The sequence below is a fragment of the Phyllobates terribilis genome, unplaced genomic scaffold (genome assembly GCF_046119375.1).
Source record: "Phyllobates terribilis strain yellow unplaced genomic scaffold, ASM4611937v1 Scaffold_11__3_contigs__length_659146591, whole genome shotgun sequence".
Classification (NCBI taxonomy): domain Eukaryota; kingdom Metazoa; phylum Chordata; class Amphibia; order Anura; family Dendrobatidae; genus Phyllobates; species Phyllobates terribilis.
Genome location: NW_027362771.1, coordinates 380487129 through 380559217, shown reverse-complemented (window position 1 = coordinate 380559217; position 72089 = coordinate 380487129). Strand labels below are relative to the sequence as shown.

Below are 72089 nucleotides of genomic sequence, written 5' to 3'. Positions count from 1 at the left end.
AACAGGGGGCCAGTTCACTGTCCCTCAGACCATTGGACGGACGGAATATAATTAAAAAAAAAAAAACTATGAACAAATTCCTATGCACACTGCACATATCTTATTTTGAAGTAAAAAAACAATACAGGAACAAATACAATATTTAAAATGAAGAACAAGTAAAGTTAAATCAACCGGTATTTCAATAGGCAGCATAGGTCCCCAATAGGCAGGTAAATGTCCCCAATAGGCAAGTAAATGTCCCCAATAGGCAGCATAGGTCCTCAATGGGGAGGTAAATGTCCCCAATAGGCAGCATAGGTCCTCAATAGGCAGGCTGTTTCCCCCTTATAATGCCCTATGCAGGCTGTTCCCCCCCTTATAATGCCCCATGCAGGATGTCACCCCCCATATAATGCCCCATGCAGGATGTCACCCCCCATATAATGCCCCATGCAGGATATCACTCCCCTGTCTTTATAATGCCTATAATGCCCCATTCAGGATGTCACCCCCCTCATACTGGATGTCACCCCCCGTATAATGCCCCATGCAGGATGTCACCCCCCATATAATGCCCCATGCAGGATGTCACCCCCCCATATAATGCCCCATGCAGGATGTCACCCCCCCATATAATGCCCCATGCAGGATGTCACCCCCCCATATAATGCCCCATGCAGGATGTCACCCCCCCATATAATGCCCCATTCAGGATGTCACCCCCCCCCCCATATAATGCACCATGCAGGATATCACCCCCCTCTTTTTATAATGCCCCATGCAGGATGTCACCCCCCATATAATGCCCCATGCAGGATGTCACCCCCCATATAATGCCCCATGCAGGATATCACTCCCCTGTCTTTATAATGCCTATAATGCCCCATTCAGGATGTCACCCCCCTCATACTGGATGTCACCCCCCGTATAATGCCCCATGCAGGATGTCACCCCCCATATAATGCCCCATGCAGGATGTCACCCCCCCATATAATGCCCCATGCAGGATGTCACCCCCCCATATAATGCCCCATGCAGGATATCACTCCCCTGTCTTTATAATGCCACATTCAGGATGTCACCCCCCCCATATAATGCCCCATGCTGGATGTCACCCCCCATATAATGCCCCATGCAGCATGTCACCCCCCCATATAATGCCCCATTCAGGATGTCACCCCCCATATAATGCCCCATGCAGGATGTCAACCCCCATATAATGCCCCATGCAGGATGTCACCCCGTATATAATGCCCCATGCAGGATGTCACCCCCCCATATAATGCCCCATGCAGGATATCACTCCCCTGTCTTTATAATGCCACATTCAGGATGTCACCCCCCCCATATAATGCCCCATGCTGGATGTCACCCCCCATATAATGCCCCATGCAGCATGTCACCCCCCCATATAATGCCCCATTCAGGATGTCACCCCCCCCATATAATGCACCATGCAGGATATCACCCCCCTCTTTTTATAATGCCCCATGCAGCATGTCACACCCCCCCATATAATGCCCCATGCAGGATATCACTCCCCTGTCTTTATAATGCCCCATTCAGGATGTCACCCCCCCCATATAATGCCCCATGCAGGATGTCACCCCCCATATAATGCCCCATGCAGGATGTCACCCCCCATATAATGCCCCATGCAGGATATCACTCCCGTCTTTATAATGCCACATTCAGGTTGTCACCCCCCCCATATAATGCCCCATGCAGCATGTCACCCCCCCACATAATGCCCCATTCAGGATGTCACCCCCCCCCCATATAATGCCCCATGCAGGATATCACCCCCCTCTTTTTATAATGCCCCATGCAGCATGTCACTCCCCCATATAATGCCCCATGCAGGATGTCACCCCCTCCCATATTATGGCCCATGCAGGATGTCACCCCTAATATTATGCCCCATGCCTCCATACATTAAAAAAAATAGAAAATACTCACCTCACTTCTCACCTGCTGCCGCTGATCGGGTCCGGATTCCAGCGTCGCCGGCCTCATCCCGATCTGCGCTGCCTGTGACGGCTCAGGGGAGGGCGCGGTGGAAAGACGTCACCGCACCCTCTGACCTGAGACGTCACAGGGAGCGCACAGCAGGAAGACAGCGGATCTGCGGAGGCACGAGGAGAGGCAAGTATCCGGCTGCCGGGGCCCTGAGCAAGCGGGAGGGAGCGGGTGCTGACACCGCTCTACTCCGCCCACAGCCCGGCGGGCCGGATAAAAATCCTCCGCCAGAAGCATGTGGCCCGCCGGCCGTAGTTTGAGGACCCCTGATCTAGAGGGCTCACAGTACCACACAGCAGGTGCAGTAATAGGGACACATACAGCAACAGAGGCTCAATATTGGGGTATCACCAGGATGAGGCGTTTGTGCAAGTTGGGAATAGATGGGGACAGTGCAGGAAATGTAAAAAGTTAGATGTGTCTTTATTGTAATCTCTGCAGCCGAGCCCTGGCTGGAAGAAGTTGCCGTGTCAGTCTGGACCAGATGGAAAAGATGGGAAAAGTGAAAGATTCAAATCAGAAAGAATGTCAGCTGTAGGTTACTATATATAACTGTACTTTAATCTCCTATATGTTAGAATCATAGAATGGTAGAGTTGGAAGGGACCTCCTGGGTCATCTGGTCCAACCCCCTGCTCAAAGCAGGATTCACTAGATCATCTCAGACAGATGTCTGTCCAGCCTCTGTTTGAAGACGTCCATTGAAGGGGAACTCACCACCTCTCGTGGCAGCCTGTTCCACTCATTAATCACCCTAACTGTCAAAAAGTTTTTTCTAATATCTAATCTGTGTCTCCTCCCATTTAGTTTCATCCCATTGCTTCTAGTCTTTCCTTGTGCAAATGAGAATAAAGATGATCCTTCTACAATGTGACAGCCCTTGACATATTTGTAGACAGCTATTAAGTCTCCTCTCAGTCTTCTTTTTTGCAAGCTAAACATTCCCAAATCCTGCAACCGTTCCTCATAGGACATGGTTTGCAGACCAGTTACCATTCTGGTCGCTCTTCTCTGAACTTGCTCCAGTTTGTCTATGTCTTTTTTAAAATGTGGTGCCCAAAACTGTACACAGTATTCCAGATGAGGTCTGACCAAAGAGGAGTAAAGACCGATAATGACTTCACGTGATCTAGACTGTATGCTTCTGTTAATACATCCCAGAATTGTATTTGCCTTTTTTGCTGCTGCATCACACTGTTGACTCATGTTCAGTCTATGATCTATTAGTATACCTAAGTCTTTTTCACATGTACTGTTGCTTAGCTCTATTCCTCCCATTCTGTATATGCTTTTTTCATTTTTATTGCCCAGATGTAGTACTTTGCATTTTTCCCTGTTAAAAACCATTCTGTTGGTTGCTGCCCACTGCTCCAGTTTATTTAGGTCTTTTTGAATCCTCTCTCTCTCTTCTCTAGTATTAGCTATCCCTCCTAGCTTTGTGTCATCAGCAAATTTAATCAGTTTACCCTCAATTCCTTCATCTAAATCATTGATAAAGATGTTGAACAATACAGGTCCCAGGACGGAGCCCTGTGGTACCCCACTTGAGACATTCATCCAGCTGGATGTGAAGCCATTTACAACCACCCTTTGAGTCCAATCACTAAGCCAGTTATGAATCCACCTAACAGTTGCCTGGTCCATTGCATACTTGGTCATTTTTTCAATAAGGATGGTGTGAGATACTTTGTCAAATGCTTTGCTGAAGTCAAGATATACTATATCTACAGCATTTCCCTGATCCACCCAGTCAGTGATTCTGTCATAGAAGGAAATTAAGTTAGTCTGACATGACTTGTTAGTTACAAACCCATGCTGACTCTGGTTAATCACTTCATTCTTATCCATGTACTTACATACTGTAACATACCTGGCGGCGTCCTTGCATAGTGGTCCATCTCCCACTGTGCAAGAGCGCGCACTTGATCTCCTGTCCAGAATGTCTCTCTGGCTTCCCTCCATGCTGTCTGTGTCTGTTTCTGCTGCTTAAGGGCGGCGCCCGATCACTTCCTGCTTTTTGTACCTGCTGTGGGTCACACCTCTTGTGCGTCCTCAGCCTATTGCTGTCTGTCACCTGGTATATAGCTCAGCTGCTCCCATCTATTCCTGCCTGAGCATAGTGTTTCATTCAGTGTGTGCTTGCACTCTGAAGGTGCCAGGTCCCGTTCTGTGTTCTCTTTCTGCCTATCCTGGAGGCTGTATTTCCAGGCCTGTCTGAACACGCTCCTAGCCTGTTCCTCCTGCCTTCTAGGGGCCGATTACCTAGACCTGTTCCTGTATCTTGTCTGACCTGTCTGAACACGCTCCTAGCCTGTTCCTCTCGCCTTCTAGGGGCTGATTACCTAGACCCGCTCCTGTATCTTGTCTGTCCTGTCTGAACACGCTCCTTGCCTGTTCGTCCTGCCTCTCTGGGGGCCGTATTCCCAGACCCGCTCCTGTATTCCGCTGCAGTGTCGGTCTCCTCCGTACACTTAGTTCCAGTCTGAACTCTCTCCTATCCTTTACCTGTTTTGCCTCTATGTCCTTTCCCTTCCTTTTTCTGCAGAGTTTGAACTCGTACCTAACTCCTGCTTGTTGTCTCTGTACTCCCGTTTGTGAGTTTGTGGTCCACTCGCTACTTCACTGCAAGTACCCTGTGGGTGTCTGGCTCTGCCTTTCCCTTCCTGTCTGTTCCGTGTGAACAGAGCCCTGTCCCCCCTACTCAGCCTAGCCTGCTCTGACTCCTTTGCTCACCGCTCCGGCGGTTCTAGCCTGCTCTGACTCCTTTGCTCACCGCTCCGGCGGTTCTAGCCTGCTCTGACTCCTTTGCTCACCGCTCCGGCGGTTCTAGTCTGCTCTGACTCCTTTGCTTACCGTTCCGGCGGTTCTAGCCTGCTCTGACTCCTTGCTCACTGCTCCGGCAGTCCTGTCCTGCCCTGCTTCTGCCCGCTGCTCCGGCAGTCCTGTCCTGCCCTGCTTCTGCCCGCTGCTCCGGCAGTCCTGTCCTGCCCTGCTTCTGCCCGCTGCTCCGGCAGTCCTGTCCTGCCCTGCTTCTGCCCGCTGCTCCGGCAGTCCTGTCCTGCCCTGCTTCTGCCCGCTGCTCCGGCAGTCCTGTCCTGCCCTGCTTCTGCCCGCTGCTCCGGCAGTCCTGTCCTGCCCTGCTTCTGCCCGCTGCTCCGGCAGTCCTGTCCTGCCCTGCTTCTGCCCGCTGCTCCGGCAGTCCTGTCCTGCCCTGCTTCTGCCCGCTGCTCCGGCAGTCCTGTCCTGCCCTGCTTCTGCCCGTTGCTCCGGCAGTCCTGTCCTGCCCTGCTTCTGCCCGTTGCTCCGGCAGTCCTGTCCTGCCCTGCTTCTGCCCGCTGCTCCGGCAGTCCTGTCCTGCCCTGCTTCTGCCCGCTGCTCCTGCAGCCCCGTCCTGCTCTGTTCTTGCCCACCGCTTCGGGCGTTCCCTCTCTGTTGTGGTTGTCTACCGCATCTGCGGTTCTGTGACCCAGTCTGTACTGGGTCTTAACCTTTCTGTGCTCCAGCCCGTCCTTTCGGCCAGTACCTCCCTGCCTGTATCCACCCATCTGCATACCTGCCGTGTTTGCTTATATCCACCAGTCTGTGCCAGCCTAACCTGCCTGTTCCTGAGTCCCAGTGTGTACTGGGTCCTATCCCGCCTGTGTTCCTACCTGCTAGTGCCTCCCTGTCTGCACTCTAGCTGTGCTTGCCTGTACCCCTCTACCTGTATTGTTCCTGAGTCCCAGTGTGTACTGGGTCCTATCCCGCCTGTGTTCCTACCTGCTAGTGCCTCCCTGTCTGCACTCTAGCTGCGCTTGCCTTTACCCGCCTGCCTGCATACCAGTCGTGCCTGCCTATACCCTCCAGTCTGTGCGCCAGCCTAACCAGCCTGATCCAGTAATCCCTGTGTGGGTCAACCCCCGTGTCCGGAGTTTGACCTGGAGTAGCACCTGGTCCCTCTGCCCGGTTTCTCCCTGGTGCACTGGCGTCGTATGCCATCGTGCCATCTTGGTCGGATCGGCCAGATACTTAGTCACGCCCCTCCAGGCACTCTCCGGTTCATGGTCCAGTGGAATCACTACAATCACACGCACACGCCGCTCAGCCCAGGCGTGTGCATAACAGCATGCTCAGGCCATGGTTCCCGTTGAGCCCCACGGCCTTCGCTCTCTGAGAAGTTTTCCAGCGAATACATGCATTAAAATAAATAAATATTTTTTTTTTCCTTTAGCTGAGTTCCAGGCGAATTACGCACCCGTCCAGATGGATCTATCTGCTCTCGTTCCCGCGGATCTGCTACGTTATTTTGGGGATCCTAGACAAAGTCGTGCATTTGTGGAGCAATGCATGCTACACTTCAAGTTCTACCCTCTATGTTTTCCCACCGATCGGGTTAAGGTGGCATTCATTATGTCTTACCTGGCGGGTGATGCCTTGGAATGGATCAACCCCCTATATGAAACACAGGATCCGATCCTCCTGGACCTAATGGCCTTCCTGGTGGCCTTTCTAATGGTCTTCGATGATCCTAACCCGGAGGCTCCTGCTGAAGCTTCACTTCCCAATATCCCGGAGCAGCCCCAATGGGTAATGTGTGTGGGTAGCGCAATAGTCCTCCAGCCCAATGAGACTACTGCCCACCCAGAATCCTCACAGGGTGACTACGCTTTCCGGAATACTTCTCCCAACCTCAAGAGGCAGTCCAGACGTGCTAGACGTAGAGGCAAGCCGTCACGCCAGGGTCTGTCCTCCCTGAGACCTCCTGACCCCAACCTTGAAGTCCCTACTGAAGCTTCATCTCCCTGTATCCCGGAGAAGCCCCAACGGGTAACGTGCGTGGGTAGTGCACCAGTTCTCCTGCCCGAAGAGACTTCTGCCCATCCAGACTCCACACAGGAGAACTTCCTGCACCCGGCATCAGATGCTTCACCCACTTTAACCGGTGTGCATGTCCAAGGATGCTCCAAAGCTGTGGTTACCTCAGAGTCTGTGCACCTCTACTACCTGGCGGAGGACCCCCTGTTGCCTCCTGAATCCTCCGGGATACCACTCGATGACAAATGGAGAGAGAATTCTCTACACCCGGTACTCGATACTGTGTCCGCTTCGTCCTGTGAGCCTGACAATGGGTACCCCAAAGTGGTAGTTACCCCCGAGTCTCTACACCCCTCCGACCAGGCGGAGGACCTCCAGTTGTCTCCTGAACCCTTCGGGGTGCTACCTGGTAGCGAAAGGACAGAGACTCTCCTATACTCTGTACCTGATACCTCGCTCGCTTCGTCCAGTGAGTCCAACCTAGTGTACTCCGAAGCAGAGGTTACTCCCGAGTCTCTACACTCCTCTGACCAGGCGGAGGACCTCCAGTTGTCTCCAGAACCCTTCGGGGTGCCACCTGGTGGTAAATGGACAGAGACTTTCCTATATCCTGGATCTGATACCTCGCTTGCTTCGTCCAGTGAGTCCGACCTAGTGTACTCTGAAGCAGAGGTTACGCGTGAGTCTCTACACCCCTCTGACCAGGCGGAGGACCGCCAGTTGTCTCCAGAACCCTTCGGGGTGCCACCTGGTGGAGAATGGACAGAGACTTTCCTATACTCGGTACCCGATACCTCGCCTGCTTCGTCCAGTGAGTCCGACCTAGTGTACTCTGAAGCAGATGTTTTCTCTGAGCCTCTGCACTCTTCTGACCCGGCGGAGGACCTCCAGTTGTTTCCTGAATCCTCCGGGGTACCACCAGAAAACAAAGAGACAGTGACTTTTCCTCATTATGTACCTGATAACCCGTCTATTTCTTCCTGTGAGCTTGACAAGATGTACCTCGAAGCAGAGATTACCCCCAAGTCTCTGTCCCCCTCCAACCCGGTGGAGGACTTCCAGTTGTCTCCTGTACCCTCTGGGGTGCCACCTGAAAATATGTGGAGAGAGACTTCCTTGTGTGCTGTTCCTGGTACTCCACCCGTTTCGTCTGTTGCTAAGGGTGGCTGGATGGGAGGTAGCATCCTAGCTACCCAGAGGAGACCAGTTTTTCCGGTGGACAGGGGAAGTGATCTCTTCGAAGTGAAGAATTGGCCCTCGAATTCCCTGCGGAAGATTCTGGCAGGCCTGAAGAAGAGGGGGCGTAAGGGGGGGGGTACTGTAACATACCTGGCGGCGTCCTTGCATAGTGGTCCATCTCCCACTGTGCAAGAGCGCGCACTTGATCTCCTGTCCAGAATGTCTCTCTGGCTTCCCTCCATGCTGTCTGTTTGTGTCTGTTTCTGCTGCTTAAGGGCGGCGCCCGATCACTTCCTGCTTTTTGTACCTGCTGTGGGTCACACCTCTTGTGCGTCCTCAGCCTATTGCTGTCTGTCACCTGGTATATAGCTCAGCTGCTCCCATCTATTCCTGCCTGAGCATAGTGTTTCATTCAGTGTGTGCTTGCACTCTGAAGGTGCCAGGTCCCGTTCTGTGTTCTCTTTCTGCCTATCCTGGAGGCTGTATTTCCAGGCCTGTCTGAACACGCTCCTAGCCTGTTCCTCCTGCCTTCTAGGGGCCGATTACCTAGACCTGTTCCTGTATCTTGTCTGACCTGTCTGAACACGCTCCTAGCCTGTTCCTCTCGCCTTCTAGGGGCTGATTACCTAGACCCGCTCCTGTATCTTGTCTGTCCTGTCTGAACACGCTCCTTGCCTGTTCGTCCTGCCTCTCTGGGGGCCGTATTCCCAGACCCGCTCCTGTATTCCGCTGCAGTGTCGGTCTCCTCCGTACACTCAGTTCCAGTCTGAACTCTCTCCTATCCTTTACCTGTTTTGCCTCTATGTCCTTTCCCTTCCTTTTTCTGCAGAGTCTGAACTCGTACCTAACTCCTGCTTGTTGTCTCTGTACTCCCGTTTGTGAGTTTGTGGTCCACTCGCTACTTCACTGCAAGTACCCTGTGGGTGTCTGGCTCTGCCTTTCCCTTCCTGTCTGTTCCGTGTGAACAGAGCCCTGTCCCCCCTACTCAGCCTAGCCTGCTCTGACTCCTTTGCTCACCGCTCCGGCGGTTCTAGCCTGCTCTGACTCCTTTGCTCACCGCTCCGGCGGTTCTAGCCTGCTCTGACTCCTTTGCTCACCGCTCCGGCGGTTCTAACCTGCTCTGACTCCTTTGCTCACCGCTCCGGCGGTTCTAGTCTGCTCTGACTCCTTTGCTTACCGTTCCGGCGGTTCTAGCCTGCTCTGACTCCTTGCTCACTGCTCCGGCAGTCCTGTCCTGCCCTGCTTCTGCAGTCCTGTCCTGCCCTGCTTCTGCCCGCTGCTCCGGCAGTCCTGTCCTGCCCTGCTTCTGCCCGCTGCTCCGGCAGTCCTGTCCTGCCCTGCTTCTGCCCGCTGCTCCGGCAGTCCTGTCCTGCCCTGCTTCTGCCCGCTGCTCCGGCAGTCCTGTCCTGCCCTGCTTCTGCCCGCTGCTCCGGCAGTCCTGTCCTGCCCTGCTTCTGCCCGCTGCTCCGGCAGTCCTGTCCTGCCCTGCTTCTGCCCGTTGCTCCGGCAGTCCTGTCCTGCCCTGCTTCTGCCCGTTGCTCCGGCAGTCCTGTCCTGCCCTGCTTCTGCCCGCTGCTCCGGCAGTCCTGTCCTGCCCTGCTTCTGCCCGCTGCTCCTGCAGCCCCGTCCTGCTCTGTTCTTGCCCACCGCTTCGGGCGTTCCCTCTCTGCTGTGGTTGTCTACCGCATCTGCGGTTCTGTGACCCAGTCTGTACTGGGTCTTAACCTTTCTGTGCTCCAGCCCGTCCTTTCGGCCAGTACCTCCCTGCCTGTATCCACCCATCTGCATACCTGCCGTGTTTGCTTATATCCACCAGTCTGTGCCAGCCTAACCTGCCTGTTCCTGAGTCCCAGTGTGTACTGGGTCCTATCCCGCCTGTGTTCCTACCTGCTAGTGCCTCCCTGTCTGCACTCTAGCTGTGCTTGCCTGTACCCCTCTACCTGTATTGTTCCTGAGTCCCAGTGTGTACTGGGTCCTATCCCGCCTGTGTTCCTACCTGCTAGTGCCTCCCTGTCTGCACTCTAGCTGCGCTTGCCTTTACCCGCCTGCCTGCATACCAGTCGTGCCTGCCTATACCCTCCAGTCTGTGCGCCAGCCTAACCAGCCTGATCCAGTAATCCCTGTGTGGGTCAACCCCCGTGTCCGGAGTTTGACCTGGAGTAGCACCTGGTCCCTCTGCCCGGTTTCTCCCTGGTGCACTGGCGTCGTATGCCGTCGTGCCATCTTGGTCGGATCGGCCAGATACTTAGTCACGCCCCTCCAGGCACTCTCCGGTTCATGGTCCAGTGGAATCACTACAATCACACGCACACGCCGCTCAGCCCGGGCGTGTGCATAACACATACATGTTGTTTAATAATTTGTTCAAAGATCTTTCCTGGTATAGAAGTCAGACTCACCGGCCTATAGTTCCCTGGGTCCACCTTCTTCCCCTTTTTGAAGATAGGAACAACATTTGCTCTTCTCCAGTCTTCTGGGACTTCTCCTGTTCTCCAAGAATTTTCAAAGATTATGGAGAGTGGTTCTAAAATTTCTTCTACGATCTCCTTCAGTACTCTGGGGTGTAATTCATCTGGACCTGGAGACTTGAACTCATTTATGTTGGCTAAATATTCCCTCACAATCTTTCTGTTTACAGATAACTTGGATTCCTCTATTCCTTTAAAAGGACAGTGAAGATCAGTTGATGTTACATTTTCTTTCTGAGAGAAAACAGATGCAAAATAGGAATTAAAAAGTTCGGCCTTCTCAACATCCTCTCTTACCATTTCTCCATTTTCATCCTGTAAAAATCCTATAGCATCTTTGACTTTTCTTTTACTTTTGACATACCCCCAAAATCCTTTTTTATTGCTTTTGACATCTCTTGCAAGCCTTAATTCATTGTCAGCTTTAGCTATCCTGATACGTGCCCTGCAGGATCTGCAGACTGCATTATAATCTTCTTTAGATATGCCTCCCTCTTTCCATTTAATAAACATTTCTTTCTTTCTTTTTAGCATGTGTTTAAGTTCTGTGTTCATCCATCCTGGTTTCCTTAAATGCTTCCCATTCTTCCTACTTTTCGGGATTGTTAACGATTGTGCTTTGAGAATCTCATTTTTAAAAATTTCCCATCCTTCCTGGACATTTTTGTCCTTAAGGACATCCAGCCATTGGATCCCTCCTATTCTCTTTCTGAGTCTCTTAAAATCTGCCTTTCTAAAATCTAACCTTGAAGTTTGAGTCTTCACATGTCTTCCTCCTCTAGTTATCCAAAATTCTATAATAGCATGATCGCTGCCTCCTAGGGTCCCAGCCACCTTTACCTCCTCAACCATTTCCTCCCTGTTTATAAGGATTAGATCCAAAGTAGCAGATCCCCTTGTTTTCTCCCCTACCTTTTGGAAGATAAAGTTGTCAGCAAGAGAGGATAAGAATTTGCTTGACCTGTTAGTTTTACTTGAGAGAGATTCCCAACAAATGTCTGGATAGTTGAAATCTCCCATGACCACTACGTCATATTTTTTGGAGAACTTGGTCATTTGATACATAAAGAGTTCATCCATATCTTCAGCTTGCCCAGGTGGCCTGTAGTAAATGCCTACAATGGTGTCCTTTCCGTTGTTCTCTCCTTGTATTCTTACCCAAACAGTTTCCACAGAACTCCCAGTCTCTGAAGCTTCAATCTCTGTGCAGATATACGCTTTTCTAACATACAATGCAACACCTCCTCCTCGTTTATCAAGTCTGTTTCTTGCAAATAAGTTGTATCCTTTTAGCCTTTTATTCCAATCATGTGTATTGTCCCACCAAGTTTCAGTGATTCCAATGACATCATATTCCTTTTCCTGCGCTAGTAGTTCTAATTCTCCTTGTTTGTTGCCCATGCTTTGTGCATTTGTATAAAAACATTTTAGTTTGTGATTGGTTTCTCTTCCTCCCATATTTTTATTATTTAGATTTTTTTGTCTTTGTTCTTCCTTTCCACTTCCAGTAGCAGAGATCTCAATAGTATTTGTCAGCTGTATGGCTTTTTCTGGCCTTTTGCTTCCCTTCCCACATTGTTCTAGTTTAAAGCTCTTCTGATGAGTGTAGCAAGGCGACTTCCAAATACATGTTTTCCAGTCTTCGTAAGGTGCACCCCATCTCTAGCAAGTAGTCCATCGTATAGGTAATTCATTCCGTGATCCAGAAATCCAAATCCTTGTTGACGGCACCATCGACGTAGCCAGTTGTTCACCTGTAGAATCTTATTCCACCTCATTGTTCCATGGCCATCCACTGGGAGGATGGATGAGAAGACCACTTGCGCTCCCAATTCTTTCACTTTCTTGCCTAAGTCTTCACAGTCACTGCAGATGGTTTCCAGGTCCTTTCTTGCGGTGTCATTTGTCCCCACATGTATTAGCAGGAATGGGTAGTGATCTGTAGGTCTGAAGAGTCTTGATATCCTGTCAGACACATCTTTAATTTTTGCTCCTGGAAGACAGCACATTTCTCTTGAGGTTATGTCTGGTCTGCAGATAGCGGCCTCTGTTCCTCTTAACAGGGAATCCCCCATGACCACCACTCTCCGTTTTTTCTTCACAACATTCTTCTTTCTCCATCCAGGAGAATTCTGAGGGCTTACAAGGTTATTCATTGCTGGCAAAGTCTTATTCTGCAGGACTGGCATCTATCAATATATGGTCACCATTTGGCAGTAAAAATCAGTGTTGGTCTTTGTATAGAGATAATTTTCAGTAACAACGCGGTAATCTGCTGAGGGTCTCCTATAGCCACTATTAGGACACGGCCCCACTTTCAGTATTTGGTCAGTATTTTTTCTCAGGAGTGGGAGCCAAAACCAGGTGAGGAACAATCAGAGAAAAGGTATAATAGAAACAAGTCACCAATTCTGCATTTATCACCCACTCCTGAGAAAAAATACTTACCAAATACTGATAGTGGGGCCCTGGCCTTAGGAGCCCACTCAGAAGTCTCACTCCCCCCCTGAACCAAACCACTATATATGCCTCTGGTTCCAGAGTTATTACCTCAAAGTCACACTGGTCAGAATTTAAAAAATTGGTCTGGTCGCGAAGGCGGAAAAAAGCTCTGGCATGAAAGGGTTAATAAAATGAAGGTTGAAATTAAAAGTAAGGTATGTAAATGTAAATGGTACATAAGGCCACAAGTACAGCTTGTAGAGCGTGTCCTCTCCCCTTCCCCAAAAAATTGCTTAAAAGACTATAACCACGTTTGCTGATCATGTTTGAGCTTTTTTTTTTTTTTGCAGCTTCAGGTTTTGAAAAACAACCGGAGGCAGAAAAGAAAGTGCAAGTCCCTTTTTTAAAGTAGCCCACGACAGGAAAAACACTCCAAACTAGCCACTGTCCAACTAAAAGTCTGAAAAACACTTCAGGAAAAAAAACTATAAAAACAGCTGAAAAACAAAACCGCAGGAAACAAACTCCTCCAAACACCACCCACAGAAGGAGCATTACCTGACGCGGTTTACACTCCAACGCTCGTTTGTTTTTTACTACCTGAAGAAACCTCTGTGTGCACATACATAGTCTGAGGCCACGTTCACACGTTCAGTATTCAGTCAGTATTTTACATCAGTATTTGTAAGCCAAAACCAGGAGAAGGTGATAAATACAGAAGTGGTGACGTGTTTCTATTATACTTTTCCTCTGACTACTTCCTCTACAGGTTTTGACTTCCAAATACCGAGGTCAAATATTGACCAAATACTGAATGTGTGAACATGGCTTGAATCTCCTGTAACTCATAGTCAAGAGCTTTAAATCAGAACTTGTCCACTACCTTTAATGGTCATCAGGTAACAAACCTGCCGAAGACCTGTCTTTTCCCACAGTAGAGCTCACACCACGTGCTGTGGAATACACACGACTGCGTATACCGCGGTATTTACATCAGGTAGACGCTAGAGAACGGAAGTGCCCTAAAGGAAAATGGATGCCGGCGCTTCTCACTGGGCATCACGTGACCCGCACGAGCAGCTGTCGTACTTCGGCTCTCGCTTTTCCGCTTCCCTGTTGTGTCATAGTAAGTGTCGCGAGAGGAAGGGAGAGTCTCAGTTGCTGTGGCCGAGGACGAGTCTCAGCTCTGCTGATACGGGCCGCGGTGTACTGGGGCAGCTCTAGAAGTGCCCCTCGCCATACGGCTCCTCTCCATTCTATGGGGAGAGGGTTAAAGAATCCCAGAAGTATATAACCAAAGGAGCCACCCCTCCCTCACCGGGGGTAGAGCCAAGCGATCGGCCCCTTTGGGTGGGGAAGGAAGCTGCGGGGGGTCGGATTGTCCCCGGTTACGGCAGAAGGAGAAATGATCCAGGCCGCAGACTGGTAACCGTGATCGGTAAGGACTCCTGGCGTCGTCACATCGGGGGTGGGAAGGCTGCAGCGAGGGCGAGGAGCGCCCGGATGGGGGAGGGGGTATTTACATCTCATCACTAACCATTTGTTACTGCCAGACCCTCCGTGGGCTGCGTGATATTGAAATGTGTGATACACGGAGCTTCGTGTCTGTGTAGCACTGATCACTGACCTGACGTGGGTCACATTATTCCCAGGGACTCACGTCCAGCACCCCTAACCTGCACACAGGGGAATGGCATCAAGTGTTCATTATACATGTGGGGTGGCTAGGTGGGCCGTGAGACCAGTGGGGTGGCTAGTGTGGGGGGGGGGGGGGGGTGTGCGGATAGGTGGGCCGCCGGACCGGTTTGGTGGCTAGGTGGGCTGGCAGGGCGGCTAGGTGGTCCGTGGGGCCGGTAGGTGTGGCGGTGTGGTTCAATACATTGCGTGGGGCCGGCAGGTGGGCTGTGGGACCGTTGGGGTGGCTAAGGGGTGGCTAGGTGGGCCGGCAGGTGGTTGTGTTGTGTGGTGGCGTGGTTCAATACATTGCCTTACCGTAAGTGTCAGTATAACCTTAGAGGGGTTTTCCCACGAACAAAGTAAATTTTAAAGTTGATTTAAATTAATAGATCGCTGAATAATAATTTCCACAATTAGATGTGTTTAAAAATAATGTTCTTGTGCTGAGATAATCCTATAACTGTGCCCCTGCTGTGTACTGTGTAATGGCTGTGTCTGACCATGCAGGAACATGGTGGTCTGATCATACCACATCTCCTGGGCAGGGGAGGAAGGGAAAGAGTATACAGACAGGACAGCAGCTGATTCTTTTTGTGAGATAAAACATTGCACTGCCTGTTTTTAAGCAATGTTTTACCTCACAGAATCAGCTGTGATCCCCTGCTGTAATGTCTGTACTTTCTTTCCCTTCCTCCCCTGCCCAGGAGATGTGGTATGATCAGACCATGTTTCTGCATGGTCAGACACAGCCATTACACAGTACACAGCAGGGGCACATTTATAAGATTATCTCAGCACAGGGACAATTTATTTAAATACATTAAATTGTGGAAAATATTATTCCAAGATCTACTGATTAAAATTAAGTCTTGTTCATGGGAAAACCCCCTTTAAGGTAGGCACTGGGGTGATGGTGTCTGGTTTTGGAGGACCCTTAGCATGTCTATTATGGTCCCTTTTTTTTTATTTATTTTTTTCATTTTCTCTCCAGTTGGCATAAAGTAGGTAGTGAATTATCCTGACTGCGAAAAAGCACTAGAAACCTGAAAGAATAGGGCTCATCTGAATGTAGGTGATGCGTGCAACTAAATTCCTGACAGTGCAGTTGGTATGACACGATTCGCAGGTCCTGGTCCATCGGCCACGTCAGTGATGTGTGGTAGTCATGTGATGGCATCCATGGCTCTTCTTTTGATTAGCTAGCCTGGCACGACGTCACTTGAGTCACATCAGGTCGGCTAATCAAAAGAACTGCAGATGCCATCAGGTGGGAGAAAGTTCTGGGTGCTCCCACCCAGCAGGCACAGATTACTAAGGTGTCCAGTGGACCGGATTGGACAGGTTATCTGACAGTGCAGAAATTCTTATATGGGCACGTTCACACTTGGCAGACAGTTGTGCCATATGTGGCAGATCAGAACGAGGATTAGCCCTATAAATGGTGCCAGTCTATGGGAGGATAACCTGCGGCTTTTCTATGCACAATGTGCTGGAGTAAGGACTATGCTTTTTAGGGTGGGTTCACATAACTATTTTCAGAACCGAATGCTGTTCATGAATAAACAGACCAATGTTTTTCAATGGGGCAGTGCAGATCAGCGCTTTTTCTTTTGCGCTGGTGCCTTCTGTGTGTCATATGAGACTCTTCTATTTAAGTCTATATGGAGCTACTGTATAGTACCCAATTTTTACAAATACAGTACAATTGTTTGACATAGGAAATTGTATATAGCCTTGTACATCTTTAGTAACTGCTGATGGATAAAAATGGGCTGCACACGGATGACAAACGAGAAAAGAATAGTCAGAATTTTCTGAATCTCAGACGATTTTTTTTATTTTATTTTCACTCAATTGTTTTGTGTCTTTAAACGGAAAGGATGCATACGTTTTCATGAAATAAAATCCGCTTTGCTTGGACTGCTGAACACAGTGTTTCCACTAAGTGGGGACATGGCCTAAGGCTTTGTGCACACATGGTGGAAATGTTCTGGCAATCTCTGCATATGTTCATGCAGATTTTTGTGCAGAATTGTTGCAGACATTGCAAGGGTTTAGTTTAGAAAGAATGGGGCAAGAAGAATTGCCACGCTGCAGATCTGGGCGAACATGTGGAAATCTCACCTAAGTGTCAGTTTATGTATTACGGTGTGGATCTGGAAAAGCTGCAGCTTATATGCAGTGTGTGCTTGTAGCCGAACAGTTTAGAGATGCAGGATTCTGTTATCTTTGTGGCTGATGACAAAACTCTGATAACTGGAAAAGTGAGAAAAAAACTTGCCGCATTTTTTTTTTTTTTCTTGCTGCCTTTTCATTGGAAAGTGCATAGTTTAAAGAGGTTTACTTCAAGGAAATCTGTTACCATCCAAGAGCAGCATAATGTAGGAGCAGAGACCCTGATTCCGGCAATGTATCACTTACTGGCAGGGCTTTGTAGTCGGTAAGCCAAACCTCCGACTCCTCAATTTCCTGACTTCTGACTCCACAGCACGGCCTCACTACTGAGCGTGTACATAAAGTGCAGCACAGAGTCATCTCAACTAAAAGCGGAGATCCTTAGATCAGGAATAGGACAGACATTTATAGGATATTTCATAACTTTCCCAAATTCTCATGAAAACATTTACAGCACATCCTGCATTGTACTACTGTACCCAATTAATTATATATTTTAGGAGTCAGTCGATCCATTTTATACAGACTCCAACTTCACAGCCCTGCTTACTGGGCTGCTTGCTGTCATTTTGATAAATTCCCTTTTATCTGCTGCAGATTCCCCAGCTCTCTGAGTGCTGAGCTCTGTATAACTCTGCCCAGCTATCTGCCTATGCACAGTGTACACAGAAAGCTGCCAATCAGTGGTGTGGGCAGGGATATACCGAGCTCATGAATATGGAGGACTACATGGCAGCAGGTTTTCAAGTCCTCTCATGATAATCTCCTGCTTTTGATTTAAAATAAAATAAAGCAAACTACAGCAAGCAACCCATTAAATGACAAATCACAGGCCTCTTTCTCTATATCTTACTGCTTTAAGATTAGATGGCAAAAAAAGTGGTGACAAATTCCCTTTCAAGAACAACTTCAAAGAAGTTACCATACATTTTTTTTTTTTTTTTTTTTTTTTTCACCACTCGGCTTTAAAAAAAAAACCCAACAACCTTCACATGTGAATCACAAGAGTTCTCACAGTTGTTTTATTTCTTTTTGTAAGGCTTTTGGAGAGGATCAGCTTTAATAAAAAAAAATAAAAAAAATCCTTAGGATATATTCGAATCACATGCATTTCCACTGTGATTTGTAATTTTTCAAGGCGTTCTTTGACCTTACTGCTTTTAAAGGTAAATCGCATGTATTTTAAATAATTCCCTTGTAAAAATCACATCGTCATAAACCGCATTGCGAAATGGCAGCAGTTCATGTGGTTTTATTTCATCAAAAAAGTTTAGTACTTTTGCAATGCGTATAAATTCCTGCAGTCACAAAGTCTAATGTGAAATAGACCTTTTTACAGGGGAACGTCCTGCTACCCATGTTTGCCCTGTATACTGTCCTGTGACCTCTGATAATTCAGAATAACTGAGCAGTGCCTGTTGGTCTTGTTAATACTGTAAATGGGATTTCCCTATAGATGGCGAGGTGATTACTAATGGGGGGGAGCGCATTGTTACCTGTACCTAGAGGCCGGAGGGCTGAACATGGTGTCTGTGGCTAACACTTATTAATGGTTATATTGTGGAATAATGTGACTGCTTTCTCCAGGTAACTTGTGTCGTGGTGTCCTGGCTTTTTTTGGTTGTGGATTTGACTATTTGTTAGAGTATTTCCGGTTATGTATCATTATAATGTTTGAAAAAAATTCTCTTCTACTTCTTCAATGTGCAATTGATCATAAAACCTAAAATTTTAGAATAAACATCCTGCAGACTGTGTTTATGGGGTAATTTTCAGTCGGCACAATATCAGATTGGCTCCTGACTTGACTACTGGATTTGAGCAAAAAATTTGCAGGCCCTTGACCTGCGGCCGTTTCAGTAGTATATGGCTACTGGATCAGAACCATGCAACCCTCCTACAAGCTGCCAGCATCATCAGCCCCACCATCACTTTTTTTCTCCACTTTTAAAGATGCTGTGTGAGCATACCCTGAAGTCTTGCACACAGGAACATGGACCCACTACAGCATCTATTGAAGAATGCCTCCATAGTACCACACAAGATGAAACATATCGCCATTTTTTGTCTTCTGCTCATAAATTATATAATTTTTATATTTTGTGTGCGGCAGTTTTTTTGCTGCACACTTTGTTAGTGAAATTACAAGTTTTTGCGATAAAAAGAAGCGACAGACAAAAATAAGGAGCAATTTTGTATTTGCATGAATGCCACTTCATGGTTTGGGCATAAAAACTGTCAAATACTACAATACAAAAAGGGAGTTAAAAAATGCAAATGGTAAATCGACCACTATATGTTGGTTAGGCTGTAGAAGTACTATGCTTTTTGATCGCAAGTCATGTTGTGATCTTCTGTTACGGACCACCCTGAAAGTAGCAAATTATGACGCCGGCCTTATTGGTGCAATCATTTTCCTACCAAGTACACTTTTCTAAAAAGAAGGGGGCGACCCACAGCATGACAGAAGTAATGCCGTTTCTCCTAGAAATTGGCTTAACTTAAAGCATACATTTCTGGCAGCCTATGGCTGTGAATGTAATTTTCTAGTGCACTAAGTGGCAGAGATTCCCCAGTTTATTATGAGGCGTGTGCATCTTTCTTCAGAGGCCTTTTTATTTAGGCCAGCGAATAAAATGATAGTCTTAAAGGCAATCTGTCAGCAGGTTTTTTCTATGTAATCTGAGGACAGCATGAGGTAGGGGCTGAGACACCGATTTCAGGGATGTCATTTATTAGGCTGTGTGTTGTTGTTTCCATGCAGTGAATGTTTTATCACTAGGAGACTATCACTGCCCAGACTAGCTCCCTTGTGTCCAGTGGGCTGACTCCGCCCCCTCTGATGAGCAGCTCACTGTCAATAGACTATGTACATAGAGAGGCTGGTGAGGGCAGGGTTAGCATTCTCAGCTCTGCTGCATCTAAAAATGGTCACAATTGCTGCACCTAGTAAACGAAATGACTCATTGCTAGAATCAGGGTCTCTCTTCCTACATCATGCTGCTCTCAGATGAGGGAAGAAAAACCTGGTGACAGATTCCCCTTAATAAACTCCTCCATAGTGTTCAGTAAGCTATTAATTGAAAATCTGTAAAATACACACATTGTTTAAAACAACTGCCCATATGCAGTAAAGATCCAGCCATGATCCATAGGCAGACACTTGACTAGTCCGGCACCACCTCTGGCCGTCTTCTCCCCGCACCACTCCATGTGATTGACAAGGCTTTCCCTGTTTTCACACATAGGAGAGACCGGTCAATCATCTGGCTTTTCAAATAGTTTTCTCTGAAACGCTTTGTGATTTGTGCAGCATGAATCTGGTGACAGGTTATCTATAAACCGGGCACATATGGATTGGGATTGTCAGCTGTGTAACCTTTATTTAACCCCTTCATGGCATGGCTAACTTTATTTATTTTTTTAATTTGTTCACATAGACGTATGAGAGCTTATCTTTTGCAAGACTTTTGAGTAACACCATTCATTTTACCACCGAGGGGGAAAAAAAAATCCATCTGCCTTGAAATTGCCCCTCAACCCCCTCAATTCTGACATTTGATTTTTGGAAACTGTTTTTACGCTGACGTCGGCGGTCGCGTGACCTGTCACATGACTCAATGACGTCATCGCAGGTCCTTCACACCACAGCGAGATACCGGGGAGACCGGACGGAGTGGAGAAGGAGACCACGGGCCATCGGAAGGTAAGAATGATCTTTATTTTTAATTTTTCACCATACTTATTCTTTTTCTTTTTTTTTTTTTTTAACTATTACTTGCTCACACTATATAAATCCATGCTGTTTGCATGGATTTATATAGTGTGACCAACTTGTCAAGCACTTTCCAAGTGATGCTAAAATCACTTGGAAAAGCGCTTGAAAACCCACATGCAGAAATGCATGCAAAAACGCTTGACAAACGCTTCTACCTGGCAGGAAAAAACGCATGTAAAATCCGCATGTGTTTTTCCTGCCAGGAAGAAGCGGAAAAAATCTGCAGCATTTCTACATCGTGGGCACATAGCCTCATTGTAAAGTGCTGCAGAGTATGGCACTATATAAATGATTATTCAGGGAAGACATGCCAAATATGCTCATTTTGCCCCTGGTTGAATAAGAAACCTAAGGCCCCATTGCAAACTATTGAGCCACCGTTCCTTTTGTCATCGAGCAAGAACGTATATACCGTATTTTTCGGACTATAAGACATACTTTTTTCCTCCAAAATTTTGGAGGAAAGTGGGGGGTGCATCTTATAGTCCGATATACATAAATCCTGTGGCTGTGGGGGAAGTGACAGCGGCGGAGTAGCGGGGCAAAGGAGGCAGCGCAGCAGCCGCCTGCTGCAGCCTACACTGTGCCCGCTACTAAAGAAAATGAATATTCACTGCTCTCCACGCCCATGGGCGTGGGGAGCAGTGAATATTCATTTTCCTTAATAGCTGGCACACTGTGCCTGCAGTGCGGCTCCTGGTATGTATGGCACCCTTCATCCCGGTATGTATTGCCCCCTCATCCCTCTAACTGGTATTTATGGCACCCTTCATCCCTGTATGTATGGCCCCCCTCATCCTGGTATGCTTGGCACCCCATGATCCCCGTCACGCTGCACAGAAAAAAAATAAACAATCATACTCCCCTCCTCTCTCCTCCAGTGCTTTGTCCTGCTCTGTGCCGGAATAGTCACTGCTCCCAACGCCGGGACTGCGTGCATGGGGAGCAGTGACCATTCATTCTCCTTAATAGCATGCACACTGTACCCACAGCGCGGCTCCTGCTGCGCTCGGTGGTCAGCGTGCCCGCTATTAAAGGCCATGAATATTCACCACTCCCATGGGTATTTGTATTTGCTGCAGATTTCTATGTCTGGCATTACCAGCAAAGTCTATGAGAAACCAGAATTCACTGTTCCCACATGTTGCTTTTTGTTTGCTCTGTATATTCAGTGATTAGAAAAATGCTGAAAGTAGTGATATGTCCCTTCTTTCAGCGTTTTTTCACCCATAGGACGTAATGGGGGGGGGGTGCAAAAACACACCAAAAAACGCAACTGCGTATTTTGCTGCGTATTTGCAGTGTTTTTGATGGCAAAATAGAATGGGAGTCTTATTTTTCACAGAACTTTATGTGCATTACTAAATAGAGACAGAAGGACTGTGGAAAAAATGCTGCAAATACGCAGCAAAAACGCAGCTAAACCTGCCAGAGAAAAATTATCAGCAGATTTCATGCAGAAAAAGCACAACGTGTGGGCACATACCTTATAGTCCAAAAATTCTGGTATATTTTTTATCCAGTCTAAGTGTGCAAAGGAGTTATTAGAAAAGCTCTGCATAAAGTCAAAGCAATAAATGGTAGCATATTATTTGCTGATACATGCCAGGACTCAGCAATGCTAATTTTCAGGTTATGATCATTATCTGTGGAATGTGAGAGAGGAAACTTATAGGCGGCTGCGTAACTGTGTTATATTGATAGATTTTATTACTTGTAGCAAGACATTAGAATGGCATTTCTAATGTGAGAAGGAGGCAGGGGTCTTTATCATTAAATGGATAGTCGCTCATACATCACAACCTGAGCACATTGCAAACAATGGGAATTTCTAATACAAATAACAGTAATGCACTTTACAGAATAGCTGCAATTCTATTCAATTTCTGAGTTATGACGCCATTGTGTAAAGGGCAGCAATAAGAAAAAAGTGAGTCCTTTTTATATTAAAGAAAAGGACTTATTTTCGGGTGTTCTATAACCTCCATTAGCCTTGCTGTGGATGTTTCATACTGTCTTTATAATTAAGTAATGCAACACTGCTAATTCGGAAAATCATAGGCCAGCAATTCTCATAATCCAGTATTTCCCATAGGCCCAAAAAGCGACCCAATAGATCTCTTCACTAGTAAGACCATCATCATTCAATGAAATATAGCATTCAAAAAACGCAGGCATATATCTAAACTTTGAGTCAGGCTGTGTCCATAATTGCTTTTTTGGGTTCTGTCAATACTTTTATTTTGATTCTGCATTATTTTTATGGTAAAAAATATAGGAATCTGCATGGTTGTTCTTGAAAGTATAGAACAGTGTTTCCACAATTCCAGTCCTCAAAAGCCACCAACAAATCAGGATTTCTTTATTCTTGCACAGGTGATGACACTAACATGTGTGCAATACTAATGAAATCCTGAAAACCTGATCTGTTGATGGCTCTTGAGGACTGGCGTTGGGGAACTCTGCTATAGAGCGTTCTGCTGGGTGTTATTTTCTTTAAACTGAATCTGTTGCCAGGTTTTTGCTACCTCTTTTGAGAACAGCATGATGTAGAGGCAGAGACCCTGATTCCAGCAATGTATGAGTTGCTGGGTTGCTTGCTGCTGTTCTGATAACATCAGTTTTCTCTGCTGCAGATCTAGAAGTTCTGTGAACGCTTAGCTCTGTAAAACCTCGTACACCGTGAAAGGTGTTCCAGTAGGTTAAAGAGAACCTGTCATGTCAAATGCTATTATCCTGCAAATACGGGGTTGCTCTGCAGATTGATAGCGTTCCAAAGCTGTGCAGCCACTGCACTGAAAGTGTGGCTGCCGGGAGGAAATAATTTATTCTTCTGGCTTTGTCATGGAGATTAGCCTCATATCTACAGGTTAATGACATGTCCCCAAATGATGGGTTCACTCTAAAGAGGGTGTCCACTACTTAAGTATTGATGACCTATCCTTAGGATTAGTCATCAATGTCTGATCAGCCAGGGTCTGACTCCCAGCTCCCCGCCAATCAGCTGTTATCGGTGGCGGCAGCTGCCAACTGGAAATAATTATTTGTGGAGCTAGCCATTTTCTGGTAGTGGCCTCCACAGGGTACTACACATGCGCCTCCTATTGATTTGAATAGGAGGTGCATTTGTAGTACCCTGCCTCGGCCACTACTAAAAGACAAGTGTAGAATTCCAGCCAACACCGATGACAACTGATCGGTGGGGGGTGTCAGACCCCGGCCAATCAGACATTGATGACCAGTCCTATGAATAGGTCATCAATATTAAAGTAGTTGACAACTTCTTACGGCTGTTTTAAATGTTTTTTCAGTTTTTTCTTTTTAGGAGTTTGATGCAGAAACTACGTTTTTAAGGAGTTTTGAGATTTTCAGGAGTATTTTGGAAAGTGTCCTATCAGTTTCCGTTTGCACATAGCCTAAAACAGGTTTTCCCCTGTATGTGACTTGTAATGATAGTCTAACTGTAGACCTGTGTGTGATTACAAAATCCCAGAAGTGGAGCAGAGCTAAATATGATAACGAACACTTCCGTAAGTCCTGGCACTAACTACAAACAGCTATGCAGTGAGGCCACTGAGAAGAGCATACTGTCAGTACACGTCTCACACAGGAGGACGCCTGTGCTAAGCTATTTTTTTTCCTCTGAGTGTTGCTGCCTGTTTGGTCATATAGGGGAAGTAGTGCACTCCCCCCAAAAGAAAATCTGGGCTTATCCTTAAATTATAACATAAACTTTACAAACTATCTCCACAATGGAGAGAAGAAATTAAAAAATAAAATGTTTTAATCAGCTTTGCAGCCACTATTCCGTGTGGCCAGTTTAACATGCTCAAGCTAATGAAATGTCCTCTTGAAGTGCAGTTGTGGACTTTGGTATCAAATCCTCGCAAGAATAGCTGTTCAACAACATTAGCATAACTGATACTATTCAGCCATTGACTCAGAAGTTGTGCGGTCAGCTGAGCCTAGTTGTAAAACCAGACTTATTCCAGAACTGTTCAGTCCAAGTGAAATCTCCAAGAAAAGGCCAGATCAGGCTGGAGAAGACACTACAAAGTCATCTGATGAAACCAGGCAATGCAGATCTGAGCTGAACTCTCTGGCCAGTTGCTTCTGCTCTTCTGTAATAGCAATTGGTAGAGATCTTTTTTTGATGTCCACATTTTTTTTCTCTATAGATTCAGGACAACCAAGTTAAAGGGAACCTGTCACCAGAAAAAAAAGCTTTTACACTGCAGACATGGGGTTATTATGCAGGTTAATAGTGTTATTAGGCTGTCTGGTGCCCGCACTTATCTGAACACAGCAAGGATAACATTCAATCCCCCCCCCCCCCAACCTTTGCAGCATTTCGGTTTGTCACAGGGCGGCGCCAGTTCAATCACCGCTCTGCATATACAGAGCGGCTGTAACCGCGCTTCAGCCCTGACTGATACTGGCCCTACATTGGGGCCATCTTTTAGTCTGGCCGGGGGCGGGGTGATTGAACGGGAATGATGGGGGAGAATGGGAGTAAGGAGAAAAGTTCATTTTCTCCCCACTGCATTCAGATAAGTGCAGGCGCCGGGCAGGTTAACCCCATATCAGCAGGTTAAAAGGGTTTTTTCTTGTGACTGGTTCCCTTTAACTTGTACTTGTGAATTAGGTGTTCCTGTTTTGTGAAATTGCAGTCCCATCTGCAGGCACCATGTTAAAGAGCAGGGGAAGCTGAGGAGATTGATATATAGTTTTGTGAGGAAAAAGTTCAGTATAATCTGTGTCCTAATCATTTAATTCTCTGCTCTCTGAGATTTTTGGGTCCAGTGGGTGGTCCTATCAGTGACTGACAGCTATCCCTGTGCACACACTTATACATAGATAGCTGTCAGTCACTGATAGGACCACCCACTGGACCCAAAAATCTCAGAGAGCAGATAATTAAATGATTAGGACACAGATTATACTAACTCTTATGTCACAAAACTATATATCAGTCTACTCTGCCCCCCTGCTCTGTAACCTAATATTTTTTGAGTGAATAAGATGCTGGTGAACTTTCTTTTGACTATGATTTAAGGTATTCTGTGAACCTGGATTGTTTGACTGCTGCTTCTTGGTATATTGCTGATTGCTTTCTTAGGATTCTCTGTGTTTTGCACTATTTTGGTCTTTGAAATAGGGATGGTGCGCAGATTTGTTTCAGGGTTTATGTACCTTGAGCCATCTTGTTCATTTAGGCTATGTTCCCACATGTTGTGGTTTTTTATTCAGTCAGGAATCTGCAGCAAAACTGATCTCTGGCAGGAAATCAGCTGCGTCAAATAAGCTGCAGGTTTTGCTACTTTTTTTTTATGCGTTTTTTTTCGCTGTCCTCCTGTCTATGCATGTACATAAAGTTCTGTGAGAGAAAAAAAAAAAAAAGCAAAAAAACATTCTATTGCCATCAAAAACGCTGAAAAAATTTACCTGCATTTTTTTCACCACCCATTACTTCCTATGGGTGAAAAAGAGCATGTCACTTCTTTCAGTGTTATTTTCCAAAAACACAACCAAGGCACCAAATACGCAGCAAAAAAAAAAAAAAAAGGGAACTGAGAATTCTGGTTTCTCATAGACTTTGCTGGTATTGCAAAACGCCGCTGAAAATTTGCATAAAAATCTGTAGCAAAATACGCTGAAAACCCCCCGTGTGGGGAACGTAGTAATAGTGTGACAACCTCCTCTGCAAGGTAGGGACAACTCTGCGGCAGTTAGGGGATATAGTTGTCTTTCTCTTGGTTATACAATATTCCCTTCGGTATTTGTACCTCTCAGTTATATATGGTTTCTGTACCAGTAGAACTTTTGGGGTATCCTTTTTTAATGTATATCTAATGTAATTATCATTTTATGGGGTTTCTTTTGCCAGTAGATATATAGGTTGAAAAGTTTTGATATATACCCAGCAAAGTCTGCTCTGCTATTGCTGCCTACACGTTTTGGGTTATAAATCAGTGGAGACTCCAGGACGGCAAATAAACCTCTTGTAGATGCTCTTATGTGAAGCCATTATGATCACAACCTTACAGCCACCAAATCCAGGAACATGGAGCTTTCAGCGTGGGGGATCCGTGTGCTCCACTCCTAGACTGTTGCAAGCGCTGTGATTTTTAAGTTTATAGTTTATCCAACTCTGTTGTGCTGTCAGTTCTTTATTTAATATTTAGTTATAACTACAGTAATCCACTTAAAAATGTAAAGTCTTTAAAGCAAACACTGACGAGTTAGATAGGATATTCCATTTTTATTTCTGTATATTATTGGACTAATCTACTAGGGCTCATTCAGACATCAGTTTTTCTGGTACGTGTCATAGCTGTGTTTTTCACAGATATAATTGGTATCTATTCTAGTCTATAGAGCTGTACACATGTCATATATTTTTACTGAACATCCATCCTTTTTTGTTTATTAGCAGTGAAAAACTGATGAAACACTTAGTAAAAACCGACCAAACGCTGATGAAAAACTTGAACAATTTTTTTTTGTTTGAGAAAAATTACTGATGTCTGAATGACCCATTATTTGTTTGTTCAGAAAAAAAATTAGAATACAAGGAGTTAACCCTGAAAAGAAACTGCAGAAGTGTACCTAAGGCCCTGGCCCCACTATCAGTATTCGGTCAGTATTTGGTCAGTATTTTTCTCAGGAGTGGGTGATAAATACAGAATTGGTGACTTGTTTCTATTATACCTTTTCTCTGATTGTTCCTCATCTGGTTTTATCTCCCACTCCTGAGAAAAAATACTGACCAAATACTGATAGTGGGGCCATGGCTTAAGCCTCAATCTTTATATTGCAATGTTTTGTTTTTTTTCTGTAATACGGTATATTATTATTAATGATCAGAATGTTGTTTTTCCTTTTTGCTGCCTACAGATCTATCTTCCCGGGAGTAGTTATAGACTTGTCCAGTTTGCTTTTGGAGCTGATGAGTACATAGAATCATAGAATGGTAGAGTTGGAAGGGACCTCCTGGGTCATCTGGTCCAACCCCCTGCTCAAAGCAGGATTCACTAAATCATCTCAGACAGATGTCTGTCCAGCCTCTGTTTGAAGACGTCCATTGAAGGGGAACTCACCACCTCTCGTGGCAGCCTGTTCCACTCATTAATCACCCTAACTGTCAAAAAGTTTTTTCTAATATCTAATCTGTGTCTCCTCCCATTTAGTTTCATCCCATTGCTTCTAGTCTTTCCTTGTGCAAATGAGAATAAAGATGATCCTTCTACAATGTGACAGCCCTTGACATATTTGTAGACAGCTATTAAGTCTCCTCTCAGTCTTCTTTTTTGCAAGCTAAACATTCCCAAATCCTGCAACCGTTCCTCATAGGACATGGTTTGCAGACCAGTCACCATTCTGGTCGCTCTTCTCTGAACTTGCTCCAGTTTGTCTGTCTTTTTTAAAATGTGGTGCCCAAAACTGTACACAGTATTCCAGATGAGGTCTGACCAAAGAGGAGTAAAGACCGATAATGACTTCACGTGATCTAGACTGTATGCTTCTGTTAATACATCCCAGAATTGTATTTGCCTTTTTTGCTGCTGCATCACACTGTTGACTCATGTTCAGTCTATGATCTATTAGTATACCTAAGTCTTTTTCACATGTACTGTTGCTTAGCTCTATTACTCCCATTCTGTATATGCTTTTTTCATTTTTATTGCCCAGATGTAGTACTTTGCATTTTTCCCTGTTAAAAACCATTCTGTTGGTTGCTGCCCACTGCTCCAGTTTATTTAGGTCTTTTTGAATCCTCTCTCTCTCTTCTCTAGTATTAGCTATCCCTCCTAGCTTTGTGTCATCAGCAAATTTAATCAGTTTACCCTCAATTCCTTCATCTAAATCATTGATAAAGATGTTGAACTATACAGGTCCCAGGACGGAGCCCTGTGGTACCCCACTTGAGACATTCATCCAGCTGGATGTGAAGCCATTTACAACCACCCTTTGAGTCCGATCACTAAGCCAGTTATGAATCCACCTAACAGTTGCCTGGTCCATTGCATACTTGGTCATTTTTTCAATAAGGATGATGTGAGATACTTTGTCAAATGCTTTGCTGAAGTCAAGATATACTATATCTACAGCATTTCCCTGATCCACCCAGTCAGTGATTCTGTTATAGAAGGAAATTAAGTTAGTCTGACATGACTTGTTAGTTACAAACCCATGCTGACTCTGGTTAATCACTTCATTCTTATCCATGTACTTACATACATGTTGTTTAATAATTTGTTCAAAGATCTTTCCTGGTATAGAAGTCAGACTCACCGGCCTATAGTTCCCTGGGTCCACCTTCTTCCCCTTTTTGAAGATAGGAACAACATTTGCTCTTCTCCAGTCTTCTGGGACTTCTCCTGTTCTCCAAGAATTTTCAAAGATTATGGAGAGTGGTTCTAAAATTTCTTCTACGATCTCCTTCAGTACTTTGGGGTGTAATTCATCTGGACCTGGAGACTTGAACTCATTTATGTTAGCTAAATATTCCCTCACAATCTTTCTGTTTACAGATAACTTGGATTCCTCTATTCCTTTAAAAGGACAGTGAAGATCAGTTGATGTTACATTTTCTTTCTGAGAGAAAACAGATGCAAAATAGGAATTAAAAAGTTCGGCCTTCTCAACATCCTCTCTTACCATTTCTCCATTTTCATCCTGTAAAAATCCTATAGCATCTTTGACTTTTCTTTTACTTTTGACATACCCCCAAAATCCTTTTTTATTGCTTTTGACATCTCTTGCAAGCCTTAATTCATTGTCAGCTTTAGCTATCCTGATACGTGCCCTGCAGGATCTGCAGACTGCATTATAATCTTCTTTAGATATGCCTCCCTCTTTCCATTTAATAAACATTTCTTTCTTTCTTTTTAGCATGTGTTTAAGTTCTGTGTTCATCCATCCTGGTTTCCTTAAATGCTTCCCATTCTTCCTACTTTTCGGGATTGTTAACGATTGTGCTTTGAGAATCTCATTTTTAAAAATTTCCCATCCTTCCTGGACATTTTTGTCCTTAAGGACATCCAGCCATTGGATCCCTCCTATTCTCTTTCTGAGTCTCTTAAAATCTGCCTTTCTAAAATCTAACCTTGAAGTTTGAGTCTTCACATGTCTTCCTCCTCTAGTTATCCAAAATTCTATAATAGCATGATCGCTGCCTCCTAGGGTCCCAGCCACCTTTACCTCCTCAACCATTTCCTCCCTGTTTATAAGGATTAGATCCAAAGTAGCAGATCCCCTTGTTTTCTCCCCTACCTTTTGGAAGATAAAGTTGTCAGCAAGAGAGGATAAGAATTTGCTTGACCTGTTAGTTTTACTTGAGAGAGATTCCCAACAAATGTCTGGATAGTTGAAATCTCCCATGACCACTACGTCATATTTTTTGGAGAACTTGGTCATTTGATACATAAAGAGTTCATCCATATCTTCAGCGTGCCCAGGTGGCCTGTAGTAAATGCCTACAATGGTGTCCTTTCCGTTGTTCTCTCCTTGTATTCTTACCCAAACAGTTTCCACAGAACTCCCAGTCTCTGAAGCTTCAATCTCTGTGCAGATATACGCTTTTCTAACATACAATGCAACACCTCCTCCTCGTTTATCAAGTCTGTTTCTTGCAAATAAGTTGTATCCTTTTAGCCTTTTATTCCAATCATGTGTATTGTCCCACCAAGTTTCAGTGATTCCAATGACATCATATTCCTTTTCCTGCGCTAGTAGTTCTAATTCTCCTTGTTTGTTGCCCATGCTTTGTGCATTTGTATAAAAACATTTTAGTTTGTGATTGGTTTCTCTTCCTCCCATATTTTTATTATTTAAATTGTTTTGTCTTTGTTCTTCCTTTCCACTTCCAGTAGCAGAGATCTCAATAGTATTTGTCAGCTGTATGGCTTTTTCTGGCCTTTTGCTTCCCTTCCCACATTGTTCTAGTTTAAAGCTCTTCTGATGAGTGTAGCAAGGCGACTTCCAAATACATGTTTTCCAGTCTTCGTAAGGTGCACCCCATCTCTAGCAAGTAGTCCATCGTATAGGTAATTCATTCCGTGATCCAGAAATCCAAATCCTTGTTGACGGCACCATCGACGTAGCCAGTTGTTCACCTGTAGAATCTTATTCCACCTCATTGTTCCATGGCCATCCACTGGGAGGATGGATGAGAAGACCACCTGCGCTCCCAATTCTTTCACTTTCTTGCCTAAGTCTTCAAAGTCACTGCAGATGGTTTCCAGGTCCTTTCTTGCGGTGTCATTTGTCCCCACATGTATTAGCAGGAATGGGTAGTGATCTGTAGGTCTGAAGAGTCTTGATATCCTGTCACACATCTTTAATTTTTGCTCCTGGAAGACAGCACATTTCTCTTGAGGTTATGTCTGGTCTGCAGATAGCGGCCTCTGTTCCTCTTAACAGGGAATCCCCCCATGACCACCACTCTCCGTTTTTTCTTCACAACATTCTTCTTTCTCCATCCAGGAGGATTCTGAGGGCTTACAAGGTTATTCATTGCTGGCAAAGTCTTATCTTGCTGTATTTCTTCATGGTTCTCCTGCGTGAGAGCCTGGTACTGGTTCCTGAGCAGTATGGGTGCTGACTGCCTCTCGATCCTCCTGCTTCTGTGGGTCACATGCTTCCATTCCTCTGTTTCGTCAGGTGCAGTTCGAATTTCTTCTCTTTCTGAATCATGAAGAGATAATTCTGCTCTGTCTAAGAACTCTTCACCTTCCTTAATGATTTTCAAGGTAGTTAACCTCTCTTCTAGATTTCGCAACTTTTCCTCCAACAGGGACACAAGCTTGCATTTCTGGCATGTGAAGTTTGGCTTTTCCACTGGCAAGTCTGTGAACATGTAGCAGGATATGCAGCTCACCAAATGGCTCCTGGACTCTTCCATGTTCTTATTGTTAATGTTCTGAAAACAGTGAAAAAAGCTTAAAAAAAAGATTCAAAATGCGCGCGCCGAACGGCGCGCGGTTTACCGATGTCCTCTTTTCAGCTCCAACAGCCAAAATCCAGTGTTCTTTGAGCTCGCGGAGACTTTTCACTTACCCAAAAATGCAGTGGGAATATGCAAATTATCTCCTCAGGACTCCTCCCCTGGTTTAGAGCAGATGCTTAGCTGTACATTTAGGGGTGTGACTCGGGGTGAGCCTTCCTCACTCACCCCCTTCCAAAACACATTCAGCTGTCAAAAGCTAAGGGATTACTTTGTAGAAGCTAAGGAGTTTAAAATGTGTTATGCTTTCAAACCTAAATATGAGTTATATCATAAATGGTAGATGTCATTATAAAACTTCTCTATTGTCTCAGTGAAGGGGCCAAGATATAAGCAGCAGGTACTGTAAGTTGTGAGGACGGACTCTGAGAGACTTGTCTTTTGGACTCTGGTTGCATGATATGTCCACCATTTGGTAAACCTTTACCGATCAACTGTTTAATTGCCTTTTTACACTGGCAAACCAAAGTAAATGAGGCCCACTCAGCGTTCTATACGAAGTCATTAGGAGCATACAGGCTGCCATTCTTCTCGGCCGCACCATTCCTGTATACACAGGACGATGCACCATCGAGTGATAATCTTTTGTACAGCACAAAAAAAATCATTTCACCCGATGGAGCGCTGTGCTCGTTCAACGGGGGATCGGCAGCCTGTTTACATGGCACGATAAAGACGCTCATTTTGAAGATTTCCAATGCTCGTTCACAATTATCCTGCATCGTAAATGCCCCTTTGGTCCTACAGGTGCATCTCACTAAATTAGAATATCATCAAAAAGTTAATTTATTTCAATTCTTCAATACAAAAAGTGAAACTCATATATTATATAGAGTCATTACAAACAGAGGGATCTATTTCACTTGTTTATTTTTGTTAATGATTTTGGCTTATAGCCAATGAAAACACAAGTCATTATCTCAGTAAATCAGAATACTTTATAACAACAGCTTGAAAAATGTATTGGCCTACTGAAATGTATGTTCAGTAAATGCCCTCAATACTTGGTCGGGGCTCCTTTTGCATCAATTACTGTATCAATGCGGCGTGGCTTGGAGACGATCAGCCTCTGGCACTGCTGAGGTGTTATGGAAGCCCAGGTTGCTTTGATAGCAGCCTTCAGCTCTTCTGCATTGTTGGGTCTGGTGTCTCTCATCTTCCTCTTGACAATACCCCATAGATTCTCTATGGGGTTAAGGTCAGGCGAGTTTTCTGGCCAATCAAGCACAGTGATACTGTTTGTAAAATAGGTATTGGTATTTTTGCCAGTGTGGACAGGTGCCAAGTCCTGCTGGAGAATGAAATTTCCATCTCCAAAAAGCTTGTCGACAGAGGGAAGCATGAAGTGCTCTAAAATTTCCTTGTAGACGGCTGAGCTGACTTTGGTCTTGATAAAACACAGTGGACCTACACCAGCAGATGACATGGCTCCCCAAACCATCACTGATTGTGGAAACTTCACACTAGACCTCAAGCAGCTTGGATTGTGGCCTCTCCACTCTTCCTCCAGACTCTGGGACCTTGATTTCCAAATGAAAATTGTAACTGGGACCTTGTGAAGTGTGTTACACACTGCCTTCTGGACATCTGTCAAGTCAGCAGTCTTCCCCATGATTGTGGAGCCTACTGAAACAGACTAAGGGACCTTTTTAAATGCTTAGAAAGCCTTTGCAGGTGTTTTTTGTCAATTATTTTAATTTACTGAGATAATGACTTTTGTGTTTTCATTGGCTGTAAGCCATAATCATGAACATTAACAGAAATAAACACTTGAAATAGATCACTCTGCTTGTAATGACTATATATAATGAGTTTTACTTTTTGTATTGAAGAACTGAAATAAATTAACTTTTTGATGATATTCTAATATTTTGTGATTCACCTGTGTGTGTAAGGCCCTTTGGTCCTATATGTAAGGCCAAGTTATCAGTGAGCTTCAAAAGTAATGCTGTACAAAGCGGAGCACACATGACCGGTCTGACCTGACTTACAACTTGTCTCCTTTCTACCGGCTCATATCATTAAAGCAATGTCATTAGAAAAGTCACAAATATTAAAATGAATTAACTATGCCTGTCCTAAGACTATATTAATAATAATGTGCCACATTATGTTTGGAGTCGGGCTAACCTAGATCGGGTCTGTGAGTAATGCCGGTAGAGATGATAGCAGGTTAATCTTTTATCCTCTGCATTAATGGTTACTTTCTGTCTCCCATACCCTGTATACCAGAGCACAAACTGACCTCCCTGACACCCAAGTTTGTTTAGTCATATTGGAACAGCTCTGCAAGTATAAACATGATTCATTTACTTTATTGGCCTTAAAGGGGAAGTACACTTTATGAAGATATGTCTGTATTGTATTGGGTCCTTCCTGATACTTGGGCAGGTATTGGTTATCTCCTTACAGTACTGCCACCAGACAAATTCTTCATTTCTTATGAGAAATAATGTACCAAATGGCCTAATGTTTTAGACTTTAGAGCCATGAGCACCCAAGTATGTTTCAACTTCAAGTTGCACAAACATTGACATTTAGGCTATGTGCCCACGATGCGGAAATACTCTGGATTTTTCCTGAGCGTTTCTGCATCTCCCTGGCAGAAAAAAATGCATGCGGATTGTACATGCGTTTTTCCTGCCAGGGACATGCGGATGTGAAGCGTTCTTCACTTGCATTTCCGCATGCGGGTTGACAAGCGCTTTCCAAGCGATTTTAGCATCACTTGGAAACTGCTTGTGACAACTTGGTCACACTATATAAATCCATGCAAACTGCATGGATTTATATAGTGTGACCGAAAGAATGGTAAAAAATAACAAATAAATATATACTTACCTTCTGATGGCCCCCAGTGTCCTTGTATTGGCTTGCCGGCATCTCGCGGTAGACTAAGGGACCTGCCGACGTCAGCGGTCGCTTGACCAGTCACATGACTAAATGATGTCACCGCAGGTCCTTTAGTCTACCGCAAGCTGCCGGCAAGCCGAGACAAGCACACCGGGGGCCATCAGAAGGTAGGTATAATATTTATTTTTTATTTTATTCTTTTTTTTTTACAGATTCTATGGTACCCGGGTCCGGAGGAGAGTCTCCTCTTCTCCAAACCCGGGTACCATCCGCACATTGAAACACATGGTATCCGCATGTACAAATGCATTGATGCAGAATCCAAGCGTTCCAATGCAAGTCACTGGCTGCGAAAACGTAGCGCTTCCACAAAATAATTGGTAGTGCTGCGGATTTTTCCGCAATGATAATCCGTAGCGGAAATTTCCGCTGCATGTGCACAGCACATGCGGATTATCATTGGGGAACATGGCAGGCCTTCTACCATACGTTTTTTAAGTATTTCTGCAGCGGAATTGCAGCTGCGGAAACGCTTAAACGCATAGTGGGCACACAGCCTTAAAAGGAATCTGTCACCACATTTGACCTATCTAAACTATAGACTGCTGAGGAGAGTGATCCCTGTATGCCTCATATCAGATGTCTTGTTGCTGATAAATCATCTGTTATCACAGTATGTAAATGACCTCTTCCAGGCTCTGGGGAGGACGCTGCCTGGAAGATAACTCTGCCTCCAGAGCTTATTATATATAAAAGGGGAGTTACCAGTGTGAGACAAGTAAGAACACAGAACAGGGGAAATTAAATTTGTTCTTGCAAACACACAATGTCATGTCCCTGCATTTGATGTGAACTCTAACACTAAGCTGGCATCTTTCCCTGCACATGACAGCTGATTAGATGAATTGATCAGCTGTCATGTGCCTCTAACAGCCACGGGTGGATTGGCTTTTAAGTTAAATGCTTCTGTCGATCGGACAGTGGTGTTCTATAGGCGCTGGGCGAAAGTGCATAACAAGACCTACCCAGCGGCGCCACTGTCACGTGATCACAGGGTTCTGATGGGTTGTCAGGACAGCTGGGGGTCTCCGGTAGACCCCTGTGCCATGCGTTCATAGGAGAACATGATTTATGCTACACATTACGGTGCTGAAGCCCTGCTATGTGTAGGACAGAGAATTGGATGATCACATGATCGTAACTTCAAGTATCTTAAAGGGACCACTAAAGCCAGTAAATAGTTTTAAAACTGTTAAATAGTAAAATAAAAAAAAACAGTTCAAATCACCCTCCTTTTTCCACATTCAAAATAAAACAATGAAAAAAAATTAAGTGCACATATTTGGTATCGCTGCATTCAGAAATGTCCGATCTATCAAAATATAAAGTATATTAATCCAATCGGTAAAAAGAAAACAAATCGAAAATTTAATTGAAACGCCAGAAAGACTGGGTTTTGGCCGCAGCAACATTGCAATAACCGGCGATCAAAACCTCGTATGTACCCCAAAATCGTATCTATAAAAACGTCCACTCGGTGCGCAAAAAGTAAGCCTTCACCCAGCCCCAGATCACGAAAAAATTGAGATGCTGCGGGTCTTGGAAAATGGTGACTTTTTTTTTTTTTTACCACTTAAAAACATGCAATAGGTTCTTTTTATTGATCTGTGAACTCATAATGACCTGGAGAATCCTAATGGCAGATTAATGTTTTTTTAGTACTTTTTTGGCTTAATTTTTGGCCCATTTTGCAAAATGGGTGACTTTTGGGGACCAAAAAGTTGGAAAAAAAACGATTCAAGGTAGAAAAAAAAAAAAACATTTTCGAATTTGCACCAAATTCATGAATTTTGTTATCTATTTTGAAGAATTTGGCTCCAAGAACAGCAACTGATATTACAAGACCAAAAAGAAAACAATTGTAGCATTTAATGGACATGGTAAATAAAAAATAAAAAAAATTGTGGAATGGCACTTTTTTTTTTTTTGCAATTTCAACGCACTTGGAATTTTTTCTCCCATTTTCCAGGACACGATATGGTAAACTGAATGGTGTCTTTCAAAAGTACAACTGGTCCTGCAAAAAAACAATCCCTCATACGGCCATATTGATGGAGAACTAAAAAAAAGTTATGGTTCTGGGAAAAAGGGGAGCAAAAAACGAAAACGCAAAAAAAAACCTGAAAACTGCAAGGAGGTGATGGGGTTAATAGATGACGACGGAGGCTGGTAGTATTATAGGGGTAGGGAGCTTAAATTGGTGCACTGGAGTGGTGCTTTAATCTATCTGGGCACTAGTCCTTCCTTCTAAGCTGACTGAAATATTAGAATATTTAATAAATAAAAAAAACAAAATGTAGACTCACTATTTTTAGATGTTGGTATTTTTAGGTAATGTGTTTATTGCTTTATTTTTCTAGAAGACTTCTTTCGACCATTAATGTGACTTGTGTTAGAATCTTGTCGGCTTCGTTTCTGACTTGGTAGCTCCCTGAGAAATGTGTGGAGTCATTACTCATCTTTACACACCATCTGTTGCCAGAGATGACATTACGGCATAATGTTTCTGCGCAGTGTGACTCGCTTGCCTAATCCTCCTGTTGAGATGGATTCTTACTTGGGTAGAAGGTGTTTTCTTCCTTTCTCCAGTTAGCGGGGGCTCCTCTGCACCTTACAGAAAAGCATCTGCTGCGATCTTGTGCATGTAGATGGAAGGTCTGGTGCACACAGCAATGTCTGGTGATACACAGACACCAACACCTTATATAATAACTTACAGGGATTTTTTTTATTCATATTGGCCAAGGATTTGAATACTGGACAATTTGTGATTATGTATCTAATATTGTAAGAGCAAGAAATTAAATTATCTGTTCATATCACTGTTCCTATGTGGTGGCCACAAATGAGAAGTTAGACCCAGGGCTGTGGAGACTGTAAGCCAAACCTCCGACTCCTCAATTTCCATGACACCGACTCCCTCATACATGGCTCATGTTTAAGTGATACATTTACATAGGACAGACATTTCTAGGACATTTCATAACTTTCCAAAATGAAAAAAATATTCCCCACAAACTGCATTGAACTACTGTACCCAATTTATTATATATTTTAGGAGTCGGTCCATTTTATTCCGACTCCACAGCCCTGCTTAGACCTTTCACTGTACAAGAAGTAGGAAGATGCAGATTTTAGAATAAAAAATATATACACACACATAATATATAGATATAGAGATAGATATAGATAGAACCATTGTACTAAGGAACAGAATATTTTTGCACTGATCATATATGATTTTTTACTTTCTTTCAGAGGGGATCCATCACCATGCAGGGCCTTTCTTTTTGTGGGAATTGATGCTCCAATCTGATTGGCCACTGGGAGCAGCCCACCCTGATCAGTGCAAAAGTATTCTGTTCCTTAGTACAGTAGTTCTCAGCCCCAAGGGGTACAAGATGCCACTGTGGAGGTTGTTGGCCTAAGAAGCATTTGGCTGAGTTTGGCAAGTTCTCTGACTATTACCGAGCCATGGGTGATTCGGCACTTGTTTACCAGCCTGTGATGGGTACAGAATAATCTCCAATACTGGCAATCTGTTCCCTGCGGTATCATGTTATCGGCAGCACATCCCTGTTTACAGAGGACAATGTGCTGCTGAAAATCACGTTCTTTGCCAGGAAAAATTGACAAATGGGCTTTTTGCAGGCATATTTGCACTGGAGAAAAAACTGGCACCCTCATTTGCTGAATAGTTATGCGCCATGCAGTGTACAGCCATTGTAAAGGGTGAAATATAAAGGATTACTTTGGTTTTGTAAGTTCTTCGATGTAGTTTTGAGTACTGGCTACTGCTAGCTTTTATAGATGCCCTAAAATGTCCAAGCTATTCTAGTTTGCCAATTTTGGGCAGACATCAGGGAATATATAAATGTATGCTTTCCAAGGCTTGCATGCTAATCTTAGCTAACCATACAAGAAAGTGGTGGAAGATGGGGCTGTCCTCCACAGGATGCATGGACAAAGTCAATTGTGCAGTGTATCTCCCCCAGTATAATACATTGGGCATCTTCCTGAGCCTTTATTGATGGTTGTTCTCTTAGGATCTGTGCACACATTACATATTTGCATACATTTCAGCATCAAAAATGTGTCTCTGCAGGAAAAGCACTGCCATGTTTGTTTTTATTACTTATGTTAATGCGTATTTTTAAAATCGTTTAAATGCTCAAAAAAACGCGACATGTGAACATAGGTTTTTTTATTTTATTTTGAAGTACGGTATATCTGTCCTCTCTCACAACCTATAGAAAAGTGTGGTCTTTTTGCCCTCATGGTGCACGTACCATTCTAACTTATCCAGTAACGCACCTGATTTTCATGGTCTTTAACTTACCATCCACTTAAGTGAGTGGTTCCTCTTCATCAGCATTCTGCCAGCACGATAGGTGATGTAACTTCCTCCCTTCTCAGCATGCATTGCCTGCTATTTTCCAATGGTTCCCTACTCCTAGCAGTCAGCCTGCCTCTGTTATGCCTGTATGCAGTTTGTCATACAGAAGAGCAGAGAAACAAAGACCCATCCGCACTCTGTAATCAGTCGCCTTTGTTGCTGGGAACGGATTACACTTGACGACAGGCATTGTGCAGTAAGTCAGACAGATAAGACCAAGTTGTCAGAGGGAACAGTGATTTTAAGGCTGAGTGCACACGATGCGGTTTTAATACATTTCCGCAGCTGTTATTCCGCCGCGGAAAACATTAAAATTGCTTGGTCAGAGGTCTGCCATGTATACCAATGATAATCCGCATGTGCTGTGCACATGCGGAAATTTCCGCTGCGGATTATTTTTGCAGCATAAATCACAGCACAACCAATTCAATGCATTGAATTGAATCGCAGCAAACCTGCATGTATAATATCTATACATGCGGATTTGCTGCATTTCAGTGTAATCAATAGGCGCAAAATCGCGCCGGAATCGCACCGTTGATGGTACGGGAGTCGGGAGAGGAGGCTGCTACTTCTCTCATCTTACTGCTGCTCTGGCTGATAACAGCGAGAGAAATGTGGATGGGAGAAGCAGCAGCCTGCTTCTCCCAGCCCGCGTGCCAGCGGCAGTGTAAAGAATAAACTAGAAGATTCCCACGCTCTCTAGCTCACTGGGGCTCATCAGCTGATCTGCAGCTGATGGACCCCAGTGACCCCCTGCAGCTTGTATACAATGCTGTATTCTACAGCTGTGACATCAGTGATGGCTGATGTCACAGCTGTAGAAATGATCCGGATCGTCGTGGCATAGTTGTGATCGTTCATTGCGTTGTTGACAATGGACAGGTGCGGAATATTGTTCGTTTTTTACGTTTTTTTTTTTCCGGAGATCGAGGGCTTAAAATACTTTATTCTGGCCGTGTCTTTTATTAGAAATGCGCCGACCATTTTACTGCGCGGTTAGTAATGGGGGCATCTTATAGACGCCTCTGCTTTATAACCGAGCCATGACAGCTATGCTGAATTGGTTTGCACTATTGCACTCCTAAATTACTGATCCCCTTAAGAGGCTACATACCACAAATGTGAACAGGGCATGCTTCAGTCACTGCATGGTACTGTGTATCATGTGTATGTTGGTTTGCTTGTTCAGTGTTTTTTGTCACCCCACACACCTGCCCCCACTCCTCTTTGGCTCTTGAACAAATAACACTTTACCCAGTTACCTTCATTTTTATGACTTCAGTACAAGATAAAAGCAAGGTGTTGGGTTGGGAAAGTGATTTGTATGACCAGCTCTGCACAGTGACTCTGAAAGTGAATGGACAGACCCATAGACTTATTGAGTCTGTACGCAGCTCATGCCGAAGCTTTGGACCTCACATCGGTAATTTGATGGATCAGCAGCATCAATAATATCTTAAAACATCTACTTAGTGATTGCTAGGCTGTGTGCACGCGCTGCGTTCTTTCTGCATTTTTTTTTTTCAGTGCAGATTTGTCACCATACCTGAAAGGTTTCCTGATGCCAGGAAAGTGAATGAGAATCCTGAAGTCATGTCATTTCTTTCAGTGTTTTTGCTGCACATTTCTCCCATACTAATGTGTGGGGCAAAATCTGCACCATAAAGCGCAAGTAAAAAAACAAACACATTTTTGCCGCTGAGTGTTTCCTGCCAAGAGATGCAGAAATTTCTGCACCAAATGCTTAAATGCTGAAAAATCTGACGCCTGCATTTTTGGTGCTTTTTTTTTTTTTTTTTTTTTTTTTCCCATTACTTCCAATGGGTGAAAAACGCTGAAAGAAGTGACCTGTTCAATTCTGCAAAAAAAAATGCAAAGCACAAAATCGTGATCAAACAAAAACCAAGCTGTGTGCATGAGATTTCTGGAATCTCATAATCTTTGCTGGTACTGTAAAACGCAGGTGAGAATTTGCATAAAAAAACGCTGAAGGAAAACGCAATGCGTGAACATGGCCTAAAGGTTTGTGCACACGTTAACAGCAGGGAGAAATAGACTTGTGTATTTATAAGACTCCTTATGATTTCTGCTTGGGTATCAATTCATCACTGTCGTCAATACCTCTGCTTGCAGGGCTGTATGGTAACGATTTTGGTGCCCATACATATTATATGCATACCAGTCGATCACTCCGCTTTCGTCAGAATTGGCTAACCATCTTTGTCTGATGGGGAAAGATCGAGCGTAAAAGGTTAGAATTCTGCATGCCCGATTTACCAAAAAGGAAGACTAGACTTTTTTGGTAGCAGCATATTCACCTCTTCCCACTGAGAATGTATCTGTATGTGGAAGTCAAAAGTAGAGCTGTCGGCTGAACGATTATTTGGCCGACTGCTTTCTTGGGTGTATGGGCACCTGTGTACATCTGACAAGGAAGTATATGGAAAACTTTTCTTTATAATTTATCTTCTGGTACCAGAGTACATATTCTGTGTAAATATGCTAGAAATCATGTGGCACCTCTGGCAAGATGCTTTTTTTTTACTGCTCATTCTGTAATTTTAAACCTGTGTGTTTTAGGTCCTATACTGATATTTCTTCTCTTTTTAGCTTGCGGTGGACCTCCACCAATTCACTCATGGTCTGTTTTGTGTGAGTGACAACACCATCTATAAGCGGATATGAAGCGTGAGGTTCCTGCAGATGCACCAAAGAGACCGGAAAATCTGAAAGGGGTATTGCTGAACCCTAAGTGTGCGGGGACAGCAAGGACCTTCCCAGCAGACGTAGACATGATTGCAAGTAAAGTAGGTAATGAATTCACTCACTGTTGTGGTGACTCTACGAAGCAACAGAGGAACTTAAACAACGGTGGCACAGATCAAGAGAAGGGCCTAGTCCGAAAGAAGAGGAAAACCCAGCAGGCTGGTCCTTCCTTTACCCAAAGTTGTGCTGTGAAAGAAAATCAGAGACTGTTGGAGCTAAGACTAGAGCCCCAGAGTGACGACGACAATGATTCTTCCTTTAGTGACTGTGTTTCTTCGCCTTCGTCAAGCTCACATTTTGGTGACTCTGATACCATGACTTCTGATGAGGACAAGGACAACCCTCGACGTTTCTCACCTGCCGGAGTAAATCCGACAAACAGAACTCCCAGTGCGAGGGCTCAAAAATGGCCTCGTCCCCCGTCAGACTCTGTGCCTATGCTTATGAAAAGGCCTTGTTATCAGGTGAGCAGCTTGAGGAGGCCTGTACATCGAAAGACTTTTATGAAAAAAGGTTCAACTCAGAGGACACAAAAGCAAAAAGAGCGGATATTAATGCAAAGAAAGAAGCGAGAAGTGCTGGCGAGGCAGAAGTATGCTTTGCTCCCCAGTTCCAGTAGCTCCAGTGAGAATGACCTCAGCAGCGAGTCGGCCTCCAGTTCTTCCACTGAAGGAGAAGAAGACATATTTGTGTCTCCCGGGGAAAACCACCAAAATGGTACAACAATTCCCTCAGGTAGAGTTTACAATTTCTTACCGTTCTGAAGAGTAAAGCATTTTCTGTATTAAATTTGTGTTCCCTAGTGATCTATGTAACTAAATTATCAGCAGTGACTGATGGAGGCCTCCTGCAAAATAAGGTTTTCTGTGTGATATATTTTGTTTTCCCCAAATCATTGAAGCCATGACATTAGACCACATCACAACCAGTTATTGAATCTCTAAATCCCAGCTCACGTCCAGTAGGCAGGCCTATTTAGTGGTTGACAGCTATTTCATTAGGTACAGGCAAAGCTGACAACCACGAAGTCGGACCGCCCACTGGACTCCAAGCATAGACTGAGCAGGGATTTGCATGAATAAAATACAAGTTATACTAAATCTTATGCCACAGACCTGTGTATCATTCTGCTTAATTTATCCTGTTCTTTATCAAGCTGCCACATGTATAATGTGACAGGTTCCATTTTAATTAAAGGTGTTGTCCAGTCACAGAATTTGATGACCTATCCTTGAGACAGTTTATCAACATCAGCTCTCCTGTGCAGTGTCCCGGTGCAGGGGTGCTACTGTGCAGCTCCTTCTCGAAAACAGGAGCTGTTCTGCAGCGTCTGCCCTCTACAGGCTGAATGGAGCATTGCAGCTCCATTCTATTTGTCTTCATACTGCCACTACCTGGGCTTGTAACAGATGGGAGTCATCAATATCTGGTGACCGGCGGACACCCCCTTTAATGTCAGGCCTGTACATTCCTGTGTCGCTAGAAGGGTACGATTGACAGGCTCCAGCAGCAGAGCGGTGTCTCCCTGCAGACAGCGAACCTTCCCTGGTCTATGTGACGTCATTGAGACCTTGACCAGGGCACCTTGTACAATGAGAAAATGGCATGGAAAGGCCCATCTCTCTGTACCCACATGCACAATATTGTATATCCTGCGTGACTAACACATGTAGCATGGGCATTAAGTGCTCTGACGTTTATACATTTGTCATTAGGTCAATTCTACCCCAAACTTGCAGAAATAATTTACCAACTAGACCAATCATCAGTATATATGTAATGTACAGCATGTTAGGATGATGACCTATATTTTATGTCTTGGGACTGATATGTAAAATAAAATGATGTACAGTGAAGGCATTTTTATTTCCGTCCTATCATCTTTGTTATCAAGAAGGTTATTGCCAATGGCTCTAAATAAATCCCTCGGCCTGGCAATAAGTAGTTTGTTGCCATGGGTGGCAGTAGATGGAGCAGATGGTTTGAGTATGATGATGTGAAATCGCTCTCAATCAGCAGAGAAGCCGGCCTGTAATCTCCTATCATAGGTTCCTTTGTGCTATACATACACTCCAATGGCCAGTGTGTTCAGCTAGAGATATCTCCACTGCTGAGAAAAAGCACAGGAGGTCTGCTTATAGCCGACATACACATGCAATCTGCTTCTAGTTTAACCCTTTAACTTATCAGAACTGGAATACCCTTTCATCTCCTATCCACATGATTGGCATTACCTGCTAGGTGATCTGACCATTGATTACCATTAAGGATGGCGGTGGATAAAATAGCAATTACTGTGCAAAAAACAAGAAGTGTATTTTCTGTGCAGAGTTGATGTTAAATTTTTTTCATACGTTTCATTAGTGGTAGGGATCCTAATGATGTGTACTGTCATTCACGTGACTGCTGCAGTAAGTCACTGGCCTCAGTGGTGACACTGGCATGTGACCAGGGAGCTGGGTGATGTCACTTAATTGATGTATGGTATGGCATGGACCACAGCAGCAGCAGCTGGGGATTTAAATGGCAACTTATGGAAATATATTACTACTTTGTTTATTACATTGCCTGCATTTTATAAAATTCCAGAAAGACTATTTAATTTTAGTATCCCTGGTCCCCTTTGCTCTCTATCGGAGGCCTGCTCTCTCTTTGCTTCCCTTGTTGCTGGAGCAGTTTCCCATGAGCTGGAGGAGCAGGGCTTGCAAGAGCTGCAATGAAGTTTAAAGGGTTTGTCCACAACTTGGACTACCTCTTCTGAAAATGCCATTGGTGCCCCCAGTAAAATCACACTTCTACTCCACTCTGGTGCCGGTGTTGTTCAATTTGTGGGGATCACGTGACATTGTCACACGATCCCTGCAGCCAGTCAGCGGATGCTTCACTCCCACCCCACCCCCCCCCCCCCCCCTTCCCCACCTTTTTGGATGAATCACATACATCTGGAGTAAGTGAGAGAATATTGGATCAAACTCTGGCATGCTGCTTCCTCTCCCCTTCCACTCCTCCTTCCGGACTGGCTCCATCCAAGGGAAAAAAATCAGACGTGCACAGCCCCATACCATTACATTGGTCTGAGTGCAATCCAATGTTTTATCGAATCACACTTGTCTGCTCACAGTAAGATAACACTTAGGGAAGGATCAAAAATGGGGATTCAGAAGGGGTTGTCCGAGTAATGGACATCCCCTTTAAAAGAGGTATTCCTGGAACTTCACCCCTACACCCCAAATATTTGTATCCTTCTTTCAGTAGCAAAGGCTACATACGCCAAGTGTCTTAAAATGTCTGAAAAGTCATTGTTTGACTCAGCAACAACAGGGATGACTAATACTACGAGAGAGAGATGGGGATATAGATTGGTATAGACATATGTATAAATACATGCTATCCCTCTCACCCCCTTTAATTGCATGTATTGGGCTAAAAGTCACTTCAATTTGGGTTTCTTTGATGTGGTCATAAATCAACTGAAAAGTAGTTAGATACTCTCCCGTTAGATTACAGCAGGGATCCTTATTTTCTAATCTGCCAGCCTAGAGGCTGACGTGGGCCACATTAAAGGGGCTGTCCTGTTTTTAAAAACCCCAAATTGGATGAGTAACTTGAAAGCGAAGACTTTTTTATTATTATTTTACGCGTGGTTATGCGGTTATCAGAAGAGAAGAAAATACTGTTTATTTTCTATATTCATACCTGCCACTTTAAACTTCACAGGTAGCATTGATGAGGACGTTGTAGTCATTGAAGCTTCATCCACCCCCCAAGTCCCTGGCAACAATGAAGAAATCAACGTTACCTCAACGGACAGTGAAGTAGAAATTGTGACAGTCGGTGAATCATACAGGTTTGAGCCTTTACTACCAAATATGTTTGCTAGAAGCCGCGGACATTGTGTGCTTTGCATAAAATCTTTTTTTTTTTTTATTATTTTTTTTTATTATTACCCTATTCTGTTATTGCGTTAACCTTCTAATCTCCATTTAGCTTCTTTTTTGTACTAGAGTGAAATGGAGTAACAGGTTAGACTAAAGGACTTTCCAAAAACAGAAACCTGGGGAACCTTGTCTAAAATCAATTAAATACTAACCTGCTCCGATTACCATAAAGTAATGTAAAATAGTGCGACTAAAGCTATAGGTGGAAAATGCATAACCGTGCACCTGATAGGCATGCCATAGCCATCCATGGATACTTTTGACATTTGTACGGAGTCATTACATGGCCATTTTCCATCTGTTCTAGTAATTACTTATTTCATGTGTAATAACAAATCTGTTCCTCAATTATTCCTCCTGGATAGATGTGAATAAATTGACAGCAAAGTGCTACCATCCCTCTCCACTAAGTTGTTCCCCCACGCAGTCTGTCACTAATTGGGCAGTGTCAGACCCTGCAGCGACACCCCCCCCCCCCCCCCCAAATAGTGACACCCATTTGTCAATGTATTCAGTACACTCTGTAAATCTGGCCTAAGTGACTAAATGAAAGGTTTGGGAATGTTCCTTTTTTACCTATTGGATATATTTAAACTTCCACATTGCACCGTTCCTTTATTTCCCCCAACAAATCTATATAAAATCACTGCTCTTTCCAGATGTGGGTGTGTTCCTGTACATAATGCTATCCTATCAGCTCTGACCGTATATGATCACGCTGCTTTTTACAAGGGAAATGGTAACGCCCAGTTGTCAGTTTACTCATAAATGTTCAGGAGGAATGGTACAGCACAGCGTTGAGACATGATTCAGAATTATTTCACAGGCATGCAAGCATTTTCTAAAACCGAGACCAACCAGAGGACGGGCTGTTACTGCAAGGCTTACGGTTTTGCCTCTACTTGAGAATACCCTCACGTGTGACGGCTAGCCGCGATCTCGAGGGGCTATTAAACATTCATCGGTTCTCAGTGTGAGATGGAAGAGGCTCTGATAATTTGGAACTGGCTCTGGTGTTACAGGCGGTTGGAGCGGTTTCTCCTGAAATTTGCTTGCTGCGCAGTTTCCTCCTCACACAAAGCAAATTTAATGAAAGCATTTAACCCATTTGCTGACGAGCGCTCCAAACTCGAGCTCCATGGCTACAGCTGCTCACATTGTTGGGAGAAATGGAAGGATTCGTGCCTGATCAGGACGGCCCCGGCCTACACCGATGTGAGGACTAAGCTTTCAGATGCTGCCTTTATTGCATATATATCACACAGGAAGGTTTCCTGTTCGGTCTTTTTCAGTTATGAGATCAATCACAGACCCTGAGGAAACACATTTTGGTTTTTAATGATTACGTCATCTAAAGGCTGTTTGCCGCATTAAAGGGTTTAGCCCAAGATCACCACATGGGTAATAAGTGCCTGATTTCTGGGACTGCCATTGATTGTATGACCCGGGGTCCTAATTCCTCTGTTTAACCCTTTCCTGACATAAGACGTAATAGTGCATGTTATGTCTAATCCCTGTATATGGAGTGACTCTGAGGCTGAGCTCGTACCATACCATGGAGATGCCAGCTGTAATGTAGCAGACATCTGCCTATAACTAAAGTTTCTGGAGCCGGCTTCTGTAGCTGTAGTTAAAGCACTTAAATGTCAGTGTCCATCAAACAACGTCATTTAAATTGTTAGTGTGATGCAAACGGTCACAAACTTCCACCAGCCTCATAACCAATCGGCAGTTATGGCTGCCAGGGGGCTGCTGTACTCCTCGCCACTGCCATCCTCGTCCTCCGTTTATGTAATAGTCTAGTGTGTCAAAATATGAAATTGATGGGTAAAATGACCTAACTACAAAACGGCTTTTTTTTTTTTTTTTTTTTGTATAATTTCACCACACTTCCCGTTTTCAGTACATTGATAAAAATAATGGTGCAATTCAAAATTACAAATTGACTTGCAAAATATAAGCCTTCATATGGCTATATCGACTAACAAATGTAAAAATGATGGCTCTTAGGGAGGAAAAACACAAGTGCTAGACTTCAAAGCAGGAGGAAAAAAAACTGATGGCTCTTTCGAAATATGATTAAATGGAACAACTGTCTAGTTAATGCACTTCCGCTCTCCATTCCATGGACTGCCAGAAATTGACCATTGCTGTACTTGGCTCTCTCCAGCAGTTGTTTCAAATTTAGGGAATTATTATCCCGCTCCTGTTTGCTTTTTTTTTTCAGGCACATTGGTTTTACTATAAAATAAAATTTGGCACAATTTCACTCCAGTCCTCCCCTGGTGTATTTTCCAGTATTTCAGTTACATATTTTTGCGACTTTTGGTTTTAACAGTAGTAAAAGCAGTTAAGTCAGGAAGAAAACCCTTTTTAAACTTTTGCGCCAAATTCTTGCATCGCTTGTACCATTTTCATGAATTTGGCACCAAAACTGCAACCAATACCACAAAACAAAAAAGGAAGATTACTTAAATAAAAACAAACGATGAATCTGGGTGTAAGAGTTGTATGAGACGGCAGAACAAGTACTGCTTTTCACTGCAGGAACATCACCACCCTTGTCGATTGGTTGTTCTGGAAATGCAGATGCACCTTATTTACGGCTAGCAAAATTAACTATAACCTCTCTAGTGTCAGCGAGCGGAAGGCCATGGGATAAGTCTGCATTCAAAATGCAGAGTCTAGGCTGCTGCTATTTGCCAGCTCTTAGCAGTTGCCCTACTTTGCATCACTTGAAATATGTCTATATCCATTTAGTGTGTCTAAGCTATCCATAATGTCTTCATTCACAGCACCTTAGCTCTACATATTTAACACCACCCACTTTGCTTTCCTCATAGGTCTCGCTCCTCACTAGGACACTCTCGATCTCATTGGGGCCAAAGTTCAAGTTCACAATCTGGAAGATCCCAGGAGCACAGGAGTCGCAGTAGAGTTTCCACTGTGATCCAGCCTCTTAGGCAAAATGCAACTGAAGTTGTGGACCTGACTGTAGATGAAGATGGTATGTCCACCCTGCGTGTGTAGATAGCGAGTCAAAATCCCAGGTTCAGAATGCATCCGTTGGTCACCGTTGATGGCTTTGACCACTGATGGCATTGGGGATTCTATACTTGCTGGGTGTCTCTCTAATATATGTGTACATTTTTTTTTATAATACAGATCCTACAGTTGTGCCAACTACCTCTGGCAGAACAGAGTCTCAGCCTGTAAGCACTGTTTCCAGTGATTCATCTACCTCAGAGCCGGCCTCTGATGCTGTTTCTGGACCCTTGGTGGGTCAGACATCGATTCCCGATGCTCCTGCTGCCCCATCAAGTAACAGTACAACAGGCGTGACTGCAGGTATGTCGGTTTTCTGCCCAGCACTTTTGGATTTTACACTGATAGCATTAAGCAATTCTGTTTTCAGACATGACATGGCATTATTTTTTTTTTTTTAATAGTCAACAATCTGAGTACAACTACTTGGACAACCCCTTCTTGATCTAAATGTTTGGTCCCGATAAAATAACTTTACTCACCTCCCATGCTGTTGCTGTTCCCGTGGTGTCAGCACTCGCGGCTTCGGGTCTCTCATGCGCTTGTTGTGGCATGTGACCCCTGGCGCTTAATCAGCTATGGCGTCACTCTCCCGACCTTCAGAAAAATCGAACAGGAAGAGGAAGTCCGGGCTGCAGCTGATCTGACTTCTTGTTCAAATCGACAGGAGGTGGGGACAGTGATGCCAGCGCTGATTGGGCATCAGGGTCACATGTCACAAGGCCTTCACACAGGAGGTGCAGGAGCACCCTTACTGCCATTACCCATAAGGACTCCACTCCATATGCATCCCCACAGGGATATCTCTCATACAGTTTGGAGCATCACATCCTTCCCCAGAGCGACTATGTGAGCAAGGCTCAGGAGCTGGCCGAAACGTAATTTGCCTCTAAACAAAAGAACTGTATTTTGTCCGCCACTTGCACGTTTTTCGAAATATCATTACATTTTTTGCATTGAATCTCCTGAGCGTGCGGTGAATATTTCTATACGCTAGTGATTGTGGAGTCTTCAACTCCCTTTCACCTATACCTCACTCTATAGCTGTGTGCACGCCAATTTTTGTAATCACAACAACCGCACAGGAGTCCCGGGGAGAGCGAGTTCTGACACTGCTTGAACAGTGCTGGCACGGAAGGGGAGTATAAGCTTTTCATTTTATCGGGACCAAGCGTGAGGGATGACAAGAAGTTGTCCAAGTAGTGGACAACTTATTTAATATAACAGACCCCGAAAACCCAAAAAGCAGCATGAGAGCTCCACTATGTTATTGAGGCGCATATAGTTGTTTGCCACAGGGAATTGTGGATGTAATTCTTTATTATGAATTGTAACTCAAACTGTGCAAGGATGTTAATACACAGCCTTTTATGTAGGTTGTGTTGTGCACCCCCCTCTCAAGATGGTCATTCTCTATATAGTAAACCTCCACTGAAGTGAAATATTTGCTAACCCTTACCTTACCCTGACTGTGTACTATGTTGCTGGATGCAGCCAATCTGAACACTGCTATTGTTTTCAAACTTGCTCCAGATAAGTAAAATCTTAAGGCTCATAGTGTTTCTGCACCTCACATCTGTCATGTCATTGCATTTTCCCGCGGCCGCAGTGTGAATGTGGGACATGAGTCATCATAGTAATCACTAGTGTAAAGAATCGCTATCTTATTTTCCCTGGTATTCAGCATCGTGGGTCTGACTATGACTGGTCACTGAATGCCACCTAGGGATTAGATGGGTTTTGGCAGTGGCGGACACATACTGAAGAGGGCCCTGTGCAAGAACAGTATATGGGCCCTTTGCAGTTCAATAACTGCTTTTGAGGTGGAAATGGGCCCACTTACCTCTTGGGTCCTTGTGCAGCTGCACCAATGATATGTCCGCCCCTGACTGTTAGTGCCAGGATGGATTGAGCAGGGAGATTACAGCCATCCACACATGTAGATAAGTTATGTATTACAGCCGATCTTTCTCAATGTCTCTCTTCTCTAATGCAGCGAGCCCTGTTAATACATATAAGCTGGGTTGTGGTTGTGAGAACAAGCACTTTATGGTTACATTTACTCTAGCTTGCATATTATATCAGTGGCAATCGACTTTGTACTGTCATACTAGTAGTATTTTAAGAAAATTATATTATGGTGTGTAAGAAAATGTCAGCATAGCTGATCTATTCTGTGTGTAATTATGAGCCAAAATATCTGTGAAATACTACCACCACCTCGCAAAGGAGAAGCAAGAGGCATAGAGGGTACAGCTCCATAGTGCGGAGTCTTTTGCTTCTGAAGGCGGGCACTTGGTGAAACTGCTCTTTAGTCTACAGAAGACCCCTCCATACGCAGCCAGCACCAACCATTGAAGGCCCGTGCCTCTGCATGCCAGATGAATAATATCTGCAACATTACAGCCTACTCAGGTTTGCAGTATCCAGCTGCACATCAACCAACAATTTTGCAGAGAAGCAGGGCGTCCATACGCACCCTACTGATCATAGTTTAAGGGCGTTTCTGATGCTAACCATAAGCTAGTTACCCAGTTTTTAGAGGCGATAATGTCACCATTTTGTATTTGGCACACTCCACCACCAGCATCCAGGTTCAAATTCATTTGGTGGGAGGGAACCTCTATCTTGAGAGGTGAGTCTTAAAAATGGAACAAGCACCTAATAGATGTTTATCGCATGTACAGTACTTTAGTTATGCCATTAAAGGCGTTCTCTGGGAATGTGATAATGTCCCTCGTCACATATTTCAAACTGCATCCCGTCCTAATAATTTGTCAGGATGGGTTGCATATTTGAAGACTGACCGTAATACCACTTGATATCCAAATGATGTTGCAGCTCTTTGGATTGGTTTGGTATAACAGTCTGGCTTTCGTAAAGAAAAAAAAATTGTACCCTTTCTTCCCTGAAATGCATAAACATCGACCTGTCAAAGTATTGATAATGCACTATTTCCAAGTGCCTTGTAGCACAGTGTGGGGGTCTTCATAACCCTCTTAATGAGAACTACTTCTTCTAAATGTGATGGCTGCACTGAGACTTTACATAGAGTGGCTGAGGACCTAATCTAATGTGCAGAGTACCAGATTCTTTCTACATGCCTGAGAAACATGAAGCCAAGAACCCGTTTCCTTCTGTAGGCATCTCCGTGGGAGGTGCCCGATGCAAAGTTGTGGGTGTCACATCATATATCAAAGACACAGAGTTTTTCATTTCCATAACCTAACTACGTAGTGACTCCACTACGATCCTCGAACATAGAGCAGGTATTCATAGAGCAGGAAGTGCTAGGACTGGTGACAAGCCGTACTACAGGAAGTCTCCCTTCAAGAAAGAGGAGAAGGATTTTACTCCCCGTTATTTCTGGTGAGGAAACCGAACAAATCCTTCAGGACTATTATAAACTTAAAAAGACTGAAAAAACTTCTAAAAATTCCATCGTTCAAATTGGAAACAATAAAGATGGCTGTGAAAGTTTTTGTTTCTGGGTTGTTTCATGACAGTTCTGGACTTGGGAGACACTTACTACCATTCACAAAGACTTCCAGAAATACCTCAGGTTAGCAATCTCTACAGAGGGAAAGATCAGACACTACCAGTACGCCGCTCTCCTGTTCGGTCTCGCCATTGCTCCTCGGGTGTTCACCAAATTAATTGCGGAAGCAATGGCACACCTGAGGGAGCAAAACATCTTAATTGTCCCTTACCTGGACGACTTCCTGGTGGTGGGCAACTCCAGTCACCACTGCAGAAATCAGCTGAAGATGGTCAAGTCTTCCCTAACAGATTTAGGTTGGCTCTTGAACCTAAAGAAATCAAAGACGGAGCCAAGTCAGGTGCAGGAATTCCTGGGTCTTATTCTGGACTCAAAGGGACAAGAGTGTCGCCTCCCGGAGGGAAACATACGAAAGATTATGGGGCAGATGTCTCAGTGTGAGATTTTAACAGCCTAAATTTCTCTAGGAGGGTGTTTAGAAAGTCTGCTAATGCTGTCTCCAGCGGTCTTTCTTTCCCTGGGATGGTGTGAAAAGATAAACAGTTTGACCAGCGGTATTCCCTGGGTTGGCAGGGTCACTCAAGTTTTGACCACAGACGCAAGTCCCAGTGGCTGGGGGGCACATCTGAAAGACCAGATGGCTTAGGGTGTCTGGACAAAGGAGCTAATGTCGATAACCTCAAATATGAATGAACTCCTGACGGTGAAGTTTGCCCTGATTACAATTTTTAGATTCTCTCCGAGGTCATTATGTGAGAGTATTCTCGGACAATCAGGTAGTGGTTGCATATTTGAACCATCAGGGAGGAACCCGTTCCCGCCCTTTGATATAAGTGACCAACCTCATCTTTCAGATAGCCGAGATCAATTTTATGTCCTCATCAGCACTACACATAAAAGGCGTGGAGAATCGCAAAGCAGATTTCCTGAGTCGAACCAGGTTAAGACAGGGCAAATGGGAGCTAAGCCAGTCATTTTCAATCAGATTGTACGGATGTAGGGCCGTCCTCTCATAGATTTGTTTGCCAACAACCAGAACAAAAGAGTAGAAATCACCTGCTCAATAGACCTGGAAGGAAAACCTCTTGTGCTGGATGCCTTCATGATCCCATGGGATCAGGATCTAGTTTATGCCTTTCTCCCGATGGTCTTAATACCGGTGGTCCTGAGAGAGATCAGGGAGGATGGGGCGAGGGTAATACTAATTGCCCCCTTTTGGCCAAAGAGGACATGGTTTTCCTGGCTGAGGAAGATGTCGGTCACCGATCCTTGGGTGCTACCAGATATTCCGGATCTTCTCTCCCAGGTTCTGGTGTGTCATCCTCAAATTTCAAGCTACACATGACTGCTTGGAATTTGAGGACTTTCCTAAAAGATAGAGGCTTTTCCCCGTATCTAATTACCACCCTACTCCAGAGTAGGAAACCGGTTACTACTAAGCTCTATAGGAAAACTTGGAGAAAGTTCCTGGGGTTCTCAGGGTCTAGTGTAACGGGAAAAGCTTCGGTTCCGACCATCCTTGAGTTCCTACAGAAAGGGTTAGAGCAAGATTTAGCTACTAGCACCCTGCAGGTCCAGGTCGCAGCACTAGGGGCACTGTATAATTGTGATTTGGCGTGGGACAGATGGATAGCTAGGTTCATCAAGGCTTCGGTCAGATCCAGACCTATGGTTAGCCAAAAACGACCACCTTGGGACTTAAATTTATTTCTTACGGCCTTGACTAAGCCCCCCTTTGAATCCTTAGACTGCGTGTCGCTAAAGGTGCTGTCCCTCAAGACATCACTTTTAGTGGCGTTAACATCAGTGCGCAGGGTTAGTGATATCCAGGCCCTGTCTGCAGGGCTGCCCTTTACACAGATCTTGGAGGACAGAGTAGTTCGCAAACCTGACTCCGCTTATTTTCCCAAGGTGGCCTCTCGATTTCATAGATCCCAAGAATTCACCCTTCCTTCCTTTTGCTCAACCCCAAAAACAAAGGAGAAAAAGACCTCCATACTCTAGACGTGAGTAGGTGTATAATCCAATACCTAGCAGCCACACAGGAGTATAGGAAGGATAGGGCTCTGTTTGTATGTTTTCAGGGTCCTCATAAAGGGTTAAAGGCCTCGAAGGGCCCGCTGGCGAGGTGGATAAGAGATGCCATTTCCTTAGCATATTAATCAAGCGGGAAAACAGCTCAGGGGGGATCGAAGGCTCATTCAACAAGGGCAGTAGCAACCTCCTGGGCGGAAAAAGCGGGCGTCTCCATAGAGCAGATATGTAAAGCTGCAACTTGGTCTTCCCCTTCCACGTTCTTCAAACATTATCAGCTAGACCTATCCTCTTCCTCCGATCTTGCCTTCGGCAGAAGGGTTCTGGAAGCGGTTACTTACCGATAATGGGATTTCTCTGAACCCATGACAGCACCCGTATATTCCCTCCCTGCACAAGTATTTAATCACAGGGTGTTCCTTATAAGTAAGACAGTGATGATGATTTTTCGTTGCATTAATCCGGAGGTCCTCTCGTGCTCTGTAAACAACTGATGCGGGGAGAGGTACCGCCCTTTTTTATCGGTAGGTTTTTTTGTCCTTGAATGGCGGATCCCGTCTCTCTGTGGTGCCGTCATGGGCTCAGAGAAATCCCGTTACCTGTAAGTAACTACGTCTTTTTTGCTTGCTGGATCCATTTCAAATGGAAGAAAAACAAATGGCTGTTTATCGGATCTGTTTTCCATAGACTTCAGTGTTAAAAAGCTGATCCAGTTGAAAACTTTTTTTTGTCTGGCTAAAAAAAATATCTGCACAACTTTTTATTTTGTTGTTCTGCTAAGACAACTGATTTGCTGCTCGATCCGTTTCATACAGATGATTACTAGACATGTGAACTTTGCTTTAGACTGTCAGCTGAACCCGCCGCTGGTAGCCTGTGTATGGGGGTCTTTAGACCATGATCATGCACCACAGAAAATTTGCTTAAGTAAATTATGGCTCTAAGCAGGGCTTTGGAGTCGTGGAGTCTGAATCTGAGTCGGTATAAAATGGACCGACTCCTAAAATATCTAATAAATTAGGTACAGTAGTTCAATACTGTTTGTGGGGAATATTTTTTTCATAAGAATTTGGGAAAGTTATGAAATGTCCTATAAATGTCTGTCCTATTCCTGATCTAAGGGTCTAGACTTTTAGCTGAGATGAATCTGTGCCACAGTAAATTTATCACTTAAACATGAGCCATGTATGAGGGAGGTGGAGTCGGTGTCATGGAAATTGAGGAGTCGGAGGTTTGGCTTACCGACTCCCCAGCTCTGGCTCTAAGTGATAATTTGCAATGCATTGTGAGAAATTATAAAGTTTTATCTTTTGATTTTTCTGTTTTAATTCCTTTCTGTAGATGACATCAGAAGGACTGCTGGCACAACTGCTGATGGTGGCCCTCCAGCAATGCCACGATTGCCATCTTGTTGTCCAGAACATTCACCCTGTGGTGGTTCATCTCAGAATCCCCATGTCCTAGGACATCCTCATTCAAGTTGTTATCCAACGCACAGTCACCACTTTCCACATCATCATCACCACCACCATCTCAGTTCTCACCCCACCGTTCCCTTGTCTCCCTCCTTCACGGATGCACTCTGTCCCGTGGAAAGAAATGCCCCTGTCCCTCCACCCTGTGGAGCAGCGGGCAGCTCTTCATCCACTTACCATGACCCGGTAAGAATCCTCAAACTTATCACATGGTTCTGTCTGTGGGTCTGTTCCCTATTGCAATAGCTCTATGTGATTAAATAATAGATGAATGGCTAGAATAATACAGATAATGGAAACTTCCCGAATATAGGAACGACTGTTTATGTAAAATAACGTTGTGTTACTATTATAGCAATAGGAAAGTTGTCTAGGTTTTTTTTTTTTTTCTTTTACTTTTAGATTAAAACCTATTCATATTATTTTTATTTATTTTATGCTATGCAGGAGGATTATTATTTCATGCCTGTGCTGACTCAGAACTTTTTTCTTTTTTCCTTCTCTTGTCTCATGTTACAGCAAGCCTTGCCTGTGGATCTGAGCAATAATGGTATAAGAAGCCACGGAAGTGTTAGCTTTCATAGCACCTCTGCTTTTGACCCTTGCTGTCCTGGTTCATCTTCACGGTCTTCAGTTTATGGACTTCAGTCGACTGCCAATACAGCCCAAACTATGGCTATTGATGGCTATGGACCTAGCTTGGTAGCCCAGACACAACCGCCTCCCCAGACGTCGCTCTCCTCCTGTCGGCATTTTATGCATGCCCCATGTAGGTATTGAATGCTTTACTGCTGGTTTTGCAGAAATGCTGTATACTTCTGTGTTTGTTTTTTTGTTTAACTTAACTTTGTAGAGCTGCTTTATCTACCAAAGAGAAACTAATACTAATGGGATGGCGTGCACCAGAAAAGAAATCTACGCCAGCCACGAGCTGTCATAGTTTCCAGCTACACTGTATGCCAGTTTTCGCATGACCCTAGTTTGTGGTTCAGGTCAGTAGTCTCTGCCCGTGGACAGGAGCTGCACATATTTTTTTACCCTCCAGGATCCCAGGCTCTGCTTACGTTTAGCCGGGCTGGCGTTTATCTGTGCAGCCAGACTACTGACTTGTACCATGCACTGGAGTTGCAAGAGGTGATGTGCTCATCTCTAGAAACAATTAGAGATGTTTAATAAAAGAGAAGCTTGTAGACACAATAGCAGTTGCCACATTCTTTGTTTCCACTTGATTTGTCTTCCTTCTTTCAAGAATCTTTTCTCAAATGCATGCGGACTGCTTGGATAGACTTGGTACTGGTTTGCTAGGCATCCTGTTTCCATTACAGTAATACCCTACCTCCAGAAGGGTGCTATATTAAACTAGAGCAGTTTGCTTAATGTTAATTTTATTTTTTCATTTTTGCAGATGCATCTCTTTCAAGACCTCTCCACCATCAAACATCTTCCTGTCCTCATTCACATGCCAATCCTCCACCGCAGCTACCGCCTCCACCACCCCCTCCGCCGCCTCCACAGATGGACTATGTGATTGCTCACCCAGTGCCCCCTTTCCATCCATCACTCCCCAGCCTTTCGTCCACACATCCTGTTCCTCCTCCTCCACCATCCCATCACTTTACAAGTGCTACTGCCCAATTGCCTCAGCATCTTACCACCTCTCATCAGTCCATGTCCCATCATATGACTGCAACCGCACCTGCAACACAGAGGTTACACCCTCATGAAGTTATCCAGAGAATGGAAGTTCAAAGGCGACGCCTAATACAACATCCAACGTAAGTTAGTTTTAAAATATTTTAATATGCCCACTTTACTCGTAAGTTTTTCATTTTATTTTATTTTGGTCTGCTTTCTAGGCGTGCTCATGAACGTCCACCGCCACATCCACACAGAATGCATCCAAACTATGGACATGGACGCCATATTCATGTGCCACAAACCATGTCATCTCTTCCCAGGCAAGCTTCTGAACGGTCAGCTTGGTAAGTAGTCTGAATATTAATAATAGTATTATTTCTTCACATTCATTATCAACTTGACACTCCATGACAGATGTGTGTGGTGCAGGAGCTGAGCCCGATCCACACGGGGCAGATGGCGACTGACATAGCTGGCATTTGCCTCTAACAGCAGCTCTTGGTGCTAGCGATATTTAACTGACAGCGCCATTTAAATGCTGCGATCCTACCTGGGTATTAATTTGTGGCCCATTGCATGCATATCCACCACCTACTTCCCGCAATGCAGCTGTGGGGTACTGATGGACTACCATGCCAGCAGAGTGCCTGTCATGTTAATTCTCCTGTGACATCTAGCCACAGGTTGAGATCTATGGAAGATTGAGGTTTTTACTACATGCCTCAATACTATAGCACTGCAGTACATAATAGAAGTCCTCAAATGGACTGCAGGTTCAAGTTCCCTATGGGTCACTTTTTTTGAGGTTTGTGTGGGAGTAATAAAAAAGGAACCAGGTCTATATGTATTGACTCACATAAGACCCCAAATAATATATAACTCTTAATGTATATAGAGAGAGAGCTAACAACATGTAAGACACATGACACAGTATAAATAGGGAAAACCTGGATCAACCTTATTGAATGACCTATCTTGTATTCCTTCCCATCAGCGAAGGTTGGCACACTCTGTATATGATAATGGCGCCCCCTCACCTTGGCGGCTGTCCCTCTTTGCCCTGATGTGCCCTATTTAATTGATGCTCATCAGTTTGTCTTGCCTTCTGATGAGCCGCAAAGGTGGAACGCGTAGCATAGTCTGCCTGATGAGTACCATTGATTCTCTTTTTTGAAACTCATTTACTGGTCCCATGCATGTTATAATAACAAAATACTTATCAGTTCAATATATGTGCAAGGGTGGTATCAGTTGGTCATCTAGGGGCTTGCACATCACAAGGTTAGGTCAGGGTGTCCTAGGGACCGCCACCGTGCAGCGGGGGCGCCCTACTTGCATAGATAGGGTGCCAACCTCTGCTGTTTAGGCAGGAATTCAAACATTAGGGTCCAATCTTTCAAGATTGTGCACTTGGTTGACAATTTTCTCTTTTTGCTGTTGTCACCTAATCAATTAAATAGAGCACATCAGGGCAAGGAGGGACAGCCGCTGAGAAAGTTATGGCTCTTTGAAAATAAAAAAATTGTCTGTGACTGCAAGGGGTTAACGGGAACCTGTCAGAAAGGAGTGGTATGCTGTATAGGCGCTTGTTCCCACACTAAGAAATGATTCCTTTTTTTGCAAAGGTCAGTGTGGCAATAATGTATAAGCTAGTATAGATGCCATATGCAAATAAGGCTTTGATAGCATTGGGGGTGTGGCTTTGACTTCAGACTGCCTCAAGTGTATTGGCCAATAAGCATCTATACCAACACACTACTAATTCTGTATGTAAAATGTGTCAACATGTTCCCCTCGCCTTAAAATAATTATTTTGATAAACCTATGGTGGTGGGGTTTTTATTTTTGGATGGGCTTTCTTTACATTTGATTATCTTGCCATAATTCCACAGGTAACGAGTTGATCTTGAAAATCCTATGGTGAAATATCTCACCATTTAGAGCCCTCGACTTTGTGACCTCAGTCAACAACTCTGACCTGGGAAAGAGCCCAATATGTAACCTCTCTTCAGACTTCACTAATACGTGGCCGTGTTTCCCTTTTTTTACATCTTTATATTTTCCTCATGTTAGGGATTTAAATGAGGAAGACAAATGAACTTTGGGTATTTGCAGCAAATTATTAAAAAAACATCTGATTACCTTGCCAGTCATGCAGAGGGGTCCTTCTAAGACAAACTTGCATTTCAACTCCACATTAGTCCAGTTCTATATATCTGTACCTCATATATGCCTATGAGGAAGTTGTCTCAGGCCAGGAAACCTGGTGGTCGTGCTGGGTATTGCAGCCTGGACACGGACCATGTACAGTTACAGAAAAGTGGATGACCTGTTGCACTTCTAAATGCTGCCGAAAAAAAAAAACTGTTTATGCTGCAGATTTTTCTCTGAACTTCACCTATTAGAATATATTTTGTAAAATCTGCTGGAAGTTTTCTGAGGACAGTAACTGACTCCGTAGTCAAACCAGTGAGAGGCCAGTCGAGCAGAGGAAGTGGGGCTGGCTAGGAAATTAGAGCCAGGAGGGCAATGGCTTGGGAGGTGCTTTGACACTCCTAGAGCACTTTACCTCATTTGCAAATTATTTATAAAAGTGTTTTTTCGTATTGGAGCAACAGACTGCAGCATTGACCATACAAACAATTTGGAAGGTTGGATCGTTCTGACATACCTTCTTATTTATTTAATCTGAGCCCTGCTGTGAGTGGGGGGGGTAGCGAGAATAAAAGAGCCAAAACTGGCCACACTTGACTTGGAGATGTGTCCTCTTTAATGCATTTTTAGGTGAAATGTAATAAGTCTATGCAGATGTGATATTGTGGTACTATTTTACTCTTTATGGTACCAAGGACATAAATGGATTTCTTTTATATTAAATCCTGCAGGGAGATAGCAATTGAAACTGGAGTGACTGGAGCACCATACCAAACCAGTCCCTTACATCCCCATTTATCTCACTACCATACGCCTCCAAGGCTTCACCACTTACAGCTCGGGGCCCTCCCCTTAATGGTAAGATCTGTTCACTGATTATATATGATGTAAGAATGATTAGATGCTTTATGCCAAAACCAGACAGCGCCTGCCTGTATTCCTGTGGACGTCCTATGTACTGAATATCTGTATCATGTTTGTAAATGGTACTGCTTGCATGTCAAAACAAGCAACTTTGCAATTTACTTGTTAAAAGGGGTTGTCCACTACCCAGGCACCTTCTAAGTCCCCATGGTTCCTCCTTGTACAATAACACTTTTATACTCCCTGCCGGTGCTGTTCCAGTGGCGTCGGCACTGGATCTCCCAGGGATTGTGTAACATTGGCCACAGGGACTTGCAAGACAATCTGTGCTGGCTTCACTTTACCCTTCTTTGGACGTATCCTATACATCTGGAGAAAATGAGGGCCACAGCTCACACTTTCTTCAGATATGTGATTTGTCCTAAAGGAGTGAGAGTGGCCAGCACTGATTGATCGTAGGGATCGTGTGACATAAGTGTTCCCCGGGAGATGCAGTGCCGTCACCGGAGCCGAGTATAGAGCCACTTTCAGTATTTGGTAAGTATTTTACATCCGTATTTGTAAGCTAAAACTAGAAGAGGGTGATAAATACAGAAGTGGTGACGTGTTTCTATTATACTTTTCCTCTAATTGTTCCACTCCTAATTTTGTCTTGCAAATACGGAGGTAAAATACTGAATGTGTGAATGTGGCCAAAGTTGTATTATTTTACAAGGTGAAAACGTGAGGATTGATGAGGGATAATCACCCTCCATTTCCATTTTCAGGGATCCTTAATTTTATTGTTTACTGCTCATTGCTTAAATTACTGGTTATAGCTTCAGTATATCAGAGGTGATTGGTCTTTTAAGCAAGAAGCAAAGCGTTTAAGCTCTTTTGTATAAAGCTTGCAAGCTCTGCTCTGAAGCTGGTTAGATCGCTGGTTCCAGCAAGCTCCAGTGCTCCTGCTCTCCTCCAATGCTGCCGAGGCAAAACTGCCTCTGTTTGCAACATCAAAGGGTACGCATTGTGGGCCAGGAGTGCAACCATGCTGCAAAATGAAATGATCAGCCTATCAGGCATGCATTGCTCTCTGGCAAACAGGAAGTTGGGGGGGGGGGGGCACCTGAAGAATAACGTTAAGACGACTCCATTAATACATTGATGTAATGTTTAACTTGTGTGACTTTGTGATGTCACAGCTATTGTATTAAAAGTGGATGTTTATTATGTCTCACTGTAAATATGATAAAATGTTGTTAGTTGTTGGCATTAACCTTCTAAGCCCAAGGGAAGGGCAGTCCTGCAGAGATGGTTCCCCAGAGTTTTCCTCTCCTGAGTGCTGAAGGATGATTGTGTGTGAGTCGGAGGTTTGCCATTTTCAGTCTTTTTCATAGCAATTGACTGATTCTAAATTTCAGAAACTGAATGAAGGAGAGCAGTATGCCAACAACGTCATTGACATAGATTCATTATTATTTGACATACACTTGGCAATGGTACGTGTATAGCTAATATGTTTTGGCTGTCAAGAAGGGAGACGACTCGGTCAGTCATGATGTATGCTGTCAGCCTTACAAGGCCAAATTCACATGCCCATGTTTGAAAGACAGCACTTTTGTATGCAACACAGATGGCATCCTCCGCTGTCTGTCCACATCATGGACTGATTCATGGAGATGTACAGGTGCATCTCACTAAATTACAATATCATCAAAAAGTTAATTTATTTCAGTCCTTCAATACAAAAAGTGAAACTCCTATATTATATAGTCATTACAAACCGAGTGATTTATTTCTGTTAATATTGATGATTATGGCTTACAGCCAATGAAGACCCAAAAGTCATTATCTCAGTAAATTAAAATAATTAACAAAAAACACCTGCAAAGCCTTCCTATGCGTTTAAATAGGGCCCTTAGTCTGTTTCAGTAGGCTCCACAATCATGGGGAAGACTGCTGACTTGACAGATGTCCAGAAGGCAGTCATTGACACTAAGTAAATGCAAAGTAAATTTTGCATTTCATTTGGAAATCAAGGTCCCAGAGTCTGGAGGAAGAGTGGAGAGGCCACAATCCAAGCTGCTTGAGGTCTAGTGTGAAGTTTCCACAATCAGTGATGGTTTAGGGAGCCATGTCATCTGCTGGTTTAGGTCCGCTGTGTTTTATAAAGACCAGTCAGCGCAGCCGTCTACCAGGAAATTTTAGAGCCCTTCATGCTTCCCTCTGCCGACAAGCTTTTTGGAGTTGGAAATTTCATTCTCCAGCAGGACTTGGCACCTGTCCACACTGCCAAAAGTACCAATACCTGGTTTACAAACAACAGGATCATTGTGCTTGATTGGCCAGCAAACTCGCCCGACCTTAACACCATAGAGAATCTATGGGGTATTGTCAAGAGGAAGATGAGACACCAGACCAAACAATGCAGATGAGCTGAAGGCTGCTATCAAAGCAACCTGGGCTTCCATAACACCTCAGCAGTGCCACAGGCTGATCGCCTCCATGCCACGCCACATTGATGCTGTAATTGATGCAAAAGGAGCCTCAACCAAGTATTGAGGGCATTTACTGAACATACATTTCAGTAGGCCAACATTTCGGATTTTAAAATCATTTTTCAAGCTGTTGTTACAAAGTATTCTAATTTACTGAGATAATGACTTTTGTGTTTTCATTGGCTGTAAGCCATAATCATCAACATTAACAGAAATAAACACTTGAAATGGATCACTCTGTGTGTAATGACTATATATGATATGAGTTTCACTTTTTGTATTGAAGAACTGAAATTAACTTTTTGTTGTTGTTCTAATTTAGTGAGATGCACCGTAGAGTAAAATGTCTTTGTGTACTGGAAAAAAATTGCTGAGCTTGTCTAACCTTAATCCAAGTAGGTAGAATAAAACTGGTCAATGATTTTTTTTTTTTTTTTCAAATGTTACAGTAACTTTTACTAGTAGTTCTTCATTTTTGGAAAGCTAGTGCTGTGTGTGTAATGCTGGATTATTCAGATTCGTGGTAGAGCTTTTATCTATTCATCTCTTGTGGTTCTTTTGCTTACCTTTCTAGCATCATGTATATGTTGGGCCTGGAATTTTTATCCCATGAATGCTTAGATTATTGCATAAAATGTAATTCCATAAGTTAGATTGTCTCCTGTAAGCAGGGTGGATTCACGCTTTACTCTTACTCTTGTCTTGTGGGTACCCTTGCTGATGATATTTTACGCAGTTCTTTTGATAATTAGTGCTGTAATTCCGGTCTGTGGTTTTTCCAGCTGGCACCCGGGTCAACCACTGTAATTGCTTTGATTTCCGTGTAGATTGACACTTATTTGAATCTATGCAGTTTCCTAATGTAGTATAGTTTTGTTAGATTGTTTTGATATGCAAGTGATCAGTAAAGTGAGTATGTGATTAGAAGCCATTTGTATATTACTGCTGGGGAAATTAAGTCTTAAAGGGAATCTGGCAGCAGGTTGTTGCCATGTAATCCGAGAGCAGCATGATGTAGGGTGTGCGAGCCCAATTCCAGCGATGTGTTACTTACTAGGCTTTATTTGGCTGTTACAATAAAATCAGGGTTGGATCAGCAGGAGATTATCACTGCAGGACTAGGTGTCTCGTGCTTCCTGGTCCAACCACGCCACCTGCACTGATTAGCAGTTGTCCCTACACCATGCTGGCATTAGATTACATAGCAAATACCTGCTAACGATTCCCTTTTAAATGATCTTCTTGCAAATCATAGACACCGTTAGAAGAACTTATTTGTGATCTGCAACAGTTTGGATTATCCATGATTTCCAGAAAGGTCTGCAGAACTCTATATAACACTTATCAAAGATTGCTGCTTAACCCCTTCCTGCAAATAAACTCAACGTTATGTCCGGATTGCAGATTCCCGTAATTGGCAATACAGTTAGGTCTACTGCTGTCCGCAGCAGGACCTGGCTGTAATACACAGCTGAGCTCCTGCGGTGAGTGCTAGGACCAAATCTTGCTCCGATCCCACTTGCGATAGCAGCTAATGAGGAGTTTGATAGAGGGGGGTCGCTTTCTTGGCAGCCCACCATCGCCCCTGCACAGAGAGCCTCGATAGGCTGTCAGTCAAACATTGACAGGTTACATAATTCACTGTACTTCATGGGTTATCTATGTGATCGAAGGGTCGCATGTTCAAGTCTGCATATGGAAATAGTAAGCATTGTAAAAAGAAACAAGAGGGAAAAATGTTTTAAGAATTCAAAAAAATTAGAAGAAACCAAAATTAGTGTTAATAAAATAAAAATGGTTTATTCGTGGGGAATTTTTTTTCCATAGTGTATTGTATTAAAATAAGCCCATAGAAGTGTGGTATTGCTATACCCATGCTCGCCCACATAATAAAGTATCAGCTCGCCTCTACCAGCAGAAATAATTGAGTCTCTGAAATATTGGAGGTGTACGGATAATCGGGCCGGTTTCCTGCTGCTGAAAATCGGAAGGTGTATTGCAGCAGTATACCTGATTAAAACATCACAATAAAAAAAATGGTCTGTCATAAAGGCCAAAACTGGTTGTGATGCCAAGGGGTTAACTTTTGGCACAATTTCACCATTTAACTGCATGACTGTAATTATTGGCCATTCTCAGCTTCCCACTGATGGGATCTGTGACAATATGGTTACAACATTCTATATTTTTGGAAACTGACATGGAATTTTGGCTTTTAGATGATTATAAAAGAATCTCAGCAATGCTAATTGTATGTTATCTATACTTCTATGTCTCACAATTTTACTCCATAATAGAGACTTGTTTAAACAATTTTGAGTGTAAAGATATTCTGAACAATCTGCAAAACGCCAACAGCTTTAAAGCCTCATAGTCCTTGGCAACGAGCACGGTTCTCATACAGAACACCACGGACCGGTGGTATCGTCAGAGCCAGGCGGCTTCTGTAAAGTAGCTCTGTGCACTGTATACGGATGTTAGTGTGAGGGCCTTTTTTGTAAAGTATAAACTGAAGCAGCATGAATCTTTTATTCCGTTGAATTTGATATTGTATTTTTCCAGCTTTATAGTGACTTTTAAATTTCTATGTAACGAAGCAGTTAGTAATTGACACTCTGCATCTGATTCTACTTTCCTCCCAGTGATGTCTGTGTTTCTGCAGTTCTCCTGCACAAGGCGGGAGCTTTTCCATGTACTAACTCCTGAGGTTGTGCTTCACTTATTGCCTACACTTGTATTTCCGTTACTGGGTTTCCTTTGTATAGTCTTTCAATGACCTTAATCAGTCCATCAAAATGTCATATATTACAAAACGTTAGGGTTGGTTGATTAGATTGTGAATATATTGCAGTTTTCAGGCCTTTCTTTTTCTTTTTTCCTCTGCACAGATTAGGTATCTCTTAGCGTCCTACTAACTCCTCCTTGTCTTATTATTCCAGATTAGTGCATTTCCAGATATGTAATGGATTATATCAATGGGGTACGTCTGGTAGAACCTCCGGTCGCCAAGTCGGGACACTTTTATCTCTGTTAGAAGGAGCAGTAGTGTGTATGCTCGACCACCACGCTATTCATTCTCTATAGGACGGACTTTGCACTTGTCACTTTCTGACAGTTCCCCATAGAAAATGAATGGAGTGGCAGTGGAGCATGCGCACTGCGCATCTTTGTCATGGGAGTAAAGGAGTTTTGTTCTGGCAGTCGGTGGGGTTTGACCACTGAGACCTGCACAGATCTAGAAGTGTTCACCTATCCTGTGGATGGATAATGTTTTTTTGGGGGGGATTTATTTTCACCCAACATCCCCATTAATAAAATAAGACATGTCGGCTTGAATTGGTCTTGTCAAGTCTTTGATGTTGCACATTTTGAAGCAAGGTGTTCTTCATGTTTCTGTTCCTTTCTTATGCTTCATAAAACCTATAAAGACTGTAGAGCTTTGTATCTTGGGGTGCCAAGAAAGCTACCTTGTCTGTTGCCCCATGTTTGTGTTTTTGTCTTTTGTCACGGAAGTTGTCTTCATTTAAAAAAAATAATAACCATCATGTCTGAGGCCCATGATGCCTCCACACTGTGTTTTGGGCTCTTTTGTAGTGTAAGGAACATTGTAATGTACGGAGTCTCATATAGCATGCCACCACTTTCTCCTGCGATTTGAAAAAGCAAAACCAGTTTCTGGTCCTTCACTATAGTTATGTGTTTTATATAATTTTTTATTTTTTCAATCTGACCTTTTTGCTGCCAGATGGCTGTTGCTCACTATAAAGCCATCTAACAGCAAATAGATCAATGCGATCATTTCCAAGCAGTTGTGTTAAAGTTTAACTTACATCTGCTATTTGAATAGGTTCCAGACATGGCGGGCTACCCTCACATCCGCTACATTTCATCTGGATTGGATGGAAGGTCATTCAGAGTTCCTTTCAGGGGCAATTTTGAGGTTTGTAACAGAATGTTAGCTTTTTGCTGTCATGTTTTTGAGCAACACATCTATGGACTCTTTCCATGAGGTTGCTGTGTTCTTGGTGTTTTAAAAAGGATACACAATAAACTATTCCCCCTCATCAGATGCAGAGTGTTAATATGCGTTCCCCAAATACTAGCAACAGGCCAATTTGTAAGATTGCTGCAGATGTCTTTAGTGAGCATCTTGGCGTGAGCTGTTAGAAATGAAAGTAGGGTTTAATTCCTTGCCTGATTTATTCTACTATGACGTTCAGTATACTTTACATGCCCAGTGATGATCATGCATGATTCATTTCTTTTATTGTTTTATTGCACCCTGTAAGACTAAAGCTTACTTTTAGCATGCCATTTGATTTGTAGCTAAGCCAACTATAATCTATGTGCAGTATGTAGTTTATATATTAATTGATGCCATTTTACTGCGTATTGCAGCTTTGGTCATTGTGTATCCTCTGTATTCAGTAACTAATGTGTGAGCAAAAGTTAACGCTTGCATGGGTGTTGGGCTGAAACAAAAATATAGGTATCCATATCCAAAACGTAATCAGTCCACACATAGCACATGTTCCTAGCCTACGACCAAGCGTACTAGAGATGAGCTGTTGAATTCGCTGGACTCTGGTCCAGCAAGCAGGGTTGGTGTTTCATGGCCATTGGATGAGGACCCTGTTAACCACCTTCTACCTGACTGCATCCATGACTCTTTTTATAGTTTTTATTAGCTGGCCTAGCAGAACATCGTGTGTGCGTCACGCCACAATGATGATGTCTCGTTAGGCCATCTATGCAAGAGGAACTGCCAGATGGCACCAGTTAGGAGGCGGTACACAGGGCTCCTGTCAAGTGCCCACAGAATGCTGACCTGGCCACTGGACCAGGGTCCTCCGCATTATTTCACTTATCTCAAAAGCATTCCAAAACTGATTTATACGTTCAATATTGGCTGTTTCAGACATGCAAACTAATTTGGCACATATTGCTAGTACATAAGAAATCTTTAATACAAAGTAAAAGACTATAAAATTATTGCAATAGAGTATCTTGTACGTTGAGGCGTTCCTTTATGAATTTCCCTGGTACCTTCTCTGTGCACTGTGCAGTCATCCTAGTCTGTAACATTACCAGCCCTATCCTGTCCACGCTATATCAGTTGTCTACAATCCACTTGCTGCAATTGGGAAGGCTGCTTATCTTGGTTTGTGCAGCTCAGTAGACTAGAGGTGCCCATACACGTTCAATACTTGTCGGCCAAGTGTTCTTTTAGTCAGCCGCTCCTTACCGCCCCCTAATAACATATGCACATTTAGAATCTCTTTCAATGCTTGGCCTGACAAACTGAAGAGGGGTATAAGCTGCTACCAGACCGGTAAGGAGACCGCTTCTCTCCTGAGAACTAAAGGATCTGGCAATTAAAATGCGTGTCCCCCGTCAGAAGATTGTTGGCCGCCAAGCTTTACTCATTGACCATGAGGTGAGCATATTGGAGGAGATCCATGAAACTTGTCTAAAAGAAAAACTGCTTGTGTCGCCCATATCCTCTAATCACGGCACAGCTTTTTTTTTTTTTTTAGTTTTCTGCTCTTGAAAAATAAAAGCTGTGCTGTGACTGGTTGCTATAGGCAACAGTTTTACTTTTAAATCTTTTTCATTGATCTTCTGTAGTGCATTCAATGTCACTGTAGACTGTAAAATGAGAAACTATTCTGGAGCGAGCGTAAAAATAAGTAGCTTTACAATTTACCTTTTGTCAAAAAACTCCTCACCTTTTTTTAAAGGTATTAAAGCTTGTTACCTGGGTTACAGGCCATCTCAGAGGTGTCGGGTTGCCTAGGCTAGGAGCCTGGCTGGGTTTGGCCAGCCTCAGCGTCCCTTCACTTCTCCTATCCTGGAGAGACAAAGCTGCCTCTGCGTGCAGCATGGGAGAGATCCCGGTTCGGACCAGTGGCTCAGCTATGCAGCCTGCCCGGACTGTCAATATTCAGGAGTACACTAATCCCCGGGAGGCAGGGGAGCGGTGTGCTCCTGAAGATTGAAAGCCACTTTTAAAGGCTGCAATATTTTATTATAAAAATGCTGTGAAGTTTGTTCTTGTTCTGTTACTTTAAATGGCACCAAAAAAACAGATGGAATAATTAAACATTTTTCTGTATGGCATAAAGCAAGTTCATCTTGTTCAATTACAATTAATTCCATAGTTTCTTGATACAACTGAATGTCACTATGCAGAGCGGAGTGTGATTTCTAGATGTGCCTCTGCCTGTATAACACCACGACACTCTCATTTTCGCCCATGAAGAGGCTGAGCATTGCTAGGCCATCAGTGGCGACTTCTATACCATGCCATGTCTTGTTTTGCAGCCTATACTTCCTTTTTTTATAGTGATCTGAAGTCCGTGCAGCACATAGAATTTGAAACACAAAGTGAAGTAATACCATGTGAATTGGCTTGACATTTTTTTTATATTGGCGTGAGATGACATTTTAAAGGGGTTTTCCAGGCATAATCTATTTATGACCTATCCTTAAGAGAGGTCATCATTCCCTGATCAGTGGGGTTGCCAGATGTCGGACCCCCCATCGATGAGCTGTTATTTAAACACCTGAATTGAGAGGGGCAGTGTATCTGCTGGTTACTGTACAACAGCTCCTATTCCTTTGAATAACAGCTGATCGGGTATGCCATATGTCGGACTCCCACTGCTCTGATATTGAAGACCCAACTTAAAAATAGATCATCAATCCGTTGTACCCGGACACCCCCTTTAAGCATAGGCTCCAGCACTGCGTCAGTAACTATCAATATTTCTTTCCATTGATGATTATGGTTTTCCTCCTGCAGGAGCTTATTCATCTGGAGGAAAGGCTTGGAAATGTAAATCGTGGCGCTTCACAAGGGACCATAGAGCGATGCACATACCCACACAAATATAAGAAGGTGAGACGTGAAAATGCAAACTTTCTCCTAATAAACATTGTATGAAACGTGTATATATGTATTGTTTCACAAACCATTACATTGCCTAGTCCAGTCTGGACAGCTATATCCCTATTTTCTAGAAGCAGAGTGGGCATAGCTTTCAGATGCCAAAATACCGATATCTGCATTATTGTGCATATTTGCCTCCCCACTTTTTTATTGATCATTTTTTGTCACATGTGAGTTTAATATATGAGATCGGGTTGGTTGTGTCGTACTATAGGTCCCTCCAGGGAGGATGAGGTATTAAAAAAAAACCTGGAAGGGCACCAAAACCCCCTCCCCATTAATATACACATCCAGATGTATACTTGCAGTGTGGCCCTGGGAGCTTGAGATTCTTTGAGATCCTGGAAGAGCCCTTAGGGATACCACAGATTTACGTGCTAAATGTGATAGAAAAGTTAAATGTTTGTCTTGTCGTAAATGTATTCCTAAAACTGGTCTTTATAAAGTTTGCCAATAATTTCATCTCTAATAAGGTATCCACTGATTGGTTCTCACAGAGGAAACTGCATGGCAAACAAGATGGGGAGGAGGCCACTGAGGAGGACACGGAAGAGAAATGTACCATCTGCCTTTCTATATTAGAGGAAGGTGAAGATGTCAGGTAATGTACCACCTTAATTCTCTATTGATAAGTTATAAAACCATATACAGAACTTTCTATGAATCTGTTTGTATAGAAAGTGTATATTTGTACTAACGATTTTTCTGTTTCTCCCTCCACCTAGGCGCCTTCCATGTATGCATCTCTTCCATCAAGTGTGTGTGGACCAGTGGCTGATCACAAATAAAAAGTGCCCCATTTGTAGAGTGGACATTGAAGCTCAACTTTCTACTGATAGTTGACATTTTTTTAAAATCTGTAAATAATGTGCCCATTCACTCCTTCGGTACTGCAGCCAACCAAAGATGGCATGACCTATGTTGAAATCCAGAATAAAGTTTTCCTGTTTAAAAATAAATAAAAAAAAAAAGTTGGCATGGCATAAATGCACAGACGTGGAAGCATTAAATCTGGTGTCGGCTCTGCCTCAGTATACAACTAATGCTATAGACTACCATTTGTATACAGATCATATTTAGGTCCTTGCTGCTTACAAAGCAGGGGAGAGTAAATGTATTTATACAGCATTTTTTTTGTTTGTTTGTCTCCTTCCTTTTCCATTATTTAGTTGTTTTACAGTTTGTTTTCTTCTATGTATTTTGCATGGTTTCTCGTATTGCATTCCTTTGCACATTTATGGGCTTTGTGAACCCTTAAACTTGCAGGCAAGATCTAGCTGCTCTAGTCGGTAGAATTGTGAGTCTGTGCGGGCGTGTGGTTTCTACATAGTCCCAGGCTAAATGGATTTCACTCTTCACTAACCGTGAAGTCCTTAATTTAATCAATTTTTGTTAATTTTTCGTTTGTATGTATGAAAGTTCTAGTTGTCAAAAAGGAAATAATGTATGAAAACATTCCTTATTTTTGGGCTGCTGTATAAAACAAAAAAAAGTGCTAATTTGAGATGGCGACATTGTTTAATGCTGAGATCACACTGCTTTGAGAAATAACCTAGGATAAATCTTTGCCACCCATTTTGTTCAGTTTCCGCAAAGGTGTTTTTAAATCACTTTTCAGCACAATGCAAATATATTTAAGTGTCGATATTAAGGAGTTTAGACTGCTGTTCACCTATTTATTTCTTTTATGGATGTGATTTTCTTTGCTTCTGTGAAATCGCTCTAACAAATTGTCGAATAGCAAGTAGTCAGGTACATGTTCTTACTAATATGGGTAAGAAGTCTCCAACAATTCTAACATTTAAATGTATAGTCTTAATAGCAGCTGTTATATGGCAGGTGTCCATGCATCCAGAGAACTTTTTCAAGGTCCCAAAAAACTCTTGCATAGAGTTTTTGGTTTAATAAACTTAGCTAAATGAAAACTGATTGTGTCTTTATTTCTTATTTATACAGCAAGGAGGGGGGGTCATTTTTTTCCCAATTCTGGATTGTTTAAAAGATATCAACTGATTGTTGTGCAGTACAGTTTTTAAAATTGATGGTTGTGAAGACCCAGGGTCTTCCGTGGGCATAATATAACTCTGACAACAGAGGGTGAGAGTAAAACAGTGTGGCAGTACTTTATTGAACCACCAAACAGACAATAAACATGTAGAACAGTCCCAGCAAATACCCAAGATGGTGCAAAATTACACAGTCTCACCCTTCTTCTGGCCCTCTGGGAATAGAGCATTGAGATATGTGGCCTGGTGACCTGATTGTCCCAACCTGGATTTCTTCATAACGTCTGAGAGTTCAGTGATATTCAATGGGGCAGATCTGTATTCCTCTTGATGGAGCCATGTGTCCTGGTTGCTGTCCTCAAGAGTCTCTCTTGGCTGTCTTTTTATAAAATCTATTTGATACAGAG

The 72089-nt window shown here is 43.7% G+C and overlaps 1 protein-coding gene across 4 annotated transcripts; it reads left to right on the top strand.

Moving 5' to 3' along the window:
- The first annotated feature begins 13976 nt into the window (after nt 1-13976).
- Nucleotides 13977-71238, top strand: RNF111 (ring finger protein 111). 4 transcript variants are annotated; one of them, XM_073652958.1, is made up of 14 exons: nt 13977-14322; nt 41445-42335; nt 45318-45447; nt 48382-48545; nt 48704-48886; nt 55458-55777; nt 56111-56360; nt 56997-57366; nt 57448-57573; nt 60115-60241; nt 66572-66664; nt 69530-69625; nt 70174-70277; nt 70402-71238. In XM_073652958.1, exons 2-14 carry the CDS (start codon nt 41516-41518, stop codon nt 70517-70519), a joined length of 2901 nt encoding a protein of 966 aa, XP_073509059.1. In that variant the 5' UTR covers nt 13977-14322; nt 41445-41515; the 3' UTR covers nt 70520-71238. The 4 variants fall into 4 exon arrangements, with proteins under 4 accessions (XP_073509059.1, XP_073509058.1, XP_073509061.1 ...); XM_073652957.1 differs by having other exon boundaries at nt 70150-70277; XM_073652960.1 differs by lacking the exon at nt 66572-66664.
- Nucleotides 71239-72089: the final 851 nt, after the last annotated feature.

Coding starts and splice junctions, on each gene's coding strand:
- RNF111 (XM_073652957.1), top strand. CDS start 41,516: ATGAAGCGTGAGGTTCCTGCAGATGCACCAAAGAGACCGGAAAATCTG. Junction 45,448..48,381: donor ACAGTCGGTGAATCATACAG/GTTTGAGCCTTT, acceptor CTTTCCTCATAG/GTCTCGCTCCTCACTAGGAC. Junction 56,361..56,996: donor GCATTTTATGCATGCCCCAT/GTAGGTATTGAA, acceptor TCATTTTTGCAG/ATGCATCTCTTTCAAGACCT.